The sequence below is a fragment of the Corythoichthys intestinalis genome, chromosome 16 (assembly GCF_030265065.1).
Source record: "Corythoichthys intestinalis isolate RoL2023-P3 chromosome 16, ASM3026506v1, whole genome shotgun sequence".
Classification (NCBI taxonomy): Eukaryota; Metazoa; Chordata; class Actinopteri; order Syngnathiformes; family Syngnathidae; genus Corythoichthys; species Corythoichthys intestinalis.
In genome coordinates, this window is record NC_080410.1 from 50,269,032 (window position 1) to 50,341,120 (window position 72,089).

General features: G+C 38.9%; 1 protein-coding gene across 1 annotated transcript; it reads right to left on the reverse strand.

Annotated features, from left to right (window-relative positions):
* Positions 1-6,769: 6,769 nt before the first annotated feature.
* On the reverse strand, positions 6,770-51,179 carry LOC130904473 (transmembrane protein 235-like). The gene is made up of 4 exons (XM_057817238.1): positions 50,797-51,179; positions 40,009-40,086; positions 33,401-33,538; positions 6,770-11,923 (listed from the first exon to the last, which is right to left on the reverse strand). The coding sequence occupies exons 1-4, from the start codon at positions 50,963-50,965 to the stop codon at positions 11,682-11,684; spliced, it is 627 nt and encodes a 208-aa protein (XP_057673221.1). The 5' UTR covers positions 50,966-51,179; the 3' UTR covers positions 6,770-11,681.
* Positions 51,180-72,089: the final 20,910 nt, after the last annotated feature.

A 72,089-nucleotide genomic window follows, 5' to 3' on the forward strand; every position in this document is an offset into this window, starting at 1 on the left:
CAGAGCGGCTAAGCTCTTTTATGAGGGAGAGTTTTGAGTGTTCGACTTCATTTGGATTCACGATGCCGCCCGGCGCATAAAAAGCGGTCCCCGGACGACTCTTTTAACAGTGGAGACGACAGTAAAGCGGCATTTATTGTTTCGCCGCGGATCTAAGAAATTCACTGTGTGAGGAACATCTCACTTCCTGTGTAAGTGCTATGACAGTGTGTCCAATTTTTTTCTCTGAGTGTCGCTTTCAGGAAAATCGAAAGATGCTAGGGCCAGCTCATAAGCGGATTTTAAAGAGCATAGGACAGGAGAAAAAAAGTCTTAAATAGCATTATTATGTGAATTAGAATCATATTTTGAAACGATTCGACCATATACAACAATTAAGCAAAGCGCAGATGCCGAGAAATTAGTTTTTTAATCTGCCGGTTAGCCACGCCTATCATTATAGACCCTACTCACATGACGTCACAACCACGCCCCCGCGCCATATTGTCCGTCAACTCGTCGTTGTCGATGCATTACCGCTACGTAAATTCCTCCTATTATGGCGTGCTTTTCTGTTCGTTAACATTAATAATCAAAATGGTGAAGTCGTGTGTGGTGGTCGGTTGCAAAAACAGAGAAGATAGACGGAGAGACTTGAAGTTTTACCGTATTCCGAGAGACCAGGAGAGGAGAGCGAGATGGACTGCTGCAATTCGACGAGAAAACTGGGCTCCAAACGACTACCACAGATGATGTAGTAGTCATTTTATATCTGGTAAGATGCATTTAATATATATTTAGAGGGTTTTGGGCTGACAACCACAATTAAGATCATTGCTAGGCTAATCGCCGACAACATCCACTCAGACGTTGTGAATGAACTACCTGAAAATATATAATTATAAGGGGATAATAAGACAGTTGTCATACAATTAATTTACACTATTGAGGTCAAAAGCCAAAAAATAAATTCAACTAGGGACAATCTGGAGTAGTGCTATCGCACTTCATATTTATTACATATTATATATGTATGTAGTGAGAGTGCTATCGCTAAACCATATAAACATTAAAAGCCCTAGCTCCATTGACAAATGACATGAAATACATTAGACTTGACAGTGGATGTTAGCAAGAACAAAAGAGAATTGAAAATTTCGTAACTCACCTTCCCGAGCACAAGATAGATTCCTGCCGAATTTTCGTGGACGAGGACCTGTTTCACCCAACCAGCAACGAAGTATTTATAAGCCCCCAAGCTCTTAAAGTTTTTCAAACTTTCGTGAGAATAGGCTGATTTTGTGTGGACAAGATAGTTGTAAATATCAGGGTAGCAGATGTCAGGCAGAGACGGCAAAGACAGCGGGTCGAAAAACATCGATTTAGGCATCAAATATGGATCTGGTGAATGGATAAACTGAACCTTTTCCACATAACGCCTTTTATGCAACGCATCCAATGAGTTTACAGCGTCAGATAACACCGGGGCTTCCATGAATTGCTCTATAAATTGCACGACTAATTGAAACCATTGAGAATAGGGCTAAAAAATGACAGACAATATGGCGGCCGGATACAGCGACACGTCATTTTGTGACGTAGGTGAGTAGGGTCTATAGGGCTCTAGCGTCCCCAACAGGTGGATGACGTCAGCGGGAGACTGGGCTCATCGGTTTTACTATTCAGCCCATTGAGGGGGAAGTATTCAGAACGAGGAAAACGCGACGAAGAGAGCCGCAAAATCTCATTGTTTCACTCTATCTACTCCAATATTTTTACAGGATATTCTTTTTATCCAAGTATTTTTCCCCAATAGCTAAATAAATGGCTTGAGAAGAACCAGTCAGCCCGTCGAGGGAGAAACTATTCACAACGAGGAAAACGCGACGAAGAGATCTGCAAAATGTCATTGTTTCCGTCTCTTTACTTCAATATTTTTACAGGATATTCTTTTTATCCAAGTATTTTCCCCAATTGCTAAATAAATGGCATGGTCATGACAAATAACAGTCTTGTCCTAAATGGAATATGAAATAATAAAAATGCATTTATTCAGGACGACATGGCAAAATTACTCCATAATGGTCAAAAATGTCGACTTCACCTTTACTGTCGCACCTCCCGAAGGATATTTTAGGACACCTAAATCGGACATATGTCATTTCCCTTCCCCTGCTTCGAGAATGTAAACAAACCAAAAGGCGTGACAGCTAGCCGACATGTTAACCCGAACCGAGTGATGTTTCAAAGTCTTCGAAGCGGAAAATCACACATAACTAGCCTGGATTTATTGACGTGACGATTGGGTTGTCGATTGTCTTCGTGGATTGGCAAACCGCCCGGCGGAGAGCAATTTACACTTCGTTCCCCGGAGGAGGGTGGCTGCAGTTGTTGTGCAGCTAACGTGCTAATGTGCACGAGGAGAGCTTTTTACATGCCTATCAATGATCAAACGTAAGTAGTCCTTTATTTAAAGAAAGTTTGTAGTGTTTACTTTGTAATCGCTGTATTCGTATTTGACATAATACAAAACAAGATGTTTACTCACTTCCTCGTAAGTCCAATGGTCCCACAGTAAATATCCACGGTGAATGGGAACCTTTTGAAACTCCAAAAAGGCGCATACGCCTCTCCCTCATACAGAATGATATTTCTGCAGCCGTTTGGCTGGCGTGATGCGAAAAATAAACGTATTACTCCGCAAAATCAGCTGAATCCTTTGTCCTCATACACAACAGTACGCTGTATCGTGAAGAGGACGTCTTCCACCGTACACGTCACAGCGCCCTCCTCCTCAATGCAAGACCGAAGCCGGAAGTCACTCATTTTCATGGCGCGGGATTCAAAAAACGAAATAAATATAGCGATTGCTTCCACACACATCCAAGCAGTCCATATCATTCAGCATAAAATACCGCGTGTATTATGAAATAAACATGCTTTTTCGTGTTACATGCACTTTAAGGACTATGGGACCAATTGCTTTGGTTGAATGTAAATAAAGTAGGGGTGTCAAACGATTAAACTTTTTATTCGAGTTAATTACAGCTTAAAAATTAATCATAATTAATCACAATTCAAACCATCTATAAAATATGCCATATTTTTCTGTAAATTATTGTTGGATTGGAAAGATGAGACACAAGACGTCTATACACATTCAGCATACGGTACAGAAGTACTGTATTTGTGTATTATAACAATAAATCAACAAGATGGCATTACCATTATTAACATTCTGTTAAAGCGATCCATGGATAGAAAGACTTGTAGTTCTTAAAAAGATAAATGTTAGAACAAGTTATCGAAATTTTATATTAAATCCCCTCTTAATGTTTTCGTTTTAATAAAATTTGTAAAATTTTCAATCAAAAAATAAACTAGTAGCCCGCCATTGTTGATGCCAATAATTACTTACACAATGCTCAATTGCTCATGGGTGCTGAAGCCTATAAAATCAGTCGCACCCAAGCGCCAGCAGAGGGCGACAAAACTCCGAAAAACACAACAAGTACACATTTCACTGTGCTGTCATTTTAATGTTTGAGCGGGGCATGTGCGTTAATTGCGTCAAATATTTTTGATGAATTAAAAAATTAATTAGCGCCCGTTAACGCAATAATTTTGACAGCCCTAAAATAAAGTTATGATCACTACAGTTAGTGCTTTTGAAGACTTGTCATTTTTTTAATTCTAGCTATCTAACACATAATAGTTAAGTGAATGGAACTTATACTGTACCTGTAAATTCATACAGTATTTTATGCTGTACAGCTGTTCTCTGCTTAACGCAAATGGGACATACTGTATATTTTATAATTTAGATTTGGTATAATTTGCTACTCAATGCGTCTTATATGTTCTAAATTCAGGATGAGAGATTTAGACTTGTATATGTCAAATTATAATGTTCTGTGTTTAATTCCAGATGTCTCTGGTTGCACTATGAAATGCACTTTTCCGCACATGCCGTGTGTACATGTTACTTCGTCACCTTTTTCACCCCTAACCAGTTTGCATGCCTGCAGAATTGGGGTGACAATAGTTTTGGCCAGCAGTGTATATAGCGTATAGTATACGGGCGTATACAGTTCACACACTTTACCTTGATTTGTGACTGACAGATAAAGCTGCAGTAGCTAGAGACGACTGGAAATTCCATCACGTCAACACCTTTCAATGGAAATCCACAAACGATATAAAAGGGCTCAAGAGCGTTAAGACAAAATTGCGCTGCTGTCAGGACACGAGCCAAGGCTAGATATTGCATTCAAGCAGGCATAAGAGAAAGCACAGAAAACAATATCAAAGCCGGTATTCGTGGGGGGAAACTGGGAAGGAATGCTAATCAAGCCGCTAACAAGCTCCACGCTTCAAATGTTGAAATGTCACCTCGGACTGAATTTAGGGCTCGGCGGGGATTGTCGCCTAATCAAATTAGAACCAATGGTTTACGAACGCCTTATCGTGTCGGAGTTTCAATTGTGTGGTGAGCAGCGGATGCTGCGTTTCCTCCATTTAACAGCAGTAGTGTAGCGTGACAATTAAGCTGGGCTTGTGAATAAAGCTGCAATGTGGAGATAAAGTGCTTTCATAGGAGACATTTCTTCATTGTTCATGGAAATAACACCCTGGAAGGAGACCAGTGGGGTGATATTGACAAAGACGCAGGTCTTTTCACACTGCTGTGCTGTCTCTATCAAGGTAACGACGGGAAGTCTAATCAGAGAGACTTTCGTGCTCCTCCACGTGGCAGAAATAGTCACCTGATATACTGTACTATGTCACCTTGTATAATTGTATCTAATAATCTTTCCTGACAATCAATGCTCAGAATCGGACAAATGAAAAATCCAATACTTGCAATAGCTTTGAATGATCATCATTTTTTCCCTCTCACCTACAGAGCACTTATTTAAAGGGATCCTCGATTTTTAAGACAAGTAATTCTTAAAAGATAAATGTTAGTATGAGTTATAATTAGGGCTGTCAAACGATTAAAAATTTTAATCGAGTTAATTACAGCTTAAAAATTAATTAATCGTAATTAATCGCAATTATTGCAATTCAAACCATCTATAAGATATGCCATATTTTTCTGTAAATTATTGTTGGAATGGAAAGGTAAGACACAAGATGGATATATACATTCAACATACGGTACATAAGGACTATTTGTTTATTATAACAATAAAGTAAAAAGATGGCATTAACATTATTAACATTCTGTTAAAGCGATCCATGGATAGAAAGACTTGTAGTTCTTAAAAGAAAAATGTTAGTACAAGTTAGAGAAATTTTATATTAAAACCCCTCTTAATGTTTTTGTTTTAATAAAATTTGTAAAATTTTCAGTCAAAAAATAAAGTAGTAGCCCGCCATTGTTGATGTCAATAATTACTTACACAATGCTCATGGATGCTGAAGCCTATAAAATCAGTCGCACCCAAGCGTCGGCAGAGGGCGGCAAAACTCCATAAAACACAACAAGTGAGCGTTTCACTGTGTACTGTCATTTAAATCTCTCTGAGCGGGGCATCTGCGTTAATTGCATCAAATATTTTAACGTGATTAATTTAAAAAATTAACGCCCGTTAACGCGATAATTTTGACAGCCCTAGTTATAATAATTTGATATTAAAACCCCTCTTAATGTTTTTGTTTTAATAAAGTTTGTAAAATTATTTTAACACTAGAAAACCCAACAGAGGCCGACTTGGCCTTTCCCAAGACAAACACTCCTAATATTCCCTAGCAATGGCCAATTTGGCCTCTCCTCCGTGACTCATGTGATAGTTTGTGTCAGTTCAAGTCAAGCTACATTTATTTAAAATGGTAAATGGACAGTACTTTATATAGCGCATTTATGGTTACCATGCCCAAAGCGCTTTACAGTAGCACACATTTGCCCATTCACGCACACATTCACACACCAATGGGGCTGCTGCCATGCAAGGCGCTGTCAACCCATTGGAGGCAAATCAGGGTTCAGTGCCTTGCCCAAGGGCACTTCGACAGTGAGCAGTCGTAGCCTGGAATCGATCCGTTGACCCTTCGGTACAAGGACAACTCCAGTTACCAACCGCGCCACGGCCGCCCTTTAATTACATTTGTTTATGAAGTTTGACACGTTTTACACATTTTTAATTCACTTCTCCTATTCTCCACACATAACGACAGAAAGAATGGCCCAAATGTGTACATTGTTCTGAAGAAGGAAAAAAAAGTGTTTTAGAACTACAATTTGAGTGTAAAGCAAGAATTGCGTCTATAGTTTAGAAGGACTGAATCAGGGGCACGGAGTATGGATTGTGGTCATTGTGTCTGAAGTTAACGTATGTCTAGTGGTTGCATTTCCATATGAACAGCTGTTGTCTGTCCGACGACGACTTGCCAATTCAAAAGCACTTGGGTCATTTTTGCCACCTATGGGTTTTCCGGGGGAGAGGCCATATCGGCCATTGTTTGGGACTAGTAGGAGTACCAGAATTCTCTGCGACTTCTAGTTGAAAGGGAGTTGAAAGTCCGTGTTTCCCAACGACAGCCCCAAAACATCGCTGCTCTAGAGGAGATCTGCATGGAGGAATGGGCCAAAATACCAGCAACAGTGTGTTAAAAGCTTGTGAAGGGTTACAGAAAACGTTTGGCCTCCGTTATTGCCAACCAAGGGTACATAACAAAGTATTGAGATGAACTTTTGGTATTGACCAAATACCTATTTTCCACCATAATTTGCAAATAAATTATTTAAAAATCAAACAATGTGATTTTTCTAGTTTTTTCCCCCACATTCTGTCTCTCATGGTTGAGGTTTAACCATGTTGAAAATTACAGGCCTCGCTAATATTTTCATGTGGCAGAACTTGCACAATTAGTGGTTGACTAAATACTTATTTGCCCCACTGTATTTCCTCCTGTATCTGTACTTTTATCTACCACTGCGTCCAATCCATTTAGACTGTGAGGGGGCGAATGAACAACAACAGCAGTGAATATGTTAAGGCCATTATAGTCATTATCGGACTCGAGGTCAATTACTTTTAGTTTACTATGTAGCAATTAGTCAGTGGATTGGATGTTGATTGCGTCAATAGCAGAAAATGTGTTTTCAACAAAAGATGGAATAAAGCCTTCCCTGATGCAGTTTATTTGATTTTGCACCTTTACACAAAATCAAAACATGTTTCCACAAAAAACAAAAACACTCACCAATCCAAAATGATAGTACACATTCCAATACTTTTTCACTAACTGTGAAACTAGAGACACTATAGTAACAAGAGTGCACAAACAGATATGAGTACCTCCATAAAAGTTGGCCCCCAATCAGATGCAAATTTATAAAAAATCATGTCATTTGTTTGTGCTCCTTTGTCCTGCTATTGTTTATGACACATGTAAATGTCAGTATTGCCTTCAATTAATTAGAAAGAAGCAATTTTCCAGTTTAAGTCCCGTCACTTTCCTCAGCTTATCATTGTTGACTCATGCTTAGCTCAGGCGATATTTACAGTCATCTCACATGACAGAGTGACACCTCCACGGACGGACTGGCATACCGGGGATTTCTCCGGTGAGCCGATGAGCCCGTGGTCAAATAAGCGAACCCTAAAATTAGCACGCTCGAGTAATCCAAGCATTACGGTAAATGCACTCCGACCGAGCGGCAAGTTAGTTGACTGGTGCTCGCGTTGTTCCTTAAAAACACTCTCAGTACTATGAAAATATATAACACCAGAATTGTCGTCAATCAAGAATGAAATAAAGTCTCCTGATCTTAAAACCGTTCCATCTACATGTGAGCTCACATCAGTAAAATATTATGCGATTCCCCTGAGCAAGGGGTCGTTTTAGTACTTGATAGGTTACCGTTGTCATGTTTGTGGCACTGTGAATTCACAAATCTGAATAGCTACTTGCAAATGTTGGTCAATATTAGTAGTGGACCTGTCTGACTACTCCCAGACTCAAAACTATGCATTATTACTGTATCAATATTTACAAAAATGAATTGAAAGTCCTGCATGTGAATTTTATCAGGCTGTAGTTGTCATTTATGTGGCACTGCAAATCCACAATTTTGAATACGTTCTGGCTAAGGTTGATGAATTTTAGTAATAGACCTCTCTGACTACTCCCATAGTCAAAACTATGCATTTTTACGGTAGAAATATTTAGACAAATGGATTAAAAGTTCTCCATGTGGACTTTGACCAGGTTACAGTTCTATTTTTTGTGGAACTGTAAATCCACAGTTTTAAAGAGTTCTGGCCAAGGATGGTGAATATTAGTGGTGGACCTCTCTGACTGCTCCCAGACACAAAACGATGCATTTTTACTGCACCCAAATTTAGAAAGTTTGAATTAAAAGTCCTAAATGCGTACTTTGATTAGGTTGCAGTTCACATTTTTGTGGCACTGTAAATCCACAGTTCTGAATAAATTCTGGCCAAGGATGATCAATTATAGTAGTGGACTTAGCTGACTACTCCCAGACTCTTTTTACTGTACCAAAATTAAGAAAATTTGAATTAAAAAGTCCTACATGCATACTTTGATCAGGTTACAGTTCACATTTTTGTGGTACTGTAAATTCACAGTTCTAATAAAATTCTGGGAAAGAATGATGAATATTTGTCGTGGACCTCTCTGACTACTCCCAGACTCAAAACGATGCATTTTTTTTTTTTTTTTTTTAACTGAATCAAAAGTCCAAATTAAAAGTCCAACTTGCATATTTTGATCAGGTTACAGTTCTAATTTTTGTGTTAGTGTAAATCTACAGTTCTGAATAAATTCTGGACAAGAATGGTGAATATTAGTCGTGGACCTCTCTGACTACTCCCAGACTCAAAACGATGCATTTTTACTGTAACAAAATTTTGAAAATTTGAATTAAACGTCATACATGCATACTTTGATCAGGTTACAGTTCTCATTTTTGTGGTACTGTAAATCCACAGCGCTGAATAAATTCTGGACAATAATGGTGATTAGTAGTGGACCTCCCTGACTACTCCCGTACTCAAAACGATGCATTTTTACTGTACTAATATTTAGAAAAATGAATTAGAAATGCTAATTTCTAATTCTAAAATTTAGAAAGTTTGAATTAAAAGTCCAAGTTGCATACTTTGATCAGGTTATTATATTAGTTCTCATTTTCGTGGAACTGTAAATCCACGGTTCTGAATAATTCTGGCAAAGGATTGTGAATATTAGTAGTAAACCTCTCTGACTATTACTTGACCCAAAACATTTCATTTTTACTGTACCCAAAATTTAGAAAGTTTGAATTAAAAGTTCTACGCGCATATTTTGATCAGGTTGCAGTTGTCATTTATGTGGCATGGTAAATCCACAATTTTGAATACGTTATGGCTAAGGGTGATGAATTTTAGTAGTAGACCTCTCTGACTACTCCTGTACTCAAAACTATGTATTTTTTACTGTCCCAATATTAAGAAAATGAATTAAAAGTCCTACATGTGGGCTTTAATCAAGTTCCAGTTGTCATTTATGTGGAACTGTAAATCCAGTTCTAAATAAGTTCTGGCTAAGGATGGTGAATATTAGTAGTGGACCTCTCTGACTACTCCCAGACTCAAAACGATGCATTTTGACTGCAACAAAATTTTGAAAATTTGAATTAAAAGTCATACATGCATACTTTGATCAGGTTACAGTTCTCATTTTTGTGGTACTGTAAATCCACAGCGCTGAATAAATTCTGGACACGAATGGTGAATATTAGTAGTGGACCTCCCTGACTACTCCCGTACTCAAAACGATGCATTTTTACTGTACTAATATTTAGAAAAATGAATTAGAAATGCTACATGTGGGCTTTGATCAGGTTACAGTTCTCATTTTTGTGGTTCTGTAAATCCACATTTCTGAATAAATTCTGGACAAGAATGATTAATATTAGTAGTGGACCTCTCTGACTACTCCCATACTCAAAACGATGCATTTTTACTGTACCGATATGTACAAAAATTAAGAGTGCTGCACGTGAACTTTACTCAGGTTGTAGTTCTCATTATTGTGGTACTGTAAATTCACAGTTCTGAGTACGTTCTGGACAAAAATTGTGAATTTTAGTCGTGGACCTCCCTGACTACTGACGTAGTCAAAACTACGCATTTTTACTGTACCGATGTTTAGACAAATGAATTAAAAGTCCTACATGTTGACTTTGATCAGGTTCCAGTTCTCATTTTTGTGGAACTGTAAATCCACAGTTCTCAAAAAGTTCTGGCCAAGGATGAGGAATATTAATCATGGACTTCTTTGACTACTCCCAGACTCAAAACGATGCATTTTTACTGTACCAAAACTTAGAAAGTTTGAATTAAAAGTCCTAAATGCATACTTTGATCAGGTTACAGTTCTCATTTTTGTGGCACTGTAAATCCACAGTTCTGATAAAATTCTGGACAAAAATGGTGAAGGATGGTGAATATTAGTAGTGGACCTCTCTGACTACGACTAGACTCAAAACGTTTCATTTTTACTGGACCCAAAATTTTGAAAGTTTGAATAAAAGTCCTACAGTACACGCACACTTTGATCAGGTTGCAGTTGTCATTAATGTGGCACCGTAAATCCACAGTTCTGAATAAGTTCTGGCAAAGGATGGTGAATATTAGCAGTGGACCTCTTTGACTACTACTACACTCAAAACGTTTCATTTTTACTGTACCCCAAATTTAGAAAGTTGGAATTAAAAGTCCTACACGCATACTTTGATCAGGTTACAGTTTTCATTTTTGTGGAACTGTAAATCCACAGTTCTGAATAAGTTCTGGCCAAGGATGGTGAATATTAGTCAGTGACCTCTTTGACTACTCCCAGACTCAAAACGAGGCATTTTTACAGTACCCAAATTTAGAAAGTTTGAATTAAGTCCTAAATGCATACTTTGATCAGGTTACAGTTCTCATTTTTGTGGAACTGTAAATCCATAGTTCTGAATAAGTTCAGGCCAAGGTTAGTGAATACCGTCTATGACGTGGGCCGGTCTTTCAATGACTCCCGGGCCACAGCCCCTACCCCTCCACAGACCGCCCCTGGACAACCCCTTTCACCTGTTACATATAAATCCTATTAATACGTGATAAAAAAAAAACAAAATAATTCATAATGCACCTTGTCTCCTGTGACATTTTGATCAAAGCACAACAGAGCTTCAGTAAATCTCAAATGTTTTTGTTGATTTCCCCTGCTGCTATATTTATATAATCACAAGCGGATTGCCTACTAAACAATAAAACTGAACAGAATGCACAATATGTTTACATACAATAAGAAATGAAACGAAAGTGACCACACCACACATTTACCGTATGTACAGTAAGAAACTAAATTGACCTTCATGTACAGTCTGCACAGAATAAAATGCTCTTTTTTTCTAGCAATTTTTCCCCCTAAAGGTACTGACCTTTCGCTAAGACCCGCTCTACCTTAGTTACCGTTGCTAGCATCAAGCTTCAGAAAAGCGGCACTGTCTGCACTCCCTGGAGGAACATTATCAAATTTGGAGAAAGATGATATTTCAGACATAAGTAGCAGCAAAAAAGGCCTGCAGTGCTTTTTTAGTGTTAGCTTGGGACTTTTTTCCCACTAAAGGGAACACTGCCATTTTGAGAGGCGTGCAGCTTAGCGAAAGGTCGAGCGTGCCATCTTTGGATTTTTGCCGTTCACAAAGTAACGGCGACGCCGCAGTCGTAGCGACCTTTCATCTGGGTGATTTTGGCGGCCAGCAAGAGGAGCAGGCCGGCCGCCAGCTCCAGAGCGAAGGAGACCCACGCCAGGGCGAAGGACCAGCCGAACGACACGTTCACGTAGGCCAACTCCTCCGGGGCCACCACCCGCTTGAATTCATCCATAGCCTTATTGGAGTATTGAATGTAGAGGGTTACTCCGGTCAGGGTGAAAAGACCTAGGAAAAAGATGCAAGTCGTGAATATTTGAATGATTAGCGCCTACTGACTGATAATGTTGAGGAATATACGTAGCTTGGCCACTGAATCTTTAACTTAAACTCAAAAGCTGACTTCATACTAAACCACGCAACGACGACATCTACAAGCATCTGCATACCTGTCAACCCGAGGCTGTTGGCAATCTTACAAATAGCGACATATGCTCTTACAAATTGGTGCTTAATCTTACGTTTTATATTGCGTGCAATATGAAACAAAAATAAAACTCAATTTTTAAAATAATACAAATTTATTGGTAATATTGTCACATATAACCTGGTGCAATCAATATCTTCAGCTCGTTATACAGTGACCTTTGTTCTAATTTTAGCACTTTTGGCAATTTCTGTCATGTCTTTTGATGGCTGCACTTCAGCTCGCAATTCAGTTTGACTTGAAGGTAGTTCGTTAGTGTGTCCAATTATAAATTCAAAAGGTCAATTTATAAAATTACCTTTGAGTCAGGCAACATTTCTTTTGCTAATTCTGATAAGTGATCAGCAATAGTTGGATTATACACAAAGTGTTTTTTTTAGATCACACTCATGATTTATTTACTCAATCAAAACTGTTAAAATTGAATGATCTTGTAAAATACAACACATCAATATTTTTATTTAAAGCATTTCATAAGTTATTACCCCTCAATTTACAATGTCTTTTTACAGTGCAAGAGCAATCTCATAATTTGAGAAGATTTGCCAACTTTTCACGACTAAAATTTTGTACTAGTCTTAAAGGATTCTGCGTGTCTGTATGTGGGGTAAAACTCTGGAACAGTTTGGGATTACATTACAAGCAGTGTCAAAGTATCCAGAAATTGAAATTACTGTATAAACATCAGGTCTGGTCACGATATACAGAAGGAGGTCTTTAAATGTCTTGGGTATATGTAGAAATATTACATGTTTTATGTATAATATTTAGTACATGCGTAATAGTTACTCATATGTGTTATTAGTGATGTGTGTGTGTGTATATATATATATGGGCTGTCAAACGATTAAAATTTTTAATCGAGTTAATTACAGCTTAAAAATTAATTAATCGTAATTAATCGCAATTAATCGCAATTCAAACCATCTATAAAATTTGCCATATTTTTCTGTGAATTATATATATATTCTGTAAAATAAATTGTTGGAATGGAAAGATAAGACACAAGATGGATATATATATTCAACATACGGTACATAAGGACTGTAGTGGGCATTTCACTCTACTGTCATTTAAATCTGTCTATGCTGTCCTCACTCCGAAGCGTCTACTTTTTCCAAAGCTAGACAGCTAGTGAACGACGCCTTAATAATCAGACTTCTTCCTTTTTCATCTGATTTATTAATAAAATGGCCTCAAACCACTGTCCTCTTTAGACCGTAGTGAAACAACAACAAAAAAGTACACAGCATTGCATTAGCAACAACGTTAGCTTAGCACGCTATACAGGTTCACTAAACATAAACAAAAAGCGTCTCATACAAAAAATATAACATTTCGCTTACTAACATAACATGTACATTCTTTACAACAACCATACTTACGGACAAATCTTGTCCAAGGATCATATAAGCCCAACATTATCAGCCCGAGACGTCGTGCAGCCATAATGAAGAAAAGAAGAAAATAATAAACCATGTCGCCAAGCGACCACAAGAGTTCGCTGTTGGACAGCGCAAAAAGCCTTGCTGTAAAACTTACCAAAAGGTAGAATACTTTCTGAGCGCGACATGTGCGTTAATTGCGTCAAATATTTTAACGTGATTAATTAAAAAAATTAATTACCGCGCATTAACGCGATAATTTTGACAGCCCTAATATATATATATATATATATATATATATATATATATATATATATATATATATATAATGTATATTGGTGTTATTATGATTACTGCAACTATTATTATTATTATCGATGTAATCATTATGATGAGTACAGCTGTTGTAGGGAAGTGATTGCATTCCTATGGAATTTTGGAGTGAAATGGGGGTGGGACACAAAAAAGCTCGGCTTCCTCCCACTTCTTTTCGAGCTACACGCTAGGCACGGCGCCAATCAAGCTCGAGCCACATAACTGGGCCACATAACCATCTTTGAACAGAAATGTATTAGTCTACAGGTTTTCACGACCATATCCAAATGACAATCACACAGGTATGACATTTATTAGTTCAAGCAGAGTAAAATAATACATATTCACAGTACAAAATTTATTAGTTCAAGCAGAGTAAAATAATACATATTCACGGTACAAGAACGTCGTTTCCGTGTCCATCGATTGGTAAGAAAAAGCGGATTATAGTGACGTGTGGGCGCTCCCGTCAGGGGGGACATTTCACGCGGGGAAGCTATTTTTCGGCACAACACCTGAAGTACTCCTCTCAACACACACGCGGTCAATTTGGCCACAAAACGTGGCGGCAACTAAGCACTTTACACTCAATCGGACTTACAACACATCCCAGAGATGCTAAACGAACACATCACCTCACGGGATGAATGTGCAACACGCATATGATGTAAACAAAGCTTGCCAACTTGGAGCGATGACTGCCCGTCGTTGCTACGGCAAAGCTACGAAACGACTGTGCATGTAGGGGGTCCATCCTTTTGCTGATACCCTCCAGAATAAAGGAAGAAAACTTACCTTCATTCATGGATATCCACAGATCAACATTACCTCGCAACGTCTCAACACTCGGCGCGAATTTCCACCCGCCTCAGTCCCACAACACGTGACGCGAGATCAAAACAGGAAATAGCTAATAGTTTGTCATGGAAAGACGAACCGGGAACCTTTTATTTGAGCATTTTCTATTCAAAATGCTCTTCGCACATGACTACAATAGTACATCTACATACGTTATGATGCAATGAAAAAATAGTAACGCAGAGACACTAAGGAAACTAACTTTTACTCATTTGCTCCCAGAAACGTATAAAAACGTTCTATTTTTAAATGCTCCACTGGCCCACAAACGTATTTATACGTCTTTTGCGTTTTTTTTTAATTTTATTTTTTTTATAAGAAGGAAATATAGCTTCCGCTGTATCTGAGAAACGAAGAACAACGCTCCAAACCCCTTTTACAGCAATAAAACTGGCCACTGGAGGGCAGTAGCGCATTTTCGAAGACCAGGCAACCGATTCAACAGCAGTGAACGGCCGGGCAGCTTTGTCAGAGCGCTGGCGGCATGAAGCCAGGCGGCGCTCTGACCGGACAAAACAACGAGAGGACGTCAGGGACGCCAGGCGCTGGACGACCGTGCAAAACGAGTGAAACCCCCCGTGGAGCGGCTCGCCAAGCAGACCCCGCAGAAATGCAAAAATAATCCATCTTTGTGAGACAGACAACGATGAGGGAAAAGTTTACACAGCTGACGTGGCGACAACGGCGTCATCTCGGCGACAAACCGTCATCTCTCAGTAGTCGTGTGTGAATAAATTGTTACTTTGCTATCTAAAGCTCTATTTGTCTGGTTGTTCATGGTATTTTGTAAAAGGAAAACATTATTCAGATGTTTGGAATGTAACTAATGCAAAAAATAGCTTTGTTAAAGTCAAAGTTATGTTTGAAATGTAAGCGTTTACAAAAAGCTCGTTTTCTCCATTTTTTCATCAGAAATTGGAAAATTGCTCAAACTAAGCTATTTTCTAATAATGATTTCTAAAGAACGGAAAAAGATACGAACTTACTTTTTTTTTCTGCTGAAAGAAGAGAGTAATCTTTCTTTTGGTGGGTTCCAAGTTTATATAGCAATAGAACATAATTTTCTGTCATAATCAGTCATAATCCAGAAAAAACGGTCGGGAGCGAAGGGCCTTGCTCTGGTGAAAATGGCTGGGAGTGAAAGAGTTAATCAGACTACTGGTGTAGAAAAATGAACGCGTTAGATTACTCGTTACTGAAAAAAGTAATCAGATTACAGTAACGATGACAGATGTCATTAAGTGTCACCAAGCAAATTATGTCTCAGCTTTTATGTTCAGCTCGGATCTTTTACATCCATTTGAAAGTGAGATAATTTGCTGAATAACACTAAATGACATTCATTATAAGCATTCATTAAAGTGCCTATGACAGCAAAAAGCATGTTTACTTCATATTTTCCGCGGTAGTTTATGCTCCTGAATGAAATGGACCGCTTGGATGTGTGTGGAAGCGATCGATATATTTATTTAGTTTTTTTGAATCCCGTGCCATGAAAATGAGTGAGGATTGCTAATGTGACGACAGCGGGATAGTCATCTTCTGTATACAGCCAATACTACAGTATGCGGAACGACTGTGGATTCAGCTGGTTTTGCGGATTCATTCGCTTATTTGTCGCATCACGCCAGCCAAACGGGTGCAGAAAAATGTTGCTGCACCAGGGATAGGCGTGTGAGCCTTTTAGGGGTTTCAAAAGGTTGCCATTCACTGGTGGATATTGGCCAAAACAAGCCCTACTACTGTGGGACCATGGGACTTAAGTGAGTAAATATCGTGTTTTGTATTATGTCAAATACTTGGATCATTTTAATATGTACAGTGCCTTGCAAAAGTATTCGGCCCCCTTGAATCTTGCAACCTTTCGCCAAATTTCAGGCTTCTGTCATAAAGATATGAAATTAAATTTTTTTGTCAAGAATCAACAACAAGTGGGACACAATCGTGAAGTGGAACAACATTTATTGGATAATTTAAACTTTTTTAACAAATAAACTGAAAAGTGGGGCGTGTAATATTATTCGGCCCCTTTACTTTCAGTGCAGCAAACTCACTCCAGAAGTTCAGTGAGGATCTCTGAATGATCCAATGTTGTCCTAAATGACCGATGATGATAAATAGAATCCACCTGTGTGTAATCAAGTCTCCGTATAAATGCACCTGCTCTGTGATAGTCTCAGGGTTCTGTTTAAAGTGCAGAGAGCATTATGAAAACCAAGGAACACACCAGGCAGGTCCGAGATACTGTTGTGAAGAAGTTTAAAGCCGGATTTGGATACAAAAAGATTTCCCAAGCTTTAAACATCTCAAGGAGCACTGTGAAAACCATTATATTGAAATGGAAGGAGCATCAGACCACTGCAAATCTACCAAGACCCGGCCGTCCTTCCTAACTTTCTTCTCAAACAAGGAGAAAACTGATCAGAGATGCAGCCAAGAGGCCCATGATCACTCTGGATGAACTGCAGAGATCTACAGCTGAGGTGGGAGAATCTGTCCATAGGACAACAATCAGTCGTACACTGCACAAATCTGGCCTTTATGGAAGAGTGGCAAGAAGAAAGCCATTTCTCAAAGATATCCATAAAAAGTCTGGTTTAAAGTTTGCCACAAGCCACCTGGGAGACACACCAAACATGTGGAAGAAGGTGCTCTGGTCAGATGAAACCAAAATTGAACTTTTTGGCCACAATGCAAAACGATATGTTTGGCGTAAAAGCAACACAGCTCATCACTCTGAACACACCATCCCCACTGTCAAACATCCAACAACAAACAATCCAATCGAAAATCTGTGGAAAGAGTTGATGACTGCTGTTCACAAACACTCTCCATCCAACCTCACTGAGCTCGAGCTGTTTTGCAAGGAAGAATGGGCAAGAATGTCAGTGTCTCGATGTGCAAAACTGATAGAAACATACCCCAAGCCACTTGCAGCTGTAATTGGAGCAAAAGGTGGCGCTACAAAATATTAACGCAAGGGGGCCGAATAATATTGCACGTCCCACTTTTCAGTTTTTTATTTATTAAAAAAGTTTAAATTATCCAATAAATTTTGTTCCACTTCACGATTGTGTCCCACTTGTTGTTGATTCTTGACAAAAAATTAAAATTTTATATCTTTATGTTTGAAGCCTGAAATGTGGCGAAAGGTTGCAAGGTTCAAGGCGGCCGAATACTTTTGCAAGGCACTGTAGGTGGCTTGCATTTTGTGGCTGACATGCTCCTTGTCCAACTCAGCTGTCGACCCGCGGATTGTCGCATATCCCACTGCCGGGAGAGCACTATATTTGGTTTACTGCCCTCTTCATGTGCCCGGTGTTCAGTCAAATTTTCCACCCAATCAGAAATTGCAACTTTTTGTTAAAAATGTAAAAGTAAACACTACAAACTGTCTTTAACCCCTTCTAGCATAGTGTATCACATTTGATACACTCAGAATTTCATTATTTTGAGACAAATTTAGAATTTTGAAATAGAATTTTTTTTTTTTTTTTTTTAAATGATGGATGCAAGTCAACACATGCATCTGGATTTAGCTAGGGTTATAGATATTACAGCGCTTATTACACATATTCATTTTGATTTTTCTTTTTCTACAAATTTGAAAAAAGTACCATTAGGACTAAAGATGTCCCGATCGATTGGGATGCCGATCGATCGGGTTCGATCACGTCATTTTCAAAGTATCGGAATCGGCAAAAAAATATCAGACACGCCTTTTTTTAATATATATATATATTTTTTAATTAAATCGTTTTCTAATTGTATTTAACGTTACAGACAAAATGTCTTACATACATCCAGAGTCTTTAATTTTGGCTTAAAGTAGGGCTATCAAATTTATCGTGTAAACGGCGGTAATTAATTTTTAAAAAATTAATCACGTTAAAATATTTAATGCAATTAACGCATGCGCTGCACGGCCCACTCACGCATTGTCGCGTTCAATCTATAATGGCGCCGTTGTACCTAAATATAGTGCTAACAGGCAGCGTAAAATGAGTAGAGAGAATTTTGGCAGTCTTGGGAGTCTTTTTAATTGGCTAAAGCCTTAAAATCCCTCTCTCAACAATTAGAAATATGGTGGGAAGCAATGTGGGGAAGAACGGTAGTGGTTGATCTTTTCCTTAAAACCCTATGTTACTTCCCTACGCAGAGAAGATATATCAATTGGTGCCACTACACACAGTCATGGTTGCACTTCCCATCATGCATTTGGGCAGAACAGTTAAATGGCTACAGTATCATTTACTGAAAGCTCAACAAATACACTAGATGACAATATTTAGTCACAATATACAAAGTCACATTTATCCTTTAAGAATTACAAGTCTTTCTATCGGTGGATCCCTCTCACACAAAGAATGTTAACAATGTAAATGCCATCTTGAAGATTTATTGTCATAATAAACAAATACAGTACTTATGTACTGTATGTTGAATGTATATATTCGTCCGAGTTTTATTCATTTTTTTCTTAATGCATTGCCAAAATGTATATGATCGGGAAAAATTATCGGGAATGATTGGAATTGAATCGGGAGCAAAAAAAAAAAAAAGCAATCGGATCGGAAAATATCGGGATCGGCAGATACTCAAACTAAAACGATCAGGATCGGATCGGGAGCAAAAAAACACGATCGGAACAACCCTAATTCGGACTAATTTTTTAAATTTTGGGATTCTCTGACAATTGCTTCATGTTGCAGGCATTAAGGGGTTAATTAAATAAAGGACTATTTACTTACGGCATGGGCATGTTGAAAAGCTCACTGCCAGACACATTCTGTCATGTTAGCTGCACATCAATTGCAGCCGCTCTCCTATGTAGGGGTGTGACAAAATATCGAAATGGTGATATATCGTGATACTTTGTATCCCAAAAGGTTATCGATATGCTCCTGTCAAGAATCGAGTTATCGTTTTAAGAAGGTGACAATTAAAAAAATAAAAATTTTGAAAAAAAAGGCTACCATTGACAGTGCACGACGCCCAATCCATTTAGACTGTGAACATTCATTCATTCAAAACCAGAGCATTCAAAGTCATTCGGTCTGTTTTTCGGGGCATTTACAGTTCACTTGCTTTTCATTTTAGGGCATTTACAGGTCATTTCCTGTTGAGTTTGAGTCACTGCCTATTCATTTGGGTGATTCCCAGGTCACTTCCTGTTTTGTAACGCAAAATAAACAGCAGGCGACCCATAAAATATCCCAAAATCAACAGGAAGTAACAGAAAATCAACAGGTAAATGATCTTATGTGGCCCGAAATTACTCATTGCCAGGCATTGGCTGCCACTGACGGCCATAGACGCTTAATCCGTTTGAAGTGGGAGGAATGTTCATTCGCTGCCACCCTCCCAGTTCAAATGGATTGGACGTCTACTAGTGATAAACTCATTCCAATTCACAGCAGAAGCTTGTTTTTCTGTTTATTCCGCTTCCCCACAAACGAGCCCTCTGCCCTCAGCAGTGGAACGATGAGCTCTAACTTGCTCGCCGCCGGGCGGGTTGCCGATCGGCGAAAACAATCGACAACTCTGCCGCCGTGTGACATGATCCGGGCTAGTTATGTGTGATTTTTCGCTTCCAAGACTTTGAGACATCATTTGGTTCGGGTTAGCATGTTGGCTTGCTGTCACGCCTCTTGGTTTGGTTACATTCTCCGAAGCCGGCAGGGAAATGACAAAAGCCCGACTAACTACGGTGGCATAAAATATTGTTGGGGAGGTACGACGGTAAAGGTGAAGTCGACAGTTTTGACCATTATGGAGTAATGTTGCCTTGTTGTACTGAATAAGTGTATTTTTAATAGGGCTGTCAAACGATTAAAAATTTTAATCGAGGCAATCACAGCTTAAAAATTAATTAATCGTAATTATTCGCAATTCAAACCATCTATAAACTATGCCATATTTTTCTGTAAATTATTGTTGGAATGGAAAGATAAGACATAAGATGGATATATACATTCAACATACTGTACTTAAGTACTGTATTTATTTATTATAAAAATAAATGAACAACATGGTATTAACATTAACATTCTGTTAAAGCGATCCATGGATAGAAAGACTTGTAGTTCTTAAAAGATAAATGTTAGTACAAGTTATAGAAAGTTTATATTAAAACCCCTCTTAATGTTTTCGTTTTAATTAAATGTGTAAAATTTTCAATCAAAAAATAAACTAGTAGCTCGCCATTGTTGATGTCAATAATAATTACGGTGCTGAAGCCTGAAACCCATAAAATCAGTCGCACCCAAGCGCCAGCAGAGGGCGACAAAACTCCAAAAAACACGAGTAACAAGTGCATATGAACCTGTGCTGTCATTTTAATCTGTTTGAGCGGGGCATGTGCGTTAATTGCGTCAAATATTTTAACGTGATTAATTAAAAAAAATAATTATCACCCGTTAGCGTGATAATTTTGACAGCCCTAATTTTTAATATTTCATATTCCATTTAGCACAAGACTGTTATTTGTCATGACCATACAATTTATTCACCTATTGGGGAAAAATACTTGGATAAAAAGAATAACCTGTAAAAATATTGGAGAGATTGAAACAATGACATTTTGTGGCTCTCTTCGTCGTATTTTCCTCGTTCTGAATCTTCCCCCTCAATGGGCTGAGTTCTAAATCAGATGAAATCGTTACCCTGCCGATGTCATCCTGCAGCTGGGGACGCTAGAGCGCTATAATGACAGGCAGGGCTAAACGGCAGATTAAAAATTAAAATTTCTCATCATCTGCGCTTTGCCAAATTGTTGTATATAGTTGAATCGTCTTGAAATAATTCAGTAATTCAGTAAAGTAAAATTCAATAATTAATAATGCTATTTAAGACTTTTTTTTTTCTCCTGTCATACGCATGTGAAAGACTCACTCACACATATAAAGTATGTCATGAACAAGGAGATTTTTGTCTTTTTCTTTTTATGTGGGCCAAATTAAATATATTAAAAGTAAACTCATGAAAATTGCTGCTGTAGTTTCATTCTTTTAATAAGCCATGTAACTTATGATCCATGGTTTTGAACAGGTGTGATACTGATGTGTGGCCCAAGGGTAGGGAGTGGAAAAAAATGACTTACTCTATATAGAACAACTTCAACTTAATTGCGTGGCCGAAAATGCTCAGATTTCAGTCGATATATAGGAACAACGACAGCAGTGAATGAGTTAATAAAGGCCTTTATCATCATTATCGAACTGGAGGTCAATTACTTTTAGTTTACAATGTAGCAATTTGTATTTATTTATTTATTTATTTTTAAACAAAACATTTCCACAAGATTCAGGCAGTTGCAGGCTAATGAAACACATTCTCATTATTTAATTTTTTTAAACAAAACATTTCCACAAGACTCAGGCAGTTGCAGGCTAATGAAACACATTCTCATTATTTTAATGATTACCTTTTCCATTAAGCCTGTCATTTATCAGCATTAAATCTGCTTTGACCTCTTCTGATGGCTCGATTATCTTGCGCGGCAATCGTCAGAGTTGGCAGACGTCGTTTGAATGCAAAGTCACAGACTTCATAATGTATTGACGGGACACGGGGCTGATAAATAGGGGGCCTGCATTGTTGGCGAGGCCGTCAAAGCGGAATCGCAGACAGAGATTTTTTTCGTTGAATAATTTTATGAATAAATGCTTAAATCCCTGAATTCTTTATAGATACGTATGGACGTAAAACAGTCTCAATTGTTGGTTAAAAGAAAAAAAATGTGCAGTTTGGCATTTATTTTACATATATATATATGTCGAAGTACAATGCTAGTCTGTCAGCGAATGTAGCTAGCAGCCGCCTTATGTAAACAGAGCTTTTCCAATGAAAATTCTTGAGAATAAAAGCCTGAACCCCTGAATTCTTTATGGATGTTGACATAAAACAGTCTCGATTCTTGGTTAAGAGCAACAACAAAAAAAACGCCCAGTTAGCATTTATTTTACGTAAATATGTCAAAGTACAATGCTAGTCTGTTAGTGAATGTAGCTAGCGGCCGCCTTATGTAAACAGAGCTTTTCCAGTGAAAATTCTTGTGAATAAATGCCTAAATCCCCAAATTATTTAGATATGGACGTAAACCAGTCTGGATTCTTGGTTAAAAGAAAAAAAATGTGCAGTTAGCATTTATTTTACATAAATATGTCGAAGTACAATGCAAATTTGTTCGGGAATGTAGCTAGCGGCCGCCTGATGTAAACAGAGCTTTTCCGGTGAAAATTCTTGTGAATAAATGCTTAAATCCCCAAATTCTTTATAGATGCGGACATTAAACAGTCTCAATCCTTGGTTAAAAACAAAACAAAAAAAACGTGCAGTTGCCATTTATTTTACGTAAATATGTCGAAGTACAATGCTAGTCTGTTAGTGAATGTAGCTAGCGGCCGCCTTATGTAAACAGAGCTTTTCCGGTGAAAATTCTTGTGGAAAAAAAATGCTTAAATCCCCGAATTCGTCATAGATATGTGTAAGGTTTTGTGTTGCTTTTCTCCTAGTGTGACTGGTCCCTGTGATTGCCCACTGATTTCACCTGTCGTGCCTCCTAGTGTATCCTCCAACCTGCATCCTCCTGTGCTCACCTGTTCCTTGTTGTGTCATTACCCCTTGTCTGTGTGTGTATATAATCTCCCAGTTTCTTTTCGCTCCTTGTTGCGTCATTTTCAATGCCCATGTGCTCATCAGTGTTCTCAAGTTTTCTCCGTCCAAGTCCTTGTGTTCCTCGACGTAAGTTTTTGATATCAAGCCTTTTATTAGTGACCTGAGTTTTGTTTGTTTCTGTGTTTTTTGGATCCCCACAATATTGGTTGATATATAGTTTTTGTTAGCCTTAATTAAATCATTTTGCACTGCCGGTCTGCCGCCCTGCTTACCTTTCCCTGCATTTGGGTCCACACAACCTGTCTGCCCGCTTATTCCTGACAGATATGGACGTAAAACAGTCTAGATTCTTGGTTAAATCAAAAAAACAAACAAACAAACAAAAAAAGTTTGGTTAGCATTTATTTTACGTGTGCCGGAAAACACTCAGGTGACTTGAAGTTCCGCTCTGAGACCCCCAATTTGTCCAACTTTCGAAATTGTGCGATATGCATGTGTGATATATCATTGGAAAGCTCAAAATCTTAATTTTCTGGGGGAAGAAAAATTTTGAACAGGAGGGCATTTTCAAAAGAAAAATTTTAAACAGCAAAACCCTAACTGGAGGCGAGAGCAGAATTAAAGACGCCACGATTTTCACGAGATATTATCGCGTACTTACCTTGTTTCGATCCAAAAACTCCATGTAGCATGTATCACCGATAGTCAAGGCACAGCTGTGAATAGCCACAGCTGGACTTTTGGGGGATTTTATGGGTGAAACATGGTAATATAGCAAGGGTTGCGATGCAGTAATCGCAGACATCCTGGAGTGATCGAGATTTTCATATATTTACCATTTTAAACGTTTTTTTTCCCCAATTTTTCTTTGTTTGGATCGATTATTTATCATCTAACATATCGCAAGAAATGTGACAAACAAACAAAAATACAATTAAGCGATAGTTATGAGGTAAATATCCGTGACTTTTTTACAGATGCCATTTTTTTCATTGTGACGTCATTTGTTTAAAAGTTTAAAATATGCGAGTGAATAATTTTTTGAAGTCGTTTTTTTTTTAAACTAAATATTAGACATGATTTAATGATTCTAAACTAAAAATGACATTCATTTCGAATAATAAATACGATTACTTACCTTCTTTTTATGGCTAGGTTGAAAGAAAAGCGGTTGCGCGACGTCTGTAAACGGGGGTTTTCAGGGTAAAACGGACAAATTAAAAATAGTTTGGGGGCTTATTGCGCCATAAATCTGCTATGGCAGCATATAGACATTTTGTTCTATCAAACACAACAGTTCTTTTGACTTAAAATACAGCAGTTTCTTTTAAAGATGATTATAGTCCCTTAGTCTCCCTGAGTAAATGCATTCATCAAATCAATGAATGGATGTTCTAGAATTTTCTCCAGTTAAATGTGGTATATTTACAGGTCTTGATAAAAAATCAGTTAGGAAGCTGCAGCTAGTACAGAATGCTGCAGCCAGAGTCCTCACAAATACAAGGAAGCTGGACCACATTACACCGGTTTTGAAATCGCTACACTGGCTTCCAGTGAGTCAAAGGATAGACTATAAAATACTACTGCTCGTCTACAAAACACTTAATGGTCTTGGACCAACATACATGCTTGATTTGTTAGATTCCTATGAGACATCTAGGCCCTTAAGGTCAACTGGAACCGGTCTCCTGCATGTTCCAAGAACAAGAACCAAGCAGGGTGAGGCAGCATTTAGTTTTTATGCTCCTCACCTCCGGAACAAGTTACCCGAACATCTGAAGTATGCTCAAACTGTTAGCTCCTTTAAATCAGGGCTAAAAACGCTTTTGTTTGGCACTGCATATCCATAACTGTCTATATATCTCAATCTACTTGCTTTCTATTTCTCTTGTGCTCATCTCCATTGCTGATTTCAATTATTATTTAGTAGTTTTTGTTTTTTTATTTATTTATTTTTATTCTATTTGTGATTAAATGCGATTTTTATGTATAATTTTATTTCCGATTTTGTCTTAAATGTGATTTTTTATGATCTTCATGTGACGTAAAGCACTTTGTGTTGAATTGTGCTATATAAATAAATTTGCCTTGCCTTGCCTAAAGAGGAGTGCAAGAGCAGAAACTGCTCTTTCAGTCGCGTCTGTGTTTTCCGTCGTATATATTGCCAACTATGATGCCAATGCAGTAGCGGCTAATTTCTCCCATTGATTGTTTTCACAATTTTTCAAAATGCATGTACGGTACGAAAAATATAATAATTACATTAAATCCTCATACAAATCACTCCTGAGACAATCCTTCCTGTTTGTATGCTGTACAGCTTTCATACTTTTTCAACAGAAATCCGGCGTTGGATCGCTGCGTGCGTGTTTGTGAATAGCTCCTCTTGATGTGGACGGCCCCCTACTTGAATGCGAGGCGCAGTGCCTGACCAATTTGACCCGTCAATACCCTTATGAAGTCTATGACTACAGTGCCCTCCATAATTATTGGCACCCCTGAAAAAGATGTGTTTTTTAGCTTCTAATATTTTTTTAAAATTCAAATAATATGGGACCTTAATGGAAAAAAAGAGAAAAATCCAACCTTCAAAACAAGTGGGGAAAAAATCCCACATAAAGAAAAAAATATTTGACATCAAATAATGTGTGTCACAATTATTTGCACCCCTGGTGTTAATACTTTGTACAACCCCCTTTTGCCAACAAAACAAGGTCTGGGGACTGAGATGGCCATGGGAGGAGCTTGATTTTGTGTCTGGTGAACCATTTCTGTGTAGATTTAGCCATATGTTTAGGGTCATTGTCTTGCTGAAGGACCCAGTGACGACCCATCTTCAGACCCACTGAGAGTGTTTGTTGCCAAAAAGCTCAATCTTGGTCTCATCTGACCAAAGCACACGGTCCCAGTTGAAGCCTGGGACCGTGTGTATTTTTGTGTAAGACCAAGATTGAGCCCAAAAAAATAATATTAGAAGCAGAGGTTGCGCTAGACTTTTTCGTTGTCTGTCATTTTGACTGACAGGGTCATAAAAATCCGGTCATAATCTATTTTTACCCGTCACTTAAATTTTTAAAATGACTATATCTTGATGCAGTCACTATATGTATATACATAATAATACAATAATACTTTATAATATAAAGTAACTAACATTAGTGCAGTCATGGATTACAGTAAGCAGACCAGTACTGTGTTTCCATATATATTTTTATTATATTATGTATATACAGGATATATATATATATATATATGTTAGGGCTGTCAAACGATTACAATTTTTAATCGAGTTAATTACAGCTTAAAAATTAATTAATCGTAATTAATCGAAATTCATCGCAATTCAAACCATCTATAAAATATGCCATATTTTTCTGTAAATTATATATATATTCTGTAAAATGTTGGAATGGAAAGATAAGACACAAGATGGATATATACATTCAACATACGGTACATAAGGATTGTAGTGGGCATTTCACTCTACTGTCATTTAAATCTGTCTATGCTGTCCTCACTCCGAAGCGTCTACTTTTTCCAAAGCTAGACAGCTAGTGAACAACGCCTTAATAATCAGACTTCTTCCTTTTTCATCTGATTTATTAATAAAATAGCCTCAAACCACTGTCCTCTTTAGACCGTAGTGAAACTACAAAAAAAAAGTACACAAGTATTGCTTTAGCAACAACGTTAGCTTAGCACGCTATACAGATTCACTAAACATAAACAAAAAGCGTCTCATACAAAAAATAGAACATTTCGCTTACTAACATAATATGTACTGTGGTGACCCTTTATTATGACATAATTCACCCACCGAACTTGTGTGTGGGAGATGTTGTGCGTCACAGTCACGTGACACAGAGACTTGTGCGTTCCGGCTGAGTTAGCAGAGTTTATAGCGAGTTACAAGAGACACATGAGCCGCCGAGCACGGCAAATAAGACTCCATCCAACGTCTTACCGCTACAGTACATTCTTTACAACAACCATACTTACGGACAAATCTTGTCCAAGGATCATATAAGCACAACATTATCAGCCCGAGACATCGTGCAGCCATAATGAACTGGCAAGAAAAAAAAAAAACCATGTCGCAAAGCGACCACAAGAGTTCGCTGTTAGACAGCACAAAAAGCCTTGCTGTAAAACTTACCAAAAGGCAGAATACTGTCTGAGCGGGACATGTGCGTTAATTGCGTTAAATATTTTAACGTGATTAATTCAAAAAATTAATTACTGCGCGTTAACGCGATAATTTTGACAGCCCTAATATATATATATATATATATGTATATATATATATATACATACAGTATATTAGGGCTGTCAAAATTATCGCGTTAATGCGCGGTAATTAATTTTTTTAAATTAATCACGTTAAAATATTGACGCAATTAACGCACATGTCCTGCTCAGACAGTAATCTGCCTTTTGGTAAGTTTTACAGCAGGCTTTTTGTGCTGTCTAACAGCGAACTCTTGTGGTCACTTTGTGACATGATTTATTTTCTTGCCAGTTCAATATGGCTGCACGACGTCTCGGGCTGACGCCTACGTTGTAATGTTGTGCTTCTATGATCCTTGGACAAGATTTGTCCGTAAGTATGGTTGTTGTAAAGAATGTACATATTATGTTAGTAAGCGAAATGTTATATTTTTTGTATGAGACGCTTTTTGTTTATGTTTAGTGAACCTGTATAGCGTGCTAAGCTAACGTTGTTGCTAATGCAATGCTTGTGTACTTTTTTTTGTAGTTATATGACGGTCTAAAGAGGACAATGGTTTGAGGCCATTTTATTAATAAATCAGATGAAAAAGGAAGAAGTCTGATTATTAAGGCGTCGTTCACTAGCTGTCTAGCTTTGGAAAAAGTAGACGCTTCGGAGTGAGGACAGCATAGACAGATTTAAATGACAGTAGAGTGAAATGCCCACTACAGTCCTTATGTGCCGTATGTTGAATGTATATATCCATCTTGTGTCTTATCTTTCCATTCCAACAATTTATTTTACAGAATATATATATAATTTACAGAAAAATAGGGCATATTTTATAGATGGTTTGAATTGCGATTAATTGCGATTAATTATTTTTTAAGCTGTAATTAACTCGATTAAAAAATTTAATCGTTTGACAGCCCTAATATATATATATATATATATATATATATATATATATATATATATATATATATATATATATATATATATATATATTTATTTATTTATTTATTTATTATTAAATAAAACTGCACGTTGATACGATGCACATAAAGGCAACTTCCAATTTTTAAAAAAATCGTTAGAAAGTTGTATGGACTTACAATCCGCTAGCTTGTTGTTTCCTGTTGTATTCCGAAATACACCTGAGTGACGGCGCGTCAAGTGTTCGTTCATAGCCGACGTGTTACCGTGGTATGCGAGCTCAGCTTAGCAAAAAGAGTACACACAGTGGTGGCACCCTCCATATTTTCCTTGAAATAATTTCAGGCTCTGGCTAGTCTGGTCCGCTTTTTTGGCTTTATGCCGCTTTCACCGTGTTACCAATTCTGCCCTTCTTGGTAATTGGCGGCGTTTTCAACTGCTCGCCGCAGTGAGGAGTGAACCGGCGATTCACTTGATTCGTTGTCATCCTTCACTGCATCAGTCCCTCTTTTTTCACCTCTTTTATCAACACCATCGTCGTTTTGGGGCTTTTTGACGAAATTTCGGACACTCAGTTGCCTTGACATTTTTCCCCAGTAAGGCCAACGACGTCATGCATCAAGAGAGACAATAGCTAATTAATATGCTCACTCGCCACCCTGTGGTCTGGGGTGTGAATTGCAACCTGTCAAAATGACAGATGGACTTCAGTTTTTTCCGTTACCGTTGTAAAAAACCGGTCAACGACGGAAAATATTCGGTTAACGCGTCCCCTGATTAGAAGCTAAAAAAACGCATCTTTTTCAGGGGTGCCAATAATTATGGAGGGCACTGTATGATTTATCAGCATCATATCTGCTTTGACCTTTTCGGATGGCTCGATTATCTTGCGTGGCAATCATCAGAGTTGGCAGACGTCGTTTGAATGCAGAGTTTAAACCGTTTTAATCTACGAGTGATTTTCCACAACATTTTGCGTTTGGGTTGCGCAGGCAAATTACACTCTTGATGAAGCATGTGGTTTTGTGATGAAATCATAACAAGAAACACTCATGGAGGCTTTTCTCAAGGAGTTAGAAGGCACAATTTAATTGCCTTCTGATTCTGATGCTTTACCTTTTTTTTTTTTTATTTTTTTTTTTTTAATGCAATTTGCACAGCTTTTCACAAGCCAAACTAATTTTCTGACTGAAAAGCCCAAAAGATACTTCCTGGATTCTTCAATGGAGACACACATTCAAGTGTCTTTGAAATGAAAGATGGAAAAAAAAAAAACATGAGTGGAACCCATGACCGGCTCTTCTTAAGATGTTAAAAGGCTCGCGGTCTTTTGTTGCACAGTTGGACATTTCCAGAGAGCTCCCACGAAGATGGAAAAGTGAAGAGGATTGTCTGATTTTGTGCATTTCTCCATTTCCGCTCTAGGTCTACACTGCCACTTCAGTGCTTTTATTGCATGAAGCCTTCCCAGAAGAGGAAAAATGCCCATGAAATCCCATTATCATATGAGCATTAAGCAGCGTGGCAGTTCTTGTCAATGTGCATTGTTGACCGAAACATAGGAACAGATGTCACATCCGAGCAAAAGAGCCACGGCAACAGCCAATATGTTCATAAACAAAACCCCCAACATCGTCAATGGAGCCGATAGCGAAAGTCCGCTCGTTTAACTCATTCACTCCCAGCCATTTTCACCAGAGCAAGGCCCTTCGCTCCCGTCCGTTTTTCTGGATTTTGACTGATTTTGCAAAGCCCACAGAAAATTCTGTTCTATTGCTATATACAGTGGGGCAAATAAGTATTTAGTCAACCACTAATTGTGCAAGTTCTCCCACTTGGAAATATTAGAGAGGCCTGTAATTGTCAACATGGGTAAACCTCAACCATGAGAGACAATGTGGAAAAAAAAAACAAAAAAACAGAAAATCACATTGTTCGATTTTTAAAGAATATATTTCCAAATCATGGTGGAAAATAAATATTTGGTCAATACCAAAAGTTCATCTCAATACTTTGTTATGTACCCTTTGTTGGCAATAACGGAGGCCAAACGTTTTCTGAAACTCTTCACAAGCTTTTCACACACTGGTGCTGGTATTTTGGCCCATTACTCCATGCAGATCTCCTCCAGAGCAGTGATGTTTTGGGGCTGTCGTTGGGCAACACTGAAGGGAATAGGTACCGTTCTCGCACACACAATACAATTGTTTGCATTAGTCTAATACATTCATCTAACTATAGTTTAGGCAGACTTCACTCCGTGCCCTTTAACGCAATAAAGTGAATCACCTTATCGGCGCTCATGAGGGGGAAAAGGAAAAATGGTACCGTTTCTCGTAGCAACTGCAACTAACTGTTTGCATTACTCGAACACATGTAATGTAATTAATCAGGGAATAGTATCATTTCTCATACTTACTGTAGGACTGCATTACTCCAACACACTTAATATAAAATAAATAGCACACCATAGGTTAAAGAAGCAGAATAGATAAACAACGCCATCGTATCACAGAAGCCCAACGTGTGCATCACGAGCAAGGTTGATGCACCAACTCTGGTAATCAGTTCTCCCAACAACGAACAAGGACAAAGACCAGCGCGCTTTGTCCTAAACAAGTAGCGCCAGCCTGGATAACAAAGTTGATAGTGCACGCTTGGGACGTCAAGACCAGCGTCGGTCACTGTGGCAACCACGTCCCATCCACGCACGGACCTAAACCGCCCAAATTCGGCCACAGAGGGAAGGTCCCAAAAGCAACGCCCGGACACACTTTCGGCCCGGCCTACTCCACCACAGACTTAAAAAACACTGGACACTGAGATAACACAGATTTCGCTGCTCGGAAACATTTTCTATGTAGCCTTGTTTTGGATTTAGCATTGTTCCTCTGTCGTCTGTTTTTTGCCTTGTTTTTGACCATTGGCGACGAATAAATTGTCAACCTGTTTTCGGTGAGCCTTCTTCAAACTTTTGGAACATGGAATCAGTACAAAGGGTTAACACAAGAGGTGAACGCGCGGAATTTCCGCCCTCCCGGTTGGAAATATTAGAGAGGCCTGTAATTGTCAACATGGGTAAACCTCAACCATGAGAGACAATATGGAAAAAAAAAAACCAAAAAATCACATTGTTTGATTTTTAAATAACTTATTTCCAAATCATGGTGGAAAATAAGTATTTGGTCAATACCAAAAGTTCATCTCAATACTTTGTTATGTACCCTTTGTTGGCAATAACGGAGGCCAAACGTTTTCTGTAACTCTTCACAAGCTTTTCACACACTGTTGCTGGTATTTTGGCCCATTCCTCCATGCAGATCTCCTCTAGAGCAGTGATGTTTTGGGGCTGTCGTTGGGCAACATGGACTTTCAACTCCCTCCGCAGATTTTCTATGGGGTTGAGATCTGGAGACTAGGCTAGGCCACTCCAAGACCTTGAAATGCTTCTTACGAAGCCACTCCTTTGTTGCCCTGGCTGTGTGTTTGGTATCACTGTCATGCTGAAAAACCCAGCCACGTCTCATCTTCAATGCCCTTGCTGATGGAGATTTTCACTCAAAATCTCTCGATACATGGCCCCATTCATTCTTTCCTTTACACAGATACGTACTAGTCCCTTTGCAGAAAAACAGCCCCAAAGCATGATGTTTCCACCCCCATGCTTCACAGTGGGTATGGTGTTCTTCGGATGCAATTCAGTATTCTTTCTCCTCCAAACATGAGAACCTGTCTTTCTACCAAAAAGTTCTATTTTGGTTACATCTGACCATAACACATTCTCCCAGTCCTCTTCTGGATGGTCCAAATGCTCTCTAGCGAACCGCAGACGGGGCTGGACGTGTACTGGCTTCAGCAGGGGGACACGTCTGGCAGTGCAGGATTTGAGTCCCTGGCGGCGCATTGCGTTACTGATAGTAGCCTTTGTTACTGTGGTCCCAGCTCTCTGTAGGTCATTCACTAGGTCCCCCCGTGTGGTTCTGGGATTTTTGCTCACCGTTCTTGTTATCATTTTGACGCCGCGGGGTGCGATCTTGCATGGAGCCCCAGATCGAGGGAGATTATCAGTGGTCTTGTATGTCTTCCATTTTGTAATAATTGCTCCCTCAGTTTCTTTACACCAAACATTTACCTATTGTAGATTCAGTCTTCCAAGCCTGGCGCAGGTCTACAATTTGTCTCTGGTGTCCTTCGACAGCTCTTTGGTCTTGACCATAGTGGAGTTTGGAGTGTGACTGACTAAGGTTGTGGACAGATGTCTTTTATACCGATAATGAGTTAAAACAGGTGCCAATTACACAGGTAATGAGTGGAGCCTCGTTAGAAGAAGTTAGACGTCTTTGACAGCCAGAAATCTTGCTTTTTTGTAGGTGACAAAATACTTATTTTCCACTGATTTGGAAATTCTTTAAAAATCAAACACTCTGATTTTCTTTTTTCCACATTCTGTCTCTCATGGTTGAGGTTTACCCATGTTGACAATTACAGGCCTCTCTAATCTTTTCAAGTCGGACAATTTGCGCAATTGGTGGTTGACTAAATATTTATTTGCCCCACTTTACATGGTTTAAAAAAATAATAATAATATTGACTTGCAAAATAGATATCATCAATCGGCTGTAAATGTTTTTCGATATCGGCATTTGAAATATCGGTCGACCTCTCCTGCTGTATAACCCATTTATTGAATCACGACTCAATCAAATACTAAACACGCCACGTGTTGTCCTTCCCTTGCCCAACAAGCGCATTAGCGGAGTATTGGCAAGGCCGTAATGAACACCCGCAACCGCCGCGAGAAAAGAATAGAAAGAATTTACGCCGACACGCGGCGTCGAAATTAGATTCGCAAGGTTCTTTGCGTGAAGCAAACAAAGGATTTCACTCAGCCGCCCACACGTTAAACTCCTCACGCTGGTTCCGAACGGAAAGAAAAATATGAAGCGCGGACGTACTGCAGATGAGAAAGTAGAAAGCGGTTCCGCACAGTAGCTTGGGGCTGACGGCCATGGAGCTGACCACCCCGAAAATCCAACCGAACACAAGCAGCACCAAGCCCAGAGGCAATACGATCACCACCGCTTTGTGTAGGCCTGAAAAGACATAGACAAAAACAAAACAAATTAATCACAACGGTACAGGAGTCCAATGCTTTTTTTGTCCTTCCATCCACACCTTCAGGGCCCTTTTTATTCTAATAATAGACTCTTATAATTGGCAATAACACAAATGCGACAGGGTGAAAATAGCACTTCAATTGGCCAATTATCCTTTGTAGTATATAATTACTGCCGGCTGGAAGTGTGAGGGAAAGAGCTCGGGTTTGACTGCTGTTTATCATAGTCAAGAGTTTTGTGCTCCTTTCCGCCAAGCTGGTTGTGTTAAAGAGAGAACTCCTACTCTTTTTTTGGTGAGCATTCAAATGAACAAAAATAGTAGTCAAAATATGAAGATTTGAAATAGCTTTACTTTAATCCAGACATGTCCAAAGTCCGGCCCGGGGGCCAAATGCGGCCCGTGATCAAATTTAATCCGGCCCCCAGCCCCTGTCATAAAATCAATAATGAAGGAAATACAGTGGGGAGAACACTTATTTGACACACTGCCAATTTTGCTGGTTTTCCCACTTGCAAGCCATGTAGAGGTCTGTAATTTGTATCATTAGTTCTCTTCAACTGTGAGGGATGGAATCCAATACAAAAATCCAGAAAATCACATTGTATAATTTTTTTTAAAAAATTGTATTTAACCCTTGAGAGTCGAAGGACGCGCCGGCGCGTCCTCAGCGCACGTCGTCTTTGAAGCGCCCTCATGTTTTAATTACGTCACCCACATGCCGTTGGTTTGGTCTCGTTTTAAAGTGCGGAAGTTGCGGTTTACTCTCGTTATTATTTGAAGTCAATCGACCAACTAAAACGTGAGATATTGTCATTTAAGTTTTATAGTTTTATTGTCCTCTCAAAAAAACATTAAAACGCTGCATGGATCATTTGTTCATGTCTATATTTCCATCATTTCTTGTCCTTTTTCAAAACGGAACCTCCATGAAAAAAACACAAATCAAACGAACCCTTTCGAAGTCACAGTGGAAGCACAAAATGCGTTTTTTTTTTTTTTTTTAATAAATATAACTGCCGTGCGAGGTTCCACCGAACGAGAGGGAGGAGTGTTCTGAAGCAGCGAGGTGGCAAGCGACGGCCGTTTGGTTCGAGCGAGCGACTTTGTGTGACTTTGAGAATGAACAGAAAACTAAATTTAGCGCAAGCAATTGTGCTTTTTGATCAACTTGAGGAAGAGGATGGTCCAAATTCGTCTTCTTCGGAAGACTCCTCGAGTGAAGATAGTGACGGATTTGAACACGTGGGTGACGCCATCGACGAGCAGAGGTAAGCCAACTCACCTTTTTTTTTAATGCTGAAAAAGTTTCTTTTGAAAGTTTCTTTTGATATTGCAAGACAAAGTTAATTTTGATGCAATATATGTGTGGGTTTGTGTATATAATAATAAAATGTGCATATCAGATCAAAGTCGTACGTGCACTGTGTGCATCCCAGGCAGGAATTTATCATTTGTGGTGTTCTTCTTTCTCTATGAAGATTAGGGATGTAGCACATATTCAGCTATGGTATTCTTTCTATTGTCATACATATAGATTTCCATTATTATTTATTGCTGTATATATTTTTATTTTATAATTTATTATTTTCATAAATACTGACTTTTTCTTCATGTACATTTATAGTGACAATGAAAGTAAAGTGAAATGAAAATGGAAGGGTGGAAAGAGGACCGACACCCCATGGAAGTGTGGGCTGTCTGATGTAGCCCTGTGTCTAATTCCAGGACGAAACTGCTTTTCGGAGTGGCATGCCTGAAAAAAATTTAACTTGTTTATTGTAAATATTTTTGAAAATACTTTTTTCCCCCAATTTTATATATATATATTTTTTTTTTTTTTTCCCCCCACAATCAGTCTTCTCAATTTGTGTATATAAATGTGTGTTCAAGAAGCTTGATTGTGTGTACATAGTTTTCATCAGGTGATGGGCCGCAATACCTAAACTCATAAAGAGATGGCCTCTAAACACTGTTTGTGTTAGATGGTATATATTTTTTCACTGTTCTTCACTGTTTGGTCTGCTGTATATAACCTGTTTTGACTAGAGCATGTATAAAGGCAAAAAACGCCTATGGCTATACCTGTTGTTTATGTTGAATGGTCATATATAAGACTATTTATTCTAAATTTTTTTTGGTTGACTGTTCATCCTAACATGTTGAATAAATATTACAAAGTTTCAAAACGGTTCGTTACACATGTTTGGTTGTCATTTGGACATCAATATTAAAATTTTTTGGTCTTTTTGGGCCCAAAATGATGATTTATAATTGGTCAGTGAAGGAAACAACAGTTTGGACATGAAGTTCAAGGTGTCACAAAAAAAGGGACCAAACCAGGCCATTGTAAACAATTCTTTCTTTGAAATATAAAGGCAACTTCAAAGGCATGCAAAATCAGACAAAATAGGCCCAGACCTTAAAGGGTTAACTGCATGAAATAAGTATTTGATACATTACCAACTAGTAAATATTTCGGCTCTTAGTTCTTTTTTTTAAGAACCCCTCCTGTTCTCCACTCATTACCGGAAATAACTGCACCTGTTTGAACTTGTTGCCTGTATAAAAGACACCTGTTCACATGCTCAAACAAACAAACTCCAACCTCTCCACAATGGCTAAGACCAAAGAGCTGTGTAAGGACATCAGGGATAAAATAATAGACCTGCACAAGGCTAGGATGGGCTACAGGAAAATAAGCAAGCAGCTTGGTGAGAAGGTAACAACTGTTGAAGCGATTATTAGAAAAAGGAAGAAGTTCAAGTTGACAGTCAATCTGCCTCGTTCTGGGGCTCCATGCAAGATCTCACCTCGTGGGGCATCACTGATCATGAGGAAGGTGAGGGATCAGCCCAGAACTACATGGCAGGACCTGGTCAAAGACCGGAAGAGAGCTGGAACCACAGTCTTGAAGAAAACCATCAGAAACACATTATGGATTAAAATCCTATAGCGCACGCAAGGTTCCGCTGCTGAAGCCAGTGCATGTCCAGACATGTCTGAAGTTTGCCACTGACCATCTGGATGGTCCAGAGGAGCAATGGGAGAAGGTCATGTGGTCGGATGAGACCAAAAGTGAACTTTTTGGTCTAAACTCGGCTCGTTGTGTTTAGAGGAAAAAGAAGGATAAGTACAACCCCAAGAACACCATCCCAACCGTAAAACATGGAGGAGGAAACATCCTTTTTTGGGGCTGCTTCTCTGCCAAGGGTACAGGACGACTGCACTGTATTGAGGGGAGGATGGATGGGGCTATGTATCGCCAGATCTTGGCTGACAACCTCCTTCCTTCAGTCAGAGCCCTGAAGATGGGTCGTGGCTGGATCTTCCAGCATGACAACGACCCAAAGCACACAGCCAAGGCAACTAAAGAGTGGCTCCGTAAGAAGCATCTTAAGGTCCTGGAGTGGCCTAGCCAGTCACCAGATCTGAACCCGATAGAAAATCTTTGGAGGGAGCTGAAAGTCCGCGTTGCCCGGCAGCAGCCCCGAAACCTGAAGGCTCTGGAGAAGATCTGCATGGAGGAGTGGGCCAAAATCCCTGCTGCAGTGTGTGCAAACCTTGTCAAGGACTACAGGAAACGTTTGGTATCTGTAATAGCAAAGGTTTCTGTACCAAATATTAAGGTCGATTTTTGTTATGTATCAAATACTTATTTCGTGCAATTAAATGCAAATTTATTATTTAAAAATCATACAACGTGATTTTCAGTTTTTTTGTATTAGATTCCGTCCCTCACAGTTGAAGAGAATTTATGATAAAAATTACAGACCTCTACATGCTTTGCAAGTGGGAAAACCAGCAAAATCGGCAATGTATCAAATACTTGTTCTCCCCACTGTAGCTATATTATATACACAAACAAGATGTACTGCTAGCAGTCCAATCAATGGATTCCTATGACGGCATTGTAATCTATCCCGTAGTATTATATCTCAAGTAGACAGGGATATTGGTGTGTTAAGCAGGGGCACAGGGTTAATTCAGCCAGGATGCGTTCGTTATTAAATTATTATTTCTATGCGGCCCTGGTAGCAAATGCGCCACGGACCGGTATCGGTCCGCGGCCCGGCAGATGGGGATCCCTGATCTAAATGACATAAAGTCATTATATAACGCAAATTAGGTTGTTCAAAAGTTGGTGGGGACAATTTGAGCATCCTGAAAAGTTGGTAGTGTTTTGTCCCTACTGTCCCTATGCAAACCTACGCCCTTGCGGAAAACACTCAGGTGACTTGCAGTTCCTCTCTGAGGCTACGTTCATACTACAGGTCTTAATGCACGAATCTGATTTTTTGTCATATCCGTTTTTTTGGCGTGCCCGTTCAGACTGCCTTTGTCCATTGAGACCGTTCAAGTATTACGCATGCGCACTAATTCGCAGTCCGACACGCGCTGAGCAAGAAGACCCGCATGCGCAGAAGCATCAAAACAAATGACACACGTCATCCGTCATTCCAGGGATATCATATTTTGCTTTTCAAAAGGAGGACACAAATAACAGACATAAATAATCCCCGTTTAGGCTTATATTCAAAGTTTATATGGATCGATAGCATGCACGCACTGTCCGTGCATGTCACACACACATACGGGCAGTCTGCCCCGACTCTCGGCCGTCTAGGCAATGTTGAAATATTGCTCACTTGGAGCAGAGAGAAAACTGAGCATTCTCAGGCTTATCCTCAACCCATTTTCATATTTTTATGACTGTTGTCAAGCCCAGCCCTTCCCCAAAAGCTGTGTTCACTGCAAGCTAGGCGCTAATAGCGCACAGCTGCACCGGTACAGTAGCGTCTCTCTCGCTATTTGATGACGTAATTGCTGCACGAAATCCGATTTGGGAGAGTGGACCGTACAGACCGCCGCGACAGTCTGGAAAAATTTGGCCCAGATCGGATTTGAACCACATACGAAAGTGACCCAGATCGGATTTGATATGGTCCAGTTCTATGCGACTTGTCACGTTTAGACCGTCAAGTTAATGCCTCACTCGAGTCGGAAAAACACGAAAAAATCAGATTCGTGCATTAAGACCTGTAGTATGAACATAGCCTGAGACCACTAATTTGGCCAACTTTCAAAAGTGTCTGATATGCATGTGTCATACATCATTGGAAAGCTTAAAATCTCAATTTTCTGGGGGAACAAACATTTTGAACAGGAAGGCATAAATTTTTTTTTTTTTTTTTTCTAAACAGCAAAACCCTAAATGGAGGCGAGAACACGCGAGAGCAGAATTAAAGACGCCACAATTTTAATGAGATATTATCACGTACTTACCTTGTTTCTATCCAAAAACTCCATGTAGCGTGTATCACCGAGTGTCAAGACACAGCTGTAAATGGCCACAGCCGGATTTTTATTTTATTTTATGGGTAAAACATGGTGATATAACAAGGGTCGCGATGCAGAAATCACAGACAACAAGGAGTGGTTGAGATTTTCTTTTTCCATATAGTTACTAGGGTTGTTCCGATCATGTTTTTTTGCTCCCGATCCGATCCCGATCATTTTAGTTTTAGTATCTGCCGATCCCGATATTTCCCGATATGATTGCTTTTTTTTTTTTTGCTCCCGATTCAATTCCAATCATTCCCGATCATTTTTCCCAATCATATACATTTTGGCAATGCATTGAGAAAAAAATGAATAAAACTCGGACAAATATATGCATTCGACATACAGTACGTAAGTACTGTATTTGTTTATTATGACAATAAATCCTCAAGATGGCATTTACATTATTAACATTCTTTCTGTGGGAGGGATCCACGGATAGAAAGACTTGTAATTCTTAAAGGATAAATGTGACTTTGTATATTGTGCCATCTAGTGTATTTGTTGAGCTTTCAGTAAATGATACTGTAGCCATTTAACTGTTCTGCCCAAATGCATGATGGGAAGTGCAACCATGACTGTGCGAAGTAGCACCAATTGATATATCTTCTCTGCGTTGGGAAATAACATAGGGTGTAAAGCAAAACATCAACTACTACCTTCCTTACCCACATTGCTTTCCCACGATATTTCTAATTGTTGAGAGAAGGATTTTGAGGCTTTAGCCAATTAAAAAAAGGCTCCAAAAACTGCCAAAATTCACTCTACTCATTTTATGCTGCCTTTTAGCTCTATATGTCGGTAAATTGGCGGCATTATAGACTGAATGCGGCAATACGTGAATGGGTCGTGCAGCGCATGCGTTAAATATTTTAACGTGATTAATTTTTAAAAAATTAATTACCGTCGTTAATGCGATAAATTTGATAGCCCTACTTTAAGCCAAAACTAAAGACTCTGGATGAGTGTAAGACATTTGCTCATGTTCCCCTCAGAGTCAAAACGGATTAGACGTGTAGCACCGTCAGTGGCAGCCAATGAATTATGCCGCTTCAATAAATTGGTGGTTTCTCGACCTTGTTGAAAAGAAAGAAGAAAAACTCACCGAGAAGGTGGCGCTCCACCTCAGACAAGGCGGACGTGTTTGCGCTGAAAGAAGAGATGATGGAAGTCCTGTTCGGTCCTGAAAATATTCAAAGGAGACAATTGCATTGACTGTGATGGAAAATGACAGCATTTCAGTCATTTTAATTGAGAAGGCTTCACCTTGGACCATAGGCGGCGTTTGACTTTTTATATATACGTATATACGTATATATATATATATATATATATGTATATACTGTATATACGTATATTAGGGCTGGCAAACGTTTAAATTTTTTTATTGAGTTAATTACAGCTTAAAAATTAATCATAATTAATCGCATTTCAAACCATCGATAAAATATGCCATATTTTTCTGTAAATTATAGTTGGAATGGAAAGACAAGACACAAGATGGATATATATAAATATATTTATATATATATATATATATATATATATATATATTATATATATACACACACACATACATACATTAGGGCTGTCAAAATTATCGCGTTAACGGGCGGTAATTAATTTTTTAAATTAATCACGTGAAAATATATGACGCAATTAACCCACATGCCCCGCTCAAACAGATTAAAATAACAGCAGTGTAATGTCCGCTTGTTACTTATTTTTTGGTGTTTGGCACCCTCTGCTGGAGCTTGGGTCCAAATGATTTTATGGGCTTCAGCACAATGAGTGAGCATGGTGTAATGATTGACATCAACAATGGCGAGCTACTAGTTTATTTTTTGATCGAAAATTTTACAAATTTTAATAAAACGAAAACATTAAGAGGGGTTTTAATAGAAAATTTCTATAACTTGTACTAACATTTATATTTTAAGGACTACAAGTCTTTCTATCCATGGATCGCTTTAAGAGAATGTTAATAATGTTAATGCCATCACAAATACAGTACTTTTGTACCGTATGTTGAATGTATATATCTGTCTTGTGTCTTCTCTTTCAATGACACTTTTTGGCCACCGGAGGGGCCTCGCCCCCCTGGCCCCGGCTTAAAATCCGTTTATGCCTTGGACTCAATCAAAAGCTCATTTTGCTTGATTTATGGCTAAAAAATGAATGTCCATTCATGGGCCAACCACCTGTTGTGATTTTTTTTCCCATTCAGCTCCTTCAAATGTTGCACCTGGCTTCTGTAACATTTTGCAGTGGAAATGAGAAATTTCTCTTTGTCGGAATTGAATGAAGAAACCAAGTGGACTGATTCAGAAAGGGAGCAAGAGAGTACATTCGGTATTTCTTGTCTCCCGCTGACCTCATATAGGGCAGCCACTGACCACTATTCTGAACACATGAATGCAATGCATGTCTCCGCTATGTAGAGCCACTTTAGTACAACATCAAACCAGCCACCATAATGAGTATGTTTAGGACAGGGGTCGGAACCTATGTCTCGCCAGCCATATCTGGCTCTTTTGATGTGTGCTTCTGGCTATACTTTAATCCAGAAGCAGCCGATCGATTGACATGAACGAGCTGTGATGAGCTGATGGTGCATTCACACATTGATCTCGGACCTTCAAACGTACATATGTTACAATTCGGTGCCCATTAGTGGTCCTACAGTCACGGATTGAACGGAGACGGTAATTACAGAGCTCGCCTCGTGCTTTAAAGCCTGAGTTATGCTTTTGCGTTGCGGTGACGGCGAAGTCATGTAGTCCCCAGTTTACGAACAATTTTCGTTCATGCGCTGGCGATGTAACCCGGATTTCCGCGTAAATCGGAATTAACCATTTAAATACCCCAAAACACCCTCTAAATAAAGACAAAAAAATACTATCCAAAAACATGTACACTGCTGGCCAAATGTATTGGCACCCCCACAATTCTGTCAGATAATGCTCATTTTTTTCCCAGAAAATGATTGCAAATACAAATGCTTTGGTTGTAATATATTCATTTATTTTGCTTGCAATGAAAAAACACACAAGAGAATGTGGAAAAAAAATTAATCATCATTATACACGAAACTCCAAAAATGGGCCGGACAATAGTATTGGCACCCTATGAAAAATCATGTGATGCTTCTATAATTTGTGTAATTAACAGCACATAACAGGTGGTGGCAATAACTAAATCACACTTGCAGCCAGTTAAAATGGATTAAAGTTGACTCCACCTCTGTCCCGTGTCCTTGTTTGTACCACATTGAGCATGGAGAAAAGAAAGAAGACCAAAGAACTGTCCGAGGACTTGAGAAGCAAAACTGTGAGGAAGCATGGGCAATAACAAGGCTACAAGTCCATATCCAAAGACCTGAATGTTCCTGTGTCTACCGTGCGCAGTGTCATCCATAAGTGTAAAGCCCACGACACTGTGGCTAACCTCCTTAGATGTGGACGGAAAAGAAAAATTGACGAGAGAGTTCAACGAAAGATCGGGCGGCTAGTGGATAAAGAACCTCGACTAAAATCCAAACAAGTTCAAGCTGTCCTGCAGTCTGAGGGTACAACGGTGTCAACCCGTACTATTCGTCGGCGTCTGAATGAAAAGGGACTTTATGGTAGGATACTCTGGAAGACCCCACTTCTGACACAGAGACATAAAAAAGCCAGGCTGGAGTTTGCCAAAACTTACCTGAGAAAGCCAAAAACGTTTTGGACGAGGGTTCTCTGGTCAGATAAGACAAAAGTACAGCTTTTTGGGAAAAGGCATCAACATAGAGTTACAGGAAATAAACAAGGCCTTCAAAGAAAATAACATAGTCCCCACAGTCAAACATGGCGGAGGTTCCCTGATGTTTTGGGGTTGCTTTGCTACCTCTGGCACTGGACTGCTTGACCGTGTGCATGGCATTATGAAGTCTGAAGACTACCAACACATTTTGCAGCATAATGTAGGGCTCAGTGTGAGAAAGCTGGGTCTCTCTCAGAGGTCATGGGTCTTCCAGCAGGACAATGACCCAAAACACACTTCAAAAAGTGTAGAAAATGCTTTGAGAGAAAGCACTGGGGACTTCTAAAGTGGCCAGCAATGAGTCTAGACCTGAATCCTATAGAACACCTGTGGAGAGATCTGAAAATGGCAGTTTGGAGAAGGCACACTTCAAATCAAAGAGACCTGGAGCAGTTGGCTAAAGAAGAATGATCTCAAATTCCAGCAGAGCATTGTGAGAAACTCACTGATTGATACCGGAAGCGGTTCTTCACAGTTATTTCGTCTAAAGGTTATGCTACAGAGTATTAGCCTGTGGGCTCCGTCCCATTTTTGGAGTGTCGTGTAAAATGATAATGATTTAATTTTTTTTTTTTTAATTGTCTTGCGTTTTTCCATTTCAAGCAAAATAAATGAAGATATTCCTACCAAAGCATTTGTAATTGCAATGATTTTCTGGGGGAAACTGAGCATTATCTGACATAATGGCGTACCGCAAGCACCACGTCACTTCCGCTCATTAATATTCATGACATTAGCTACTGTTGCTAAGGGGGGGAAGGAGATGTTACACAGCTAAACCTACTTATTCTTTCTGAAAATGATGTGCCTGGTGCCAAATTCACTGGCAAAGATGTGGAAGAACATAAAAATAAAAGTAAAGTAAAAGAGATGGCGTGAGTGTCAAAGGCTGAAAAAGACGGAAAAATAAATGAGCCGACCTTAGCATAGCCTTAGCTTTTTTATCTACGTGACTGACAATGACATTCTCCTGTAGGCCCGAAAAGTGTGAGAGACTCTTTAGCTGCCCAGATAGTCACTCTGGACAATGTAAGTGTAGCCTCCAGCACCACAGTTAAAAACCTAGGAGTTTTATTTGACCCTGACTTATCATTTAAAGCACACATTAAACAAACCTGTAGAACGGCTTTCTTTCACCTGCGCAACATCGCCAAAATTAGAAATATTTTATCCAAAAGCGATGCAGAAAAATTATTCACGCGTTCGTTACATCGAGATTGGATTACTGTAACTCCCTACTTGCAGCTTGTCCTAAAAGTTCTCTAAAAGGTCTTCAGCTAGTCCAAAACGCAGCAGCAAGACTTTTAACAGGAACCAATAGAAGAGAGCACATCACCCCTGTGCTCCAGGCACTTCACTGGCTTCCAGTCGAGTTTAGAATTCAATTTAAAATACTCCTTCTTACATTTAAGACCATTAATGGGTTGGGGCCATCTTATCTCACCGATGCTCTGGTTCCATACTGCCCCAACAGAACACTCCGATCTCAGAATGCAGGTCTACTGGTAGTTCCCAGGGTTTCTAAAAGTACTGTCGGAGCTAGAGCCTTTAGCCACCAAGCCCCCGTTTTATGGAATCAGCTTCCAGCTAGTATTAAAGAAGCCGAGACAGTCTGCACATTTAAGATTAGATTAAAAACGTTCCTATTCGACAAAGCTTATGGTTAGGCTAGTTGAAGTCGGAGTAGACTCACAGTAGTAGTCTAAGCTGCACTAGAAGCTATAATGCTGGGGGAAGTACAGCCGCTGAGTTCTATCTCCTTTTCTTACTCTACCTACCAATTGTCTTGCTTTATTTCTATTTTCCAATGTTAATATCTAGTTGTCTAGTCTCTTTATCACTAGTCACCCGGTGTCCCCTTTCCCCCCTCCCCTCTGGGGAGGGGCTATTTTTCAGCTGCAACCTTCTGACTGTCCGGACCACTGGCTGGATAGACGGCCTCGCTGCTTCCCCTGTCTCATCTGGCTAGATGGACCTCTTCTTGCTCCTTTATTCCACTGTATTTTTACGGACTGTAACTTCGCCTGCTAATTCCCACTAGCAGTTCTGGGGTTCCTGTCTATCCGTCCTGGGAGTGGATCTCTCCTGACTGTGGTACTCCCCGAGGTTTCTCATTTTTCTCCCAATTGACTCTGGAGTTTTTGGAGTTTTTCCTTGCCGGCATGGAGGGTCTTAAGGATAGGGGATACCCAGGACTTGAACTGTATCTATTCATTTTTGTTGCTTCATTTCTGTAAAGCCCTTTGAGACATTGTTGTTGTGATTTAGGGCTATACAAATACAATTGAATTGAATTGAATTGTTTCAACAAGCTATCCTTTACCACCAGCCCTGTCTTTCTTATATATTATATCCTCTGGTTGTCCTACGTCTCTGACCGTTCTTGGAGGTAATTTAGTTAGTTTTGTGTCGCGATCACAAATGCTACTCAGTGACTGCCAACGAACACTTTTAATTTTTTCATTGTGAAAAAATCTTAATTCTATAACTTATTTACACTTCCCCTTAACTAAAGTTGTTTTTTCACAACAGAAAATGTAACAGTGGCAGTCATACCATTTTAATTCTTTTCAGGTCATTTATTGTCAGACAGAAGCAGCACGGCACGTCACGCTAAAAAATAAGTAAAAAATACCAAAAATGGCTTTCCTCTTTGTCCTCTGAAAGACAATGCCAACCCAACAAAATGTTTACTGCATAAATATTTACTGCCGAGCTGGCGTTAGAAGTCCGCACAAGTTGATTCCGTCTTCACATTTTTCCCCCTGAGTTTTTGGTTTCGGGAAACGTATGAAGAAAACATCCTTCATATGTCGTAATGTCTAGAGTCGTTTCTACAACTTCCAAAAAAGCAATGTGTGATTGGCATGTTCGTTTTTGAAAGATTACCGGAGAAAAGTAGCACAATTTACATGGTTTCTATGCGAGGGCGGGTCTATAATTTCCCACCCCTGCTTTACTTCCGCTTTACAAAGCGACGTCACGGTCTAAAAATAGCATGCGTGCGGTACGCCATTGCAGGGGTGCCAGTACTTTTGGCAAGCACTGTATTATACATCATTGTACAGTCCTCGCCAAGTCCTAGTTCGACAGTGAGCTAAGCTCCGAAATGACGACGTCGGACATCCGTGTGGTTTCTTGACTTTATCCAGCTGCTCATGACATCAAAACTTGCAGAATGACACTACTATAAAATGAGATTAAATCAGTCTCATCTTCAATAACAGCAATTCAAATTTGCATTTACAAGTAGCTGCTGATACAGCAATAGGACATGATTAGCATGTATCAGTTAGCTTTCTCGATCATAAAAAACATTCACATAAACTCGCCCCGAGTATTCGACTACAATGGCGTACCGCACGCAGGCTATTTTTAGACCGTGACGTCGCATCATAAAGCGGAAGTAAAGCCGAAGTCGGACATTATAGACCCGCCCTCGCACAGACACAACGTAATTTGTGCTACTTTTCGCCGGTAATCTTTCAAAAACGAACTTGCCGATCACGCATTGCTTTTTTGGAACTTGTAGAAACGACTCTAGACATTACGACACATGAAGGATGTTTTCTTCATCCGTTTCCGGAAACCAAAAAATCATGAGGAAAAAATGTGAAGACTGAATCAATTTGCGCGGACTTTAACACCAGCTCGGTGAATCCATTCACATTTCATATGCATTAGATATTATGTTGGGTTGGCATGGTCTTTCAGAGGACAAAGAGGTAAGCCATTTTTATATTTTTTACTTATTTTTTTAGCGTAACGTTGTGCCGTACTGCATAAAACAACTTTAGTAAGGGGGAAGTGTAAATAAATTATAGAACTAAGACGTGTTTTCAATGAAAAAATTAAAAGTGTTCGTTGGCTCTCACTGAGTAGCATTTGCGATCCCTACACAAAGCTAACTAAAGTACCCCCAAGAACGGTAAGAGACGTAGGACAACCAGAGGATATATAAGAAAGACAGGGCTAATGGTAAAGGATAGCTTGTTGAAACAGGAGAATGGCATTGTCAGTCGTGTCGATAAAAAGCTAAAGCTATGCTTAGGTCGGCTCGTTTTTTTTCGTCTTTTTCAGCCTTCGACACTCAAGCCATCTCTTTAACTGAACATTTTTATGTTCTTCCACATCTTTGCCAGTGAATTTGGCACCAGGCACATCATTTTCAGAGAGAATTGGTAGGTTTAGCTCTGTAAATATCTCCTTCGTACATTATTTCCATTCATTTCCTATTAGGGACAAACGGTGGCTTGTCCCTACTTAGCAACAGTAGCTAATGTCATGAATATTAATGAGCGGAAGTGACGTGTTGCTTGCGGTAAGCCATTGGAAACGCACAATAAACAGTACAAAAGGGGTTACAGTATGTACAACACACTGTATGGCTCTTGTGGAATCATATTTTTTTCAAATGTTGGGTGTTTTGGCTCTCTGTCAAAAAGGTTCCTGACCCCTGGTTTAGGACATGAAAAATTTACAGAGAACGACCAAGCCAGAGATCATTGGCTACCAGCCCCTTCCAGTTTAAATGGATTGGACGTCTATCGGCCTCAATGGCAGCCGGTCATTAAATATTTTTGCAAAGCATAGGAGAAGGTTTTGGTTGCTTGAAGCTTCCACATTACCATGCGAAGTACCGAAGCCCCACACTCCCCAGTGCTGCGTCATCAATTACCATGAGAATATGCCAGACTCTTCAAGAGCGCTTGAGGATTGAAAGGCGCTCTCGCATGCAATGATCATCTTGTCACGAGGTAGGCATCGACCACACATACTGAAACGCAAACGCCCTGCCACATGTTTTGCGGCATGGCTGTCAGCCACACTGACATTCTTCCAGCCCATTTCATTTTGCGGCCGCTAAAATTTCTGCCGCCCATGTGAAGGGCGCCTGACTAGCGAGATGATTCCCATTGTTGATCTCTCTGCCTCAGCAGAGTCTCAATTAGGGGTGGGAACCTCTGGGTAGCTTACGATACGATTTGCGATACACAATGATCTTGAGATACAACAATTATCGGTACATGGGTCAGGAAATCATTCTACGATGTTCTACATAACGGATAATAAAATTGAAAACCAAGGTGTTTTCATCCTTCTGCTGTGAATTGGAATGATTTTATCGCTAGTAGACGTCTAACCCATTTGAAGTGGGAGGGTTGGCCGCAAATTAATTCACAGCCATCAGCCGACAGACAATGTAATGATAATAATTAGGGTTGTTCCGATCATGTTTTTTTGCCCCCGATCCGATCCCGATCGTTTTAGTTTGAGTATCTGCTGATCCCGATATTTCCCGATCCAATTGCTTTTTTTTTTATCCTGATTCAATTCCAATCAATCCTGATAATTTTTCCCGATCATATACATTTTGGCAATGCATTAAGAAAAAAATGAATAAAACTCGGACGAATATATACATTCAACATACATTACGTAAGTACTGTATTTGTTTATTATGACAATAAATCCTCAAGATGGCATTTACATTATTAACATTCTTTCTGTGAGAGGGATCCACGGATAGAAAGACTTGTGACTTTGTATATTGTGACTAAATATTGCCATCTAGTGTATTTGTTGAGCTTTCAGTAAATGATACTGTAGCCATGCCCAAATGCATGATGGGAAGTGGAACCATGACTGTGCGTAGTGCTACCAATTGATATATCTTCTCTGCGTTGGGAAATAACATAAAGTGTTAAGAAATAGATCAATTGCTACCTTGCTTCCCCACATTGCTTCCCATGATATTTCTAATCGTAGGGAGAGGGATTGTAACGCTTTAGCCAATTAAAAAAAGGCTCCAAAGGCTGCCAAAATTCACTGTTCTCATTTTACGCTGTCTTTTATCTCTCTACATAGGTAAAACAGCGCCATTACAGATTGAGCGCGACAATGCGTGAGTGGGTCGTGCAGTGCATGCATTAATTGCGTTAAATATTTTAACGTGATACAATTTTAAAAAATTAATTACCGCCGTTATCGGGATGAATTTGATAACCCTACCTTAAGCCTAAACTAAAGACTCTGGATGAGTATAACATATTATGTCTGTAACGTTAAATACAGTTAGAAAACGATTTAATTAAAAAATATACGTATATATATTAAAAAGAGGCATGGCCGATATTTTTTTGCCGATTCCGATACTTTGAAAATGACATGATCGGACCCGATCGATCGGCATCAACATCTCTAATAATAATCTTTGATGATTATTTTTATACCTGTCCGTACTACGTTTTAGCTACGTTTCCTAACCATTTCACACTTGCATCGCCCCGGGAAAGTCCCGGACATATTACTAAAACGCAACCGGTTAAATGTGACTGGAAATTGCTTTCAAAACATAAGGGCTACCCGTTTAAATCCCGGGATTTAAACGGTGTTCAGGTATGTGTGAAAGGGATTTTTGACATTAGGCTTAATCTTTGAGTTAGCAGGGGTTTAATGCGTTGCTGAATACATTTTAGAAAATGTTCAACAAATGTTTATGCTTGCGATATTTATTTTGACTTGCTAAGATTACTTTCAAAAGAGCATTACGTGTAAATTAGGGCTGTCAAAATTATCGCGTTAATGGGCGGTAATTAATTTTTTCAATTAATCACGTTAAAATATTTGACGCAATTAACGCACATGCCCCGCTCAAACAGATTAAAATGACAGCAGGGTAATGTCCGCTTGTTACTTGTTTTTTGGTGTTTGGCGCCCTTTGCTGGCGCTTGGGCCCAAATGATTTTATGGATTTCAGCACAATGAGTGAGCATGGTGTAATTATTGACATCAGCAATGGCGAGCTACTAGTTTTTTTTTTTTTGACTGAAAATTTTACAAATTTTAATAAATCGAAAACATTAAGATGGGTTTCAATATAAAATTTCTATAACTTGGACTAACATTTATCTATTAAGAACTACAAGTCTTTCTATCCATGGATCGCTTTAAGAGAATGTTAATAATGTTAATGTCATCTTGTTGATTTATTGTTATAATAAACAAATACAATACTTATGTACCGTATGTTGAATGTATATATCCGTCTTGTGTCTTATCTTTCCATTCCAACAATAATTTACAGAAAAATATGGCATATTTTATAGATGGTTTGAATTGCGGTTAATTACAATTAATTTTTAAGCTTTAATTAACTCAATTTAAAAATTTTAATCGCTTGACAGCCGTAGTGCAAATACAACATAAAATACATGAGTGTTTTTTTAAAACTATGCAGAATTGCACTTTCATTTCACAAGATCAGTAAATTCATTCAAAAATAAATTAAAATACCTGAGCTTAGCCTCAAACAATATTAAAAGATACATGAGTATATAGGTTCAACAAAAGGACAATTGGCTAACTTGCATAGCAAAAGTTAAGCTTAAATGCTATAAAATGCTAACTTTTTTTTTTCAAAGCTCTTAACAAATTGTTGAAACACATATTCCCACAAAAAACTGCTGAATATGCTTCTAAACTAAATAACGAATGAATAAACAAACATTAGCTTAAACAAAAACGTACCTTATGTTTTTCTTAACAGGGAGCAGCTGGATTCAGCCATGTTAGCTGCATTATGGCACACTCACCATTACCACTAGTGGGCGATGTATCCACCCAAATTAATCAAACTAAATGAAATACTTTCAACACAAGCCATTACAATGTCACTCTAATCCTCGAAGCAGCAAAATTTGATTCGACGCTTTTTTCTAATCGAATTACTCGAGGTCATTCATCGTTGTAGCACTACAGCTAATCAATTACATCGTTAAGTGGATAATTAATCATCCGATTAATCGTTTAATGAATCACCCGATTAATCAATATTATGAAAACAATCGTTAGTTGCAGCCCTAGTTTCTTCATTTTATTTGAGAAATTTGGAGATTTTCTTTCATTCACATTAAAGTTATTGCAGCAGGTGTTCGAAATTTCAAAACTTTGAGCCAATATGAAAATATCACAGTTAAACTATACCAAATTGAGGATTTGCATTTCTATTTCAGCCTAAAAAAATGGCGAATAAACAAAGAAAAACTTATGAAATGTTTTTTTTCAATGCAGTGTTTCAGTGCAGCATCCGTACCTTCATTGATTCGCCACAATCCAGAGTAGGAACTCAGCTCCTCTGAGTCATAATTGGGTTTATTCACATCGATAATGTACCAATAATCGGTTCCGATTGACACGGCCAGGAGGCAAAAACTGAGCAAACCTGAAAAGCCGGCAGAAAGAACCACCAAGCCGTACCTCATCGTGACGTTGGCGGTTATACTAATAGTCCGCACATTTTCTTTGAAAAGAATAAAAAAAACCAAGGAATTCACACCGACGTGTAAAAGGTCTCCACACCTTTCTCTCCCACTGTTTTTAACGGAGAATATTCCAAAGAAAATAATACTTTCTGCTGATTTGCTCGGATAAAAAGACAAAAAATATAAGCGCTGTTAGATATGCGTGTGCACTGGAGGTCACTGACAGGTGATTGTTTCATAGCGGCGCTTGGACAAGCGCTCGGGAACATTTGTCAAAAGCCTAAAGAGAGACAACAGCTTCCGTTTTAGGATTTCAAAGTAAATGTCGCCTCTGTGGTTTGACTGTTTATTTTTTTATTCAAACTTCCGGTCTTAATGTAAGCGATCTCATAACACTAAAATTAACTCATCTTTGATTACGGAGTGTTTGAAAACTAATTTACGGTATTTTGAAGTAAAATTCCATTGAAAACATTCAAACCACCCTTCCAACTCTAAGCTACCACCTAGCAGTAAGGGCTAGCTAAACAGTTTGGGCTTTCTGTCTGTGAAAAGGTAAGACAAATTTATTCATTTTGAAGTAAAATGCCATTAAAAAACATTCAAACAACCCTTTAACACTAAGCTAGCACCTAGCGGTCAGGGCTAGCTCAACATTTTGGGCTTTCTCTCTGTAAAAAGGCAAGGCAAATTTATTAATTTTGAAGTAAAATGCCATTAAAAACATTCAAACCACCCTTTTAACTATAAGCTAGCACCTAGCGGTCAAGGCTAGCTATACATTAAAAACTCACCTTTAAAAAAAAAAAAAAAGCTTACTCTTGCTAATTTTATTTGACTGTCTTATTTTTATCTGATTTGTATCTCGATTTTATTTGTGCTTCTGTATGTTTTTGATTTTACTCTTTTATTCTTAGTCTTTATTTTTTTTAATTTTCTTTTTTGGTCATGTGCACTTTGAGATTTGTCTTTCAAATGTAAAGTGCATTATAAATAAAATGTATTATTATTATTAACAGTTTGGGTTTTCTGTCTGAAAAAGCAAGGCAATTTTTTTCATTTTGAAGAAAAATGCCATTCGAAAAAGGAAAAAACAAAACAAAACATTCAAACCACCCTTTTGACTCTTTTTATTTTTATTTATTTTATTTTTTTTTGAACCTGTCCTGTTCAGCTGTTTGACACAGAGAATGGAAGTCTAAGTGCCCGGATTCTGAACAGTTTTAATGTTTCACATGGAGAGTCTAACATACTCCCATTGTGATCCTTCAAAATACCTTTTTATTATGACAAAGCAGCGAACAAGAAGGGATTATGGGGGGACAGAAGAAAAGAAATACAAGAGAAGAAAGAAAAGAAACACATAAACAACAACAAGAAATACATTGAACATCTAAACTAGTTACTAATATGCTGGTGCTATCGTCAGCGAGATGTATTTCCGGTTTACACCATGTGGGGGCCAATTGGCCAGTGAAAGAGGAGAATGGGGGTGGGGGTGTCTATAAGACTATAAGCTAAGTGATTGAAAGGGGTAGAGTGTACACAAATCAGTTCTGTGATCTAGAACCCAGTAATCGTGTGAATCTCTTATGACCCTTTTGACTCTTAAGCTAGCACCTAGCAGTCAGACACAGGGCTTGCTAAACAGTTTGGGCTTTCTGTCTGTGAAAAGGTAAGGCAAATTTATTCATTTTGAAGTAAAATGCCATTAAAAAACATTCAAACCACCCTTTAACACTAAGCTAGCACCTAGCAGTCAGGGCTAGCTAAACAGTTTGGGCTTTGTCTGTGTAAAGGCAAGGCAAATTTATTCATTTTGAAGTAAAATGCCATTAAAAACCATGGGCGTTACCAGGGGGGGCAGGGGTGGGCAGTGCCCACCCAAAGAAAAACTAGATGTAGTACTAACGGCAGTCTGGGCACTGCGTATGGTATACCATTCATATAGTATTGATGTGTTCATAGTTTTAACCTTTGCACTGTTACCTCCTCTTTCACCTTAAAAAAATAAAAATAAAAATGAAATGTTGGTTTTGTTCCTAAGGGGCGCTACACACGTTTACGCATATTTTGATTTTTTTTCTTTTTTTGCATTTTATCAAAGTTTTCACCACTGTTTACCTGGCGGTTGAGTTTCCTGAGTTTTGAAGCATTCGAGGGCGTTCAAAGCAGGGCACAAAGCATCGGCGGGACAAAGAATGACTGCTAGGGGGCGCTACATAGTGTATTTGGAATTTATCTTTACACGGTATCAAAGATTGCACCTGTCTTGACCTGCTTGCCGATTTTGGTGCATTTTGAAGCATTCTAACGGGGTCAAATTGAGCTCAAAGCGGCTGCGGAACAAAGAATAACTATAATATTAATAATAATAAAACAGAGAACCCACAATAGGCTACCTAAAAAAAAACATTCTCACCTGCATGTCCATCCTGTTCAGTTATGGATGTGTTCCAAGTCAAATAAAATGAAATCAACTTTTATTTGTTTAGACCAAATCACAACAACAGTTATCTCAAGGAGAAAACAAAACATGTTTAAAGGTGCAGTAGCCCTACGCTGGATTTCAACCTACTTGAGCATTGTAGCTATTTTTTTTTTTTTTTTTTTTTGCCCCCCAAGTGAGACCAATGCCCACCCACACCTGGCATCCTGGTAACACCACTGATAAAAACATTCAAACCACCCATTTAACTCTAAGCTAGCACCTAGCAGTCAGGGCAGGCTATACACTGTTGAGTTCTGTCTGTAAGAAGGTAATGCAAATTTATTCATTTTGAAGTAAAATGCATTCAAACTACCCTTTAACACAAAGCTGGCACCTAGCGGTCAGGGCTAGCTAAACAGTTTGGGCTTTCTGTCTGTGAAAAGGTAGGGCAAATTTATTCATTTTGAAGTAAAATACGATTAAAAACATTCAAACCACCCTTTTAACTCTAAGCTAGCACCTAGTGGTCATGGCTACCTAAACAGTTTGGGTTTTCTGTCCGTGAAAAGGCAAGGCAAATTTATTCATTAACACAATTCAACTCAAGTGCTTTACATCACATACACATCTATAAATGTATAATACCTGACCCAAGAAATTATGAAGAGAAAATTCAGTTTTTTTTTTTTTTAGCTAATGTAATGCTAATGTTTACCAGATAGTTTCTGGTGCGCACCAGATTGCTTAAATTTATTTTATTTCTGTAGATGTCCCTTTACTGGCTCTAGTTTTAAGATCATGCGACTTTATTTCATTTTTGAATGCTGACAATTGTGGCATTATTTATTTTGTGAGTGTCTTTAAGAGTTGGTAACAACTCAAGCACAAGTAAACTGCCTTGCTGCTCTGTCGGAATGCATTTACGTAATATTTGGATTACGCGTACGATAATTTTAGTGTCCACTCATTTGACCACAGGCCCACCGGGAAAATCCCCGGTATCCCCGTGTGCCGGTCCGATCTTGCTTGCCACAAACATTCAATAGAATAATTAGGCACATAAAAATGTACAGTAATGTACTGTATATAAATTAGAGATGTCCCGGTCCGATATTTGGATCAGATCGAACGCCCATATGGGCAACAAAATGCGCATCGGTATCAGATCGGCTGACACGGAAAAATTCCGATCCAGACTTCCGATCCAATTTTTAAAAAAAATCCGGTCAGGGTTTTCCAGCGCACCGTTTTACATAATCCATTCCAGTTTTTGCTTCGGTTTCCCTAAAATCCGGTCCGCATTTTACGGCACACCTTCTACAAACTACATTACCGTCTCCCAATTTACCGAGAGACTTTATCGGTAAAAATGTCAGCTGTGTGGGATCATTTCACCTTAAAGTACGACAAAGATGAAGAGGCAGAGTGCAACATATGCCACAATAAAGTCAAGCGTGGGGGTAAAGCTGTAAGAAGTTTGAATACAACCAACCTAATCAAGCATTTAGCGAAATACCACCACAAACAATATGAGGAGTATGTTAAGAAAACCGAAGACAAAAAGAAAGGTCCTACGCAACTAACACTGGCAGAAACTTTTGCTCTGCGTGACAAACTGCCACTCGACAGTCCCAAAGCCAATGGAATAACAAGAGTCATTGCCGAAGAATTCATTCTGGATGACGAGCCATTATCTCTCGTGAGTAAAGACGCACCATCCAACACTTAGAACCACGGTACAACATGTCCAGCCGTCATTACATCCTTGAGCGATTCGGCCGTGGAAGATTCGAGAACGATTCACAAACATCCAAATTCCGATTATTGAAATATGTCAAGTAAAGCGGAACTAATACACAGCGTGGTCTTCAGGACGCAATGAGAAACGGACCGCATTGCGTCCCGAGAGTAAACATCATGCTTGTCATTAGAGGTGGGAATCTTTGTTTTCGATTCAGAGGCTACGATTCGATTATAAATCGATTATTGATGACCCCCCCCCCCCCCCCCGCTATTAGCTGCTAATGTTTTGTACATTAGTTACAAAAACTGTAAAAAAAAAAAAAAAAAAAAAAAAGATTTAAAAGCCTCGCAGGCTTAAATAAACGACAATTTCAGTATCAAGTTAACAGTTAAAAACAATAAATAATATACTCAAATCCCCATTCTGTATCAGCAGCTTTAAACTACATTCAATTAATTTTATGTTGTCAATCAACCGTTAAAGTTGTTAAAATTGCTCCTGTTATTCCATAATTTCCCTTTTGTCTAATTTCAACATGTGAAAGTTTTACAACTAGTTTAAAGATAGATTCAAGTCAGTATTTTACCGATTTAGGAGTATTTTAGATAAAAAGTTTCGCTACAACAGCCTTGCAGGGAAGTCTACTGCTTTAAGATGGCGGCCGTTTACTAACGCCCGCATCTAGCTTTCTCTACATGTGCTGCTATTGCCACAGAGTCTAAACTGCATCTAGTCCTATATAAATATGATATCTACCTTAACATTATGTGGACGTACTTTGTAGCAGCTTTCGGCAGCAGTCAGATATGTTGTTGTTTTTTTTATCTCGCGGCATGAGTTGAGCTAGAGCCGTGAGTTGAGCATTGGCATTACCCGAGGGGCTGGGTAATGACAAGCATGATGTTTAGCTACTCTCGCTCCGTTCCTCATTGCGTCCCTAAGACCGCGCGGCGCGCTGAGTGTGTTGTACTTCCGCTTTACTTGACATATTTCAATAATCGGAATTTGGATGTTTGTGAATCGTTCTCGAATCTTTCACGGCCGAATCGCGAATAATCTAAGAATTGGAAATTTCGCACACCTCTACTTGTCATAGACTCGGGTAATGCCAATGCTCAACTTACGGCTTTAGCTCAACTCATGCCGCTGGATAAAAAAACACAAGAATACCTGACTGCTGCTGACAGCCGCAACAAACTACGTCAACGTCGTTTTACTGGAGATAATAGATATCATATGTATATATAGAACTAGATGCAAAATGACAGACTCAACTGAGTTAGCAACATTGAAGTATTGAAAACTAGATGTGTTGGTAAACAGCCGCCATCTTACAGCAGAAGACTTCCCTAGTAGGCTGTTGGGAACCTTCCAAGCGAACCTAATTAACTTTTTATCTAAAATACTCCTAAATCGGCAAAATCTTGACTTGAATCTATCTTCAAAACAGTTTTAAAACTTTCACATGTCGAAAGTAGACAGAAGGGAAATTATGGAATAATGGGAGCAATTTAACAACTTTAACAGTTGATTCGCAAAATTAAATGAATTGAATGTAGTTTAAAGCTGCTGATACAGAATGGGGACTTGAGTATTTTATTTACTGTTTTAGAATGTTAACTTGATACTGAAATAGTCGTTTATTTAAACCTGAGAGGCTTTTTATACAATTATTGTAACTAATGCACAAAACATTAAAAGCATCTAATAGCTTGGGGGGTTTGTGGGATTTTCCACTGAGGTTGTTTGTGTGTTTTGCTTTTTTAAGACAGTTTACAATATTATTTGCACGTTTTACTGACTGACTATGCCATTTCTGTTTGTTATTTATAATGTTTTGTGTTTGTCACTGAATAAACAGGTCAGTTTCTTGTTACCAACCGTTGTGTGTTATTCAAACTCACCTAATTTAGCTGGCTAGTTGTTATCAAGAGTATTAAAAACCCTTTCAAATTAGTCTGACAACTAAGTAAGGAGGCTAAATAACTTTAAACTTTAACACACGCTCAGATAGGCCGGTATCGGTATCTGCCAGTATTGGTATCGGATCGAAAGTGCAAAACAATATCGGTATTGGATCCGAAGTGCAAAAACCTGGATCGGGATATCCCTAATATAAATATAAATAAAATTGAGAAAGCCCTGCTAAGCAGTGAGGTGAGTACACAGTTGTCCAAGTGAAACATATTCCCTTGTAACGCTACTGTAAAAATACCAAAGTATTGCATTTGTCACGGAGCAGGTATTGGCTTTTTTCCACCATGCAGAATGTAGTGAGTCAGAGGAAGTCGATTGCTGGGAGAAGAAAGAGACAAATCTCAGACAAATCACTGGAGCGGTGAATTTAACAGTATATTGTGGAGAGGCGCGTTAATATCATATGCATAATGCTCTATGGAATAAAGTGGAAGGAAAGAAGAATTCTTTGTCTTAATTTCAAGATATCTGCCTAATGAGCAGCACCATCGCCTTTGGAGACAATTGGAGGCTTTGGTGTGCGTGATTTGAACCCTTTATTTCTCTTGCTGTGGTGAAACAAGTGAGACAGAACTTATTTTGAGCCCATTCACATGTAAGGTTGGCCGATCATGACTTTTTAACCGACAGCCTGAGACAGGTCGTCCCCGGATTACGAACGAGTTCCATTCCTATGCAGGCGACGTAACCCGATTTCCGAAAGAATGAGAATGAACCCTCTAAGTCAGACATGTCCAAAGTCCGGCCCGAGGGCCAAATGCGGCACGTGGTCAAATTTCATCCAGCCCCCAGCCTCTGTCATAAAATCAATAACGTCTGGCCCGCACACAGACTTAATAAATTGGTCAGCAGTACTGCTAAAAGCATATGAAGTAGCTTACACACCAAATGCTGCTCCTCATTTACCCACTAAAAGGCAGCAGCACTCTAAGCAACATTACCCCATGTGACCCTTAACTTCCAATTTTCTAAAATGGTGACAATCAAAAAAAAAAGAAAGTTGACTGTGACGGCTGATGCTTCAAGGATAGGTGGAAATTGGACTATTTCTTCTCTAAAATTCGCAACAACTGTGTCTGCGTCATTTGCAAAGAGACAGTCGCTGTTTTTAAAGAGTTCAATGTGAGGCGATATTACCAAACAAGACACGCTGACATGTACGACAAGATTACAGGGAAGATACGTAGCAAGAAATTGAAGCAACTTGAAGTTAGTTTAATTTTACAGCAGCAGTATTTCGCAAGAGCCCAAGAGTCGAAAGAGAATGCCACAAAGGCTAGCTGCGAGATTGTTGAAATAATTAATTTAGGGCTGTCAAACGATTAAAATTTTTAATCGAGTTAATTAAAACCTAAAAATTAATTAATCATAATTAATCGCAATTCAAACCATCTATAAAATATGCCATATTTTTCTGTAAATTATTGTTAGAATGGAAAGATAAGACGCAAGACGGATATATACATTCAACATACTGTACATAAATACTGTATTTGTTTATTATAACAATAAATCAACAAGATCGCATTAACATTAACATTCTGTTAAAGCGATCCATGGATAGAAAGACTTGTAGTTCTTAAAAGATAAATGTCAGTACAAGTTATAGAAATTTTATATTAAAACTGCTCTTAATGTTTTTGTTTTAATAAAATTTGTAAAATTTTCAATCAAAAAATAAACTAGTAGCTCGCCATTGTTGATGTCAATAATTACACAATGCTTATGGGGCTGAAACCCATAAAATCAGTCGCACCCAAGCGCCAGCAGAGGGCGACAAAACACCAAAAAACACAAGTAACAAGTGGACATGACACTGTGCTGTCATTTTAATCTGTTTGAGCGGGGCATGTGCGTTAATTGCGTCAAATATTTTAAAGTGATTAATTTAAAAAATTAATTACCGCCCGTTAACGCGATAATTTTGACAGTCCTAAATTAATTTTAAAAATAATAATAAAGCAAATGTGACACGTAGAATGGCTTGCTAAAATTTTCTTCAATATATTGTTCTACGTAAAGGACGTTAGCCAACGTCGGCCCTCCACATTTTTACCACACCAAATCTGGCCCCCTTTGCAAAAAGTTTGGACACCCCTGCTCTAAGTACTCCTACAAAATAACTATCCAAAAAGTCCAAAAGAAAAGTGTTTTGTTACTTGATGGAGGATACACAGCCCCCTATTGGCAATGTTGGGTCTTGCTGAACTGTTGCCTTGTATGACTGGTGCTATGTCTGCGCTAGGACAGATAATTTTCTCCAGGGTACTTTGCCGACTATTTTTATACCTGTCCACACTTACGTTTAAAGTGTGTTTAAGGCCCCCCAGCTTCTGCAAGGTACGCCTGCATTTGCGCAAACTACGCATGCGTTGAAAGGAGCAGCCTCATATGTTACGTCATCGTCCGCGCGGTTTTCCTCTGAACCGGAAACTCATTACGGCGGCAAATTTCAAAATTACTACCTTCTAGACTGTCATTATTTTGTGATCGCCGTTTTTTTTTTTTCGTGAACGCAACTGAACGCATTATGCAGGAGCGAGAGTGAAGGGAGAGCACGCTCGGCTTTTACGATCAGTCTCAGAGTTGTGATTGAAATAAATCTTTAGAAAACAACGAAAGCCTGACATCGTTACTTGGGATTAGGGCTGCAGCTATCGAATATTTTAGTAATCGAGTAATCGACTGAAAATTATATCGCTTAATCGAGTAATCGGATAAAACAAATATATTTTTAGGTGAAGAGCAATTATAAATATACATGAGAAAAGAAGACATTTCATCTAATCTTGAACCATTTTCAGTCAATCAATGTCTTTAAAACAGCCAACAATTGCATCTCAGATGTAACTAGAATTAAAAAAAAGACTATTTCACAGCTTTCACTCAAAAAACCTTTATATCTTATTTTAAAAAATATATATACTGTATATATACATAAAAATGCTGTTACGCTTGATAACACACATCACTTAAAAGTTAGGATTTTTTCCCATGTGTTTCAATAGAAATTCTATTTGTGTCAAGCCATTTTTAAGTTCTAGTTAAGTTTTAAGTTAGTCTAAACTGTAAGTCCTGATAGGATTTTGAGTTTTTGCAGTGTTCAAAATAAATGTATGATACAGGCTGTATTGGAGCACATTAGTGACCAGTGCTACTGCTACTTGGTGTTTTATCCAGCAATGACTACTGAGCTAAAATTGATAGTTAGCATTATTGAGTTTTTATTTTACACCCTCATCACTCCACAACGCTATGTTATGTTAAAGCCTGTATGTAAGACACGTTAGACACGCATCGACAGTGGTCATAATTAATAGAAACCTAGCCCTCCGCAGGGCTAGCGTTACTTGAGTTAGTGACAGTAATGTTAATCTTTATTTATTAGCGCTTAGCGCTCTTTATTAGCGCTTAGCGCTCTACTGCTTTAAGATGGCGGCTGTTTACTAACGCTCCCCAGACGCAGCCGAGTCTGTCATTTTGTATCTAGTTCAACATACATGTGCTCTGTATGAGACTCATCAGACGCTACCTACCAACGTAGCATCGTGCGGGCTAGTATTTAGCAACGTCGGCGTCGTCTGTAGCGGCTGTCGGTTGCAGTAAGTTGTTTTTTTTTTGCTTCTTCCTCTATGCACGTGACATCAGCGCGTTGTCCCGCATTAAAAGTAGTCCGAGCAAAACGTGATGCTTAGAGCTATTACTCGAGGTGATTAAAATTACTTGGATCAGTTTTTAAACTCGAGTTACTCGAGTTGCTCGAGTATTCGTTTCAGCTCTACTTGGGATGTTACAATCGATGCTCAGTTGCGCTCTAACCACTGGGGAAAATAACGAATAGAAGCATATAGTGTGGCCTTGCGTATATTTCCCGAAAGCCACAACCAGGAGTGCTTGTGCATAACAGTGAAAGTGGCGACAGTTTGTGTTGGTGACAGGCAGAAATGTCGAAGAAAAAAACTGATTGCCGTCACAAACTGTCAAAAGTGAAGGAAGTAAAAAGCTTCAAAAAGCAGAATTGCCTTGTTTGCTGTCTGTAAAGCTGAACAACTTCACATTTAGTGATGCCGGAACACATGATATTAATAATGTAACATAAAAAAAATAAGATACTGTGAGATACATTAAGGTACTGCTTATGGGACTTTTTTTTTTTTTTTTTTTTTTTAAACACTGGAGACAAAATGGAGGAGGAGACACAGGCGTTGTAAAGTCAAAATGGCTTAAGTCGAGTATGTCATAACCCGGGGACTACCTATATTGTCCAACTCCAAAAATCCGATATTGATATCTAACCGATACAGATATAAACGGTCGTGCTAATTTTTATTGTGATGCCTAACTGGATGTTTTTATAATGATAAATGTAACAACTTCAAGGTTTTCCAAATCAACATTCTGTGAGAAATAAGAGGACAACTTCCACTGAAGTTATTGAAAATAAATGTCTCATATAAACAGTTTAAATTGAAATGAGCCAAAATGTCCATTAGCAAATAAAAGGTATAATTCACAATTAAATCATATTTACAGTAGTTACCCCAAAGAACCACTAGGAGCGACCAAAATATTAGAAATACAGGCAGGCAATCATAGGACATACCAATTCAATGACAATAGCGTACTGCACGAATGCTACTTTTAGATTGTGACATTGCCATCATAACGCGGAAGTGGGTCGTTATAGACACGCCCTTGCATACAATTCTTGCTATTTCTGCTGGTTTTCTGCGGTAATCATTCAAAAAGAACACGCCGATCAAACACTGCTGCTATGGAACTTGTAGAATTGACTGTTGACATTGCGACATATGATTAATGTTTTCTTCATACGTTTCCCGAAACCAAAAACTCGCGAGGAAAAAATGTGAAGAATGGATTGACTTGCGCAGACGTCCAAAAGACCAGTTTAACGCCAGCAAGGTGAAGCCGTTCAAATTTCATATGCAGTAAACATTTTGTTGGGGGCCATGGTCCTACAGGGGATGAAGAAGTAAGCCATTTTGATATATTTACTTTTTTTTTAGCGTGGGGTTTTGCCGTGCTGCGTCTGTCTGACAATGAATGACCTGAAAAAAATTAAAATGGTATCTGACTGCCACTGTTATCTTTTTATTGTAAAAAAAAAAAAAAAAAAAACTTTAATAAGGGGCAAGGGAAATGAATTACAGAATTAAGATTTGTTATTAATAAACAATTTTTAAAAAATATTCGTTGGCTGTCACTGAGTTGCATTTGCGATCGCTACACAAAAATAGCAATGTAAATTGCCCCCAAGAACAGTCAGAGACGTAAGACAACCAAAGGATATAATGTATAAGAAAGACAGGGCATATGGTGGTAAAGGGTAGATTGTTGTAACAGGAGAATGTCACTGTCAGTGGCGTAAGGCAATGCTCACAAGAAAAAGGTGTCAATAAAAAAGCTAACTCTGGATCAGGTCGGCTCTTTTTCAGTCCTCGACATTCAAGCCATCTCTTTAACAGAACATTTGTATGTTCTTCCGCATCTTTGCCAGTGAATTTGGTACCGGGGACATCATTTTCGGACAGAATTGGTAGGTTTAGCTCAGTAAACATCTCGTTCATACACTATTTCCATGCATTTACTGTTAGGGACAAACGGGAGGTTGACCCGCCTAGCAACAATTGCTAATGTCATGAATATTAATGAGCAAAAGGGACGTGTTGCTTGCGGTACGACATTCCCAAGATTCATTTTGCTGGGCTTTTGCACAAAATTTTGTATTTTATTACTTTTCTAATTGGCTATTTCCAGTGTTGTTAATCTTACTGAAAAAAAGTAATTAATTATAGTTACAAATTACTTCTCCCAAAAAGTAATTGCGTTAGTAACTCAATTACCTGAATGTAAGAGTAATTAGTTACTTGGCAAAGTAATTGGTGATAATTACTTTTTTTTTTTTTCCTCAATAAAAAAAAAAAAAAAAAAAACATTGGCCACACTATGTGAAGTTTTTTGTGAAGGTTTTCGGTACAATTGGCCCGAGCCCAATTCTTTACCCTAATTTACTCTTTACCCTGAATCAACTGTTAAAAGTTGTTAGAATTGCTCCTATTATTGCATTAGTTCCCTTCTCTCTACTTTCAACATATGAAAGTGTTAAAACTGTTTCATCATTTAAAGATAGATTCAAGTCAATATTTTGCCGATTTAGAAGTATTTTATATAAAAAGTTACTTAGGTTTGCTAGGAAGGTTCTCTACAACAGAGCCATCCTAAAAAGTCTACTGCTTCAAGATGGCGGCTGTCTACTAACGCATTTAGTGTCTGTCATTTTGCATCTAGTTGTATCTATATACAGTACATGTGATATCTACCATATCTACCATGTCTACCATATCTACCATAACATGCGGGTGTAGTTTGAAGGCTATCGGCAACAACATGTATTATTGGAGCTACCTAGCATCGCGTTTGTTCGGCGTCACAACTTTCTTGCCTCCTCCACACTCCTGCTCTGCTCTGTCGTCTCGGTGAGTCAGTCTCCCTCAGACTTTTCGACCACTATAGTAACGCATAGTAACGCATGCCTTTCCGTCCTCAGTAACGGTAACGGCGTTGCCAAGATGAGAAAAGTAATTAATTAGATTACCCACTACTGAAAAAAATAACGCCGTTAGTAACGCCGTTATATTGTAACGCCGTTATTAACAACACTGGCTATTTCTGGTGACGCAGGAGTTACAGTGAGGCAAATAAGTATTTAATCAACCACTAATTGTGCAAGTTCTCCCACTTGAAAATATTCGAGAGGCCTGTAATTGTCTACATGAGTAAACTTCAACCATGAGAGACAGAATGTGTGGAAAAAAACAGAAAATCACATTGTTTGATTTTTAAAGAATCTATTTGCAAATCATGGTGGAAAATAAGTATTTGGTCAATACCAAAAGTTCATCTCAATACTTTGTTGTGTACCCTTTGTTGGCAATAACGGAGGCCAAACGTTTTCTGTAACTCTTCACAAGCTTTTCACACGCTGTTGCTGGTATTTTGGCCCATTCCTCCATGTAGATCTCCTCTAGAGCAGTGATGTTTTGGGGCTGTTGTTGGGCAACACGGACCTTTAACTCCCTCCACAGATTTTCTATGGGGTTGAGATTTGAAGACTGGCTAGGCCACTCCAGGACCTTGAAATGCTTCTTACGAAGCCACTCCTTTGTTGACCTGGCTGTGTGTTTGGGATCATTGTCATGCTGAAAGACCCAGCCACGTCTCATCTTCAATTCCCTTGCTGATGGAAGGAGATTTTCACTCAAAATCTCACGATTTATGGCCCCATTCATTCATTCACACAGATCAGTCGTCGTGGTCCCTTTGCAGAAAAACAGCCCCAAAGCATGATGTTTCTACCCCCATGCTTAACAGTCGGTATGGTGTAATTCAGTATTCTTTTTCCTCCAAACAAGAGAACCTGTGTTTCTACCAAAAAGTTCTATTTTGGTTTCATCTGACCATAATACATTCTCCCAGTCCTCTTCTGGATCATCCAAATGCTCTCTAGCGAACCGCAGACGGGCCTGGACATGTACTGGCTTCAGCAGGGAGGACACGTTTGGCACTGCAGGATTTGAGTCCCTGGCGGCGCATTGTGTTACTTATTTGTTACTGTGGTCCCGGCTCTCTGTAGGTCATTCTTTAAGTCCCCCCGTGTGCTTCTGGGATTTTTGCTCCCCGTACTTGTTATCATTTTGACGCCACGGGGTGAGGAGGGAGGTGAAAGTTGGTGTTGCCCAACGACAGCCCCATAACATCACTGCTCTAGAGGAGATCTGCATGGAGGAAAGGGCCAAAATACCAGCAACAGTGTGTGAAAAGTTTGTGAAGAGTTACAGAAAACGTTTGGCCTCCGTTATTGCCAAAAAAGGGTACATAACAAAGTATTGAGATGAACTTTTGGTATAGACCAAATACCTATAGACCCTACCCACGTGACGTCACAACTTCTTCCTCCTGACTGGTGCCGCCCAATTGTCCGTCAACACATCATGTTTCCCTGTTACGGCTACGTACATTCCTCCTATTTACGACGTGTTTTTCTGCTCGTTAAGATTAATAATCAAAATGGTGAAGGCGTGTGTGGCGGTCGGTTGCAATAACAGAGAAGATAGACGGAGAGACTTGAAGTTCTACCGGATTCCGAGAGACCCGGAGAGAAGAGAGCGAGATGGGCTGCTGCAATTCGACGAGCAAACTGGGCTCCAAACGATTACCACAGATTATGTAGTAGTCATTTTATATCTGGTAAGATGCATTTAATATATATTTAGAGGGTTTTGGGCTGACAACCACAATTAAGATCATTGCTAGGCTAATCGCCGACAACATACACGTATGTATGTAGTGAGAATGCTATCGCTAAACCATATAAACATTAAAAGCCCTAACTCCATTGACAAACGACATGAAATACATTAGACTTGACAGTGGATGTTAGCAATAACAAAAGAGTTTGAATTGAAAATTTCGTAACTCACCTTTCCAAGCACAAGATAGATTCCTGCCAAATTTTCGTGGACGAGGACCTGTTTCACCCAACCAGCAACGAAGTATTTATAAGCCTCCAAGCTCTTAAAGTTTTTCAAACTTTCGTGAGAATAGGCTTATTTTGTGTGGACAAGATAGTTGTACAGTTCAGGGTAGCTAGCAGATGTCAGGCAAATACGGCGGAGACAGCGGGTCGAAAAACATCGATTTAGGCATCAAATATGGATCTGGCGAATGGATAAACTGAAGCTTTTCCACATAACGCCTTTTATGCAACGCATCAAGTGAGTTTACGGCATCCGAAAGCACCGGGTCTTCCATGAAATGCATTATAAATTGCTCGATCAATTGAGACCATTGATAATACAGACACAAAATGACGGACAAGTGGGCGGAACCATACAGCGAGCACGTGATTTTGTGACGGCCGTGGGTAGGGTCTATTTTCCACCGTAATTTGCAAACAAATTCTTTAAAAATCAAACAATGTGATTTTCTGTTTTTTTTCCACATTCTGTCTCTCATGGTTGAGGTTTACCCATGTTGACAATTACAGGCCTCTCTAACTTTTTCAAGTGGGAGAACTTGCACAATTAGTGGTTGATTAAATACTTATTTGCCCCACTGTATATGGAACGAGTTTATAATTCATTATTTTCCACAAACGCCTTGGGTGTCTCCCAGATGAGGTGGTGGAAGTGGCTGGGGAGAGGGCTGTCTGGGCCGCTTATCAGTATTTGGTTATGAATCATGAAATACAGTTGCCGAAATTACCCGATATCATATTGAAATGTTTATATCAGCCGGCATTATCACCTAACAGATAATATCGGACAACTCTAGTCACGTGTGTTGTATGGATTTCAGTGATGGTCTGGGGAAAATGAAAACCACTTTCAACGGGAGGGGGGTATCGGTGTTAAAAATGAGTAAAGGAATTGACTCAGGCTTTGGCAGTCTATCATAAAAGAAAGTGTTATTCCTGTTTTTTGGTTTTTTGGTGCTTCTATTGTCATGATTTGGCCAGTCAGGCCGTTGATGTTTTGACGATTGCGGCAGCAGGAGCAGTCACTCACTTAAAGTGCGACTGGCTCGTAAAGAGAGGAAAGGCTGCACTGAGGGGGGAAAAAGGATGGCAACACTGCAATTAAGCAATCTGCGGTCTTCCAGCTTTGTCCTGATTTCTGACCCATAACCAATCTTTGAAAATAAACCGTTGGGTCTGGAGGACCTGATACTAAGAACAACAACAGCAGCAGCAGCAGCTCCTGCTTAATTTGTGTGCCATGCATGATTTATACACCATTTTGGACCAGCGCCCACCCAAGCTCCGGGTTTGGCCGAGCTTTATATTCTTCCGCAAAATCACATGCTTGCCTTTTGCTATTTTTGCAAGCAAACAGAACAAGACAAAATAACTCCACAGCGTCTTTTTTGACACTGTCATTTAAAATCTTTTGTCCATTGTGGAACACCCAAAAGCAGATTTATTTGGGATGAATCAATGTTTAGGAAAAATATACTGTTCCTGCTGTAACTGTTGAAAGGGAAGGTGTGGTCTATTCACAGGAAAGGTGAGTGTGAAAACACCTATGTACCCGAGGGATGACACCTCTGAATAACAGAACTGAATTTGAAGGCTGATGGATTTGGACTTGTTCAGTTCTAATTTGCGACAATATTTATAGAAATTTTCCAGGAGGAAATCAATCTTGTGTTGGGTCAGAGTCTTGTAAGAGCTTACCAAGAAGCCCGCTTTTGTTAAGCAACCGTGTATCTTAGGCTAGGTTCATACCGCAGGTCTTCGCACTGGAAGTCCCGTTTTTTTTTTGGCCATAAAGAAATACCAGAAAGGCGTCAAATGACCCCGATACCAAACTGACTACTGGACTGTGTCAAACAATAGACCACCCCCCTACACATTCCTGTGGAGTTGCTGCCTAGGTGTGTAGGGGGAGATTAACTCTGGATAGCTGCAATTAGCATCTTGAACATAAGAGAGACGGGTGGACTTCTTGGTGGGTCTTGCAAAGGAATTGGCTCACTCTGATCTGACCGCAGAGAAGGCGCAGAAGGGAAATTGCTTCGGCAACAACCTCCAACACCTAGCCCCGGGAAAAGGGTGAAGTGTCATACGTCACCACATAAAAAATGTTTTATTTTTTATGACACCGTCCCTTGTACTGTAGCCAAACTGCAGCTTTTGGAATATGTAAAAAGGTTGCCGCCCGATTACCTGCCTGAACATTCCACTGTCCAACAAAGCCATGGCAGCCCTCGCCCACAGGTGGACTTCTTGGTGGGTTTTGCAAAGGAATTGGCTCATTCTGATGTGGGCGCAAAGAAGGCACAAAAGGGAAAATGCTTCGGCAACAACTTCCAACACCTAGCCCCGGGAAAAGGGTGAAGTGTCATATGTCACCACATAAAAAATGTTTTGTTTTTATGACACTGTCCCTTGTACTGTAGGCAAACTCCAGCTTTTGGAATATGTAAAAAGGTTGTCCGCCCGATTGCCTGCCTGAGTGTTCCACTGTCCAACAAAGCCATGGCAGCCCTCCCCAACAAACACTCAAAATGCTAATGGCGTACCGCACGCATGCTATTTTAGACCATGACGTCGCATCGTAAAGCAGAAGTAAAGCAGAAGTGGGACATTATAGACCCGCCCTCGCATAGAAACCATGTTAATTCTGCTACTTTTCTCCGGTAATCTTTCAAAAACGAACATGCCGATCACTCATTGCTTTTTTAGAACTTGTAGAAATGACTCTAGACATTACAACATATAAAGGATGTTTTCTTCATACGTTTCCTGAAAACAAAAACTTGGAGGAAAAAATGTGAAGAATCAATCAACTTGTGCTGACTTTTAACGCCAGCTCGGTGTATCCATTCACATTTCTTATGCAGTAAACATTTTGTTGGGTTAGCACGGTCTTTCAGAGGACAAAGACGTAAGCCATTTTGATATCTTTATCTAATTTTTTAGCGTGACGTTGTGCCGTGCAGCTTCTATCTGACAATGAATGACCTGATATGAATTCAAATGGTATTTGACGGCCACTGTTAGCTTTTCTGTTGTTAAAAAAAAACAACTTTAATAAGGGAGAAGTGTTAAAAGTGTTCGTTGGCTGTCACTGAGTAGCATTTGCAATCGCTACACAAAATATAAATTACCCCCAAGAACGGTCAGAGACGTAGGACAACCAGAGGATATAATATATAGGAAAGACAGGGCTGTGGTAAAGGATAGCTTGTTGAAATAAGAGAATGTCATTGTCATTCGCATAAGAAAAATGTGTCAATAAAAAAGCTCAGGCTATGCTAAGGTCGGCTCTTTTTTTTCATCTTTTTCAGCCCTCGACACTACAAGCCATCTCTTTAACTGAACATTTTTTATGTAGTTCCACATCTTTGCAAATGAATTTGGCACGAGGGACATCATTTTCGGAGAGAATTGGTAGGTTTAGCTTTGTAAACATCTCCTTTGTACTCGATTTCCATTCATTTACTATTGGGGACAAACGGTGGCATGTCCTCCCTTAGCAACAGTAGCTAACGTCATGAATACTAATGAGCGGAAGTGACGTGTTGCTTACGGTACGCCATTGGGTAACTCTGATGTGGGCGCAAAGAAGGCGCAAAAGGGAAAATTGCTTCAGCAACAACCTCCAACACCTAGCCCTGGGAAAAGGGTGAAGTGTCATGTGTCACCACATTAAAAATGTTTTGTTTTTTTATTACACCGGCCCTTGTACTGTAGCCAAACTGCAGCTTTTGGAATATGGAAAATGGTTGTCCGCCCAATTGCCTGCCTGTCCACTGTCCAAAAAAGCAATGGCTGCCATCCCACACAAACACTCAAGATGCTAAGTGGAGCTATCCAACCCTGTGGTTTTGCGAGTGTGAATGGGAATGACTAATAAGGACCATAATGCCCACAAAAGATATGCAGTATATAAAAAAAACTTTTTAAGAAACACGTAATACAAAATATAATTCCAAAAACTCAAACATGAGATTTTTTTAAATGTAATAAATAGGGCTGTCAAACGATTAAAATTTTTAATTGAGTTAATTACAGCTTAAAAATCAATTAATTGTAATTAATCGCAATTCAAACATCTATAAAATATGCCATATTTTTCTGTAAATTATTGTTGGAATGGAAAGATAAGACACAAGATGGATATATACATTCAACATACGATACATAAGTACTCTATTTGATTATTATAACAATAAATAAGATGGCATTAACATTATTAACAGTCTGTTAAAGCGATCCATGGATAGACAGACTTGTAGTTCTTAAAAGATAAATGTTAGTCCAAGTTATAGAAATTTTATATTAAAATCCATCTTAATGTATTCGTTTTGATAAAATTTGTAAAATTTTCAATCACAAAATAAACCAGGAGCCCGCCATTGTTGATGTCAATAATTACACAATGCTCATGGGTGCTTAAGCCCATAAAATTAGTCGCACCCAAGCGCCAGCAGAGGGCGACAAAACTCCAAAAAACACAAGTAACAAGTTGGCATTGCACTGTGCTGTCATTTTAATCTGTTTGAGCGGGGCATGTGCGTCAATTGTGTCAAATATTTTAACGTGATTAATTTAAAAAATTAATTACCGCCCGTTAACGCGATAATTTTGACAGCCCTAGTAATAAATGGAAAAAAGAGAAATTGTCATAAATTCAAATAAATGTCACCTTTGTGTATTTTGCCCTGAGATTTCATTGATTAAAAAAAAAAATTATATTAATCTTGTGCTTAGCTCTTTGGCTGTCATTGACAGCGACGTACGTCCAAGCAATTTTAACTGGGACAATATTTTGTGGCCCCCATTCGACGTCCAATTGTAATAATAGTGCTGCCTGCACATATTTTGCAATTGGCAAAAAAAAAAAAAAAGAACTGTATAGAAATATTTTTAAATGAATAATTTAAAGAATCCATTATGAGGGGGAAATTATTTAATTAGTAATAAGCAAAACAAAATAAAAACTACACCTAACACAAAATATAGTTCTTAAGTTTAAAATAAAAATACATTTTAAAAAAATGTAGTGAACATATAATAGTCATACATTCAAATAAATGGCCTGTGTGTTTTTTTTGCGCTTGCAATTTCATTTTTTTGTTTGTTTTAGAAATCTCTTTTGCTCATCTTTTTGGTTGCCATTGACAGCAATAGATGTCCAATCCATTTTAGCTGGGAGGGGCTTAAATCAATCGCTAGCGTGAGAATTAAGCTTGATATTGAGCTTCCTCTGTACAGTATTTGTTTTCTCACTTTTGTGCACTTTTCCTTTTGAAGATGCGGATTCAACGTGGAGGCCGCTCATTGCTGCTCCAGCAACACCAACGTTAATGGAAGGCCTGTGAAGGCGGTTGACAACAGGACAAATAACAGGTACGATAGGTTCATGATTAAAATCTGTCACAGCATCGCTTTAGGTCAGCTATGGTACTATCTGCCCTATGAGTCACGCAATCATCTGTCATCCTTGCTGTGATTTTGACCATGAACATTTTTTCTTCTTTCGCGCCGGCTTTCCATTCATTTTCTACGCTTTGGTGCGTTTGTTGGTCGGCTATTGCATTTGGAAAGTACAGCCCCTGAGCTGTCTATGCCAGACAGACAGGGGAGCCCCGTTAATGGGTTGATCCTTTCCACTGCCGGCCGGCCTGAGGGGCCGCTCAGGGAAGGGCCCCCGCTGGCTTTAACGCTGTGTGGCTTCTGATTGGAAAAGGGAATTGGCACACTTCACCTCAACACCACCTGTGTTGGTATTTTCTCTCTGCTTTCTAGCCGTCAGAAAAATATCAGTTCAGTACATTTTCCTGTTTCTGCCATTTTACGCTTTTCACCGCATCAAATAGGTTCATTTTTTAGTGTTTTTTTCTTTCTAAAATAATATACCTATAAAAATAAATCATAAAGACCAATGTCGGTATTGCATCCTTAAATGAATAACCCTGTAATCCATCCCCATGCAGCAATCAATTTATATTTTGATACTTTAACACATTAATTAGACCTTAGCTAGCTTGTTTGATGTAATATGGTCAATAAAATGAAACCTTTCAGGGAGGGTGGTCACTACTAGAGGTGGGAATCTTTGGGCACCTAACGATTCGATTACGATTCAGAGGCTACGATTCGATTATAAATCGATTATTGATGACACCGCCCCCCGCCCCGCCCCCCCCCCCCCCCCCCCCCGGTATCTGCTGCTTTTAATGTTTTGTACATTAGTTGCAAAAGCTGTATTTAAAAAAAAAAAAAAAAAAAAAAAAGCCTCACAAGCTTAAATAAACGACTATTTCAGTATCAAGTTAACAGTTACAAACAGTAATATACTCAAATCCCCGTTCTGTATCAGGAGCTTTAAACTACTTTCAATTTAATGTTGTGAATCAACCGTTAAAGTTGTTAACATTGCTCC

Bases quoted from the DNA above. Each gene is read 5' to 3' on its own strand.
- LOC130904473 (XM_057817238.1), bottom strand. From the start codon at position 50,965: ATGAGGTACGGCTTGGTGGTTCTTTCTGCCGGCTTTTCAGGTTTGCTC. The intron at 40,087-50,796 runs GTACGGATGCTG...GAATATTTTCAG, and splicing joins ATTGTGGCGAATCAATGAAG to GACCGAACAGGACTTCCATC. The intron at 33,539-40,008 runs GTGAGTTTTTCT...ATGTCTTTTCAG, and splicing joins GGTGGAGCGCCACCTTCTCG to GCCTACACAAAGCGGTGGTG.